Source organism: Adiantum capillus-veneris, chromosome 18, assembly GCF_014529385.1.
Source record: "Adiantum capillus-veneris isolate H3 chromosome 18, ASM1452938v2, whole genome shotgun sequence".
NCBI classification, from domain to species: Eukaryota; Viridiplantae; Streptophyta; class Polypodiopsida; order Polypodiales; family Pteridaceae; genus Adiantum; species Adiantum capillus-veneris.
In genome coordinates this window covers 91,779,505-91,851,593 of record NC_140948.1, presented here as the reverse complement: position 1 = coordinate 91,851,593, position 72,089 = coordinate 91,779,505, and the positions used below count along the sequence as shown (strand labels likewise).

General features: G+C 41.7%; 2 protein-coding genes across 2 annotated transcripts in view; both read left to right on the top strand.

Annotated features, from left to right (window-relative positions):
- Window positions 1-26,875: 26,875 nt before the first annotated feature.
- Window positions 26,876-54,288, top strand: LOC147436026 (uncharacterized). Its single transcript, XM_086488923.1, has 6 exons — window positions 26,876-27,325; window positions 52,048-52,289; window positions 52,419-52,677; window positions 53,005-53,184; window positions 53,305-53,463; window positions 53,615-54,288. Exons 1-6 carry the CDS (start codon window positions 27,251-27,253, stop codon window positions 53,786-53,788), a joined length of 1,089 nt encoding a protein of 362 aa, XP_086345049.1. The 5' UTR covers window positions 26,876-27,250; the 3' UTR covers window positions 53,789-54,288.
- Window positions 54,289-65,549: 11,261 nt separating this feature from the next.
- Window positions 65,550-72,089, top strand: part of LOC147436025 (uncharacterized) — a 10,491-nt gene continuing 3,951 nt past the window's right edge. Inside the window, exon 1 of the mRNA XM_086487819.1 lies at window positions 65,550-66,252. Coding sequence (XP_086343945.1) covers window positions 65,589-66,252 — 664 coding nt within the window. The 5' untranslated portion in view covers window positions 65,550-65,588. The remainder of the gene's footprint in view (window positions 66,253-72,089) is intronic.

Here is a 72,089-nt window from a genome sequence, read left to right as displayed (position 1 = left end):
TTTACTCAGCAAAGCAATTTTAGCCTCATTGCGGCTTGCATAAAGACCTACTAGAATATCCCAAGCCTGTTTTGCAGATTTTGCTGAACGAATGTGAGGAACAATGGTGCACTTCACGGACAACGCAATCAATGCATGAGCTTGCACATCCTTTACATAAGCCTATTCAATTGTACGCTGCCTAGTCCTGTGTTTTCTGGAAAGCGAGTCTTGCAACAACAATGTGCATAATGCATCAAACTTGACAACTTGAGGATTTCCTTGGGTCATCAGTCTCCAAGTACTAGCAAAAGTCTGGTAGGAATCTGGTAAGGCATCAAGAACAGTCTGCACAAGGGAACTGTCTGAAATGACTTCACCTGCAAAAATAAGTTGCTCATTGATATCCTTGACACCAGCAAGGAAAGTGTCCATATCATCTTCCTCATGCATAATCTTTGATTCCAGCTCTTTACGCATCAAAGCAATTTTAGCCTCATTGCGGCTTGCATAAAGACCTACTAGAATATCCCAAGTCTGTTTTGCACATTTTGCTGAACGAATGTGAGGAACAATGGTGCACTTCACAGACAATGCAATCAATGTATGAGCCTGCACATCCTTTACATAAGCCTGTTCAATTGCACACTGCCTAGTCCTGTGTTTTTTGGAAAGAGACTCTTGCAACAACAATGTGCATAATGCATCAAACTTCACAACTTCAGAATTTCCTTGGGTCATAAGTCTCCAAGTACTAGCGAAAGTCTGGTAAGAATCTCGTAAGGCATCAAGAACAGTCTGCACAAGGGAACTGTTTGAAATGACTTCACCTGCAGAAAAAAGTTGCTCATTGATATCCTTGACACCAGCAAGGAAAGTGTCCATATCATCTTCTTCATGCATAATCTTCGATTCCAGCTCTTTATGCAGCAAAGAAATTTTAACCTCATTGTGGCTTGCATAAAGACCTTCTAGAATATCCCAAGCCTGTTTTGCAGATTTTGATGAACGAATGTGAGGAACAATGGTGCACTTCACAGACTACGCAATCAATGCATGAGCCTGCACATCCTTTACATCCCAACGAGCTTCTTCTCTCGTAGGCAAAACAACTCTAATAGCAGCAATCCTTGCAGAGCAAGACCTGCAACATCCTCAACATCGCCTACATCCTCAGAACTAGGACATACATCAATGCCCTGCACAATATTCTAGACGTTCTTTGACACAAGAACATGTTGCATCATGTAAGCCCACATAGGGTAATTGCCCCCATCCCATTTGTCCTCAGCAGCAAACATCTTGATCACATCTGTGTTGTTGATAGCCATGGAAAATGTATGCACCTGATGTGAAAATTGCTCGAAATGAGAAGAAACAGAGTGAGACCAGCACGTGCTATATAGCACAAACTGCAATAGACTGTATAGGACCTGTTATGCAGAAAATGACACTGACAAAAATTCTACACAAAATGACAAAATTGCATGTGCAGACCTGCATGTAGTGGAAACGGAGGCCGAAATGAGCCCTAAACCCGAAAATTTTGTCGATCTGCAAACGCTCGCCAAAGCTCACAAAAATTGGAGAAAGTGAGCAAGCGTGTGCTGGAACTGCTGGCGACGAAGCCCGGTAACCTACTCTGATACCAATTGTTGGAATTAGGGTTGTAAAGAAACGCACACAGCTTGGAGAAGACGAAGGAAGCTTAAGGCACACAACTAAGAGTGTGTTACTTAGTGCGTAATGGAAAGATAGATAGCTCTAGAGTGATGGGCGTATATACAATGCACGGGGGAAAAAACTCGTAAAGAGGGAAAAAATGCCCTGGTGGTCCTAGTGTGTTCACACACATCACTACCACATGTATATGGTAGCAAGCATGGGTTTCATTGTTGGTACCTAGAGGTGATTGAGTTTTCACATTCTCTTATGGTCCAACTTTTGTTGTAAGGTTTTCACGTGGTTATTTGGGAAGCCTAGTCATGAAATTGCGGGTTCGGATGAATTTTTGTTAAAAGCATGCACACTAGGTGTTATGGGACCTAGTGTTTAACACATGTTTTTTTGGAACGGCATGCAAATTCATGGACAAGATAGTTTATGACACATATTGCACCATAGGTGGAGTATTTCTATGAGATTTTTTGTGGATCTACCAGCTACCATATGAGGTGCGCACTCGGTATGGGTGTTTGTAGATAGATTGATTAAACTGTATGTGTTTATTTCAATCAAATTCACTCTTTAACCATGTTGGTTGATCACAATCTGTATAGTTTGTATGGATTTCCCCCTACTTTTGTAAGTAATCATGACCCCACATTTACAAGTCGTTTTGTGGCGGACTATTTGTTAATGGTTGGGCAGAAGCCAACCACCATATCTACTACCACTCGTCTAAAGATAGATGGGCCAAGATGGGGCCATTGGTAAGTATTTATCTGCTAAAGGATATGCGAAGAGCATACGTTAGCAACGAGCTTAGTGCTAAAGGATATGCTAAGAGTGTACGTTAGCAACAAGAAGTAACCCAATTGGCAAAGATTCTCTTTCTTGGAGTTTGCTCATCATGATCCAAAAACCTGTTGTGACTAGGTTTAATCCCTGCATGTTTATGTCGGGTTTTCAACCTTGATCACTAGTTATGGTGGGGTTGCCTCCTAATCGAACCGACAGCAAGTCAAGGACTTGGTCACTGCTGATGTAGGCAAGATGTTACTTTCATGAAAGGTGGAAATGAGGTATTCTTATATGTTCTAGTACTTTCAGAAAGACTGAAACCTGGCTATGCACTTTGACACCTCTTAGTTGTTGTAGTAACTCATTTAGAGTACTCACGTGAGTTATCAATTGGGTCTACGCACTATTGTATTCATGCAGTCTTGGATACAAGCAGTTGATAACAGGACAACAATTTGGAAAATCAAGATATTTATCTTGGTTCTTACGAAGACATTATCACTTTTGTTTTTAAGGATGAAAATGCTTCTCCAAGAAGGGGAAGGTAATGTCAGGACAAGGGTCCTACGACTAGGCCAAGGGCAAGGGCATATGGTTAAGGGGTCCTACTTGCATGAGCCAAGGGCTATAAGTAGGGAGGCTGGGAGGAGATGAGTATGCCTAACCACCTGCGGTCTTACATGGGACTTCCAAAAGAGGACTCTCTCAGATAAGGGAAGAAGAGGAGGATCCGTACGAAGGGCTCAAAAACCTACTTCTCAATGATGCATCTCCCTCACAAAGGAGAACCCAAATTTCAACGGTAGAGCCTCCACCAAAAGAACGAGAAAGAAGTGAGTCTCTTACCACCTCGGCGGAGATGGCTCCACAAAGATGACGGTAAAATGCTCTCCAACACCCCCTAAACGGATAAGACCGCCGCATACTTCTCTACACCATAATTCAAAGAGGGAAGAAAGAAAACAAGAGAAGAAAAAGGCGAGAAAGAGGTCACCCTCTTCTCCATCTTCTTCATCCTCTTCCTCTTCTGAAGAAAGTGATGGTGCAGACAAGGAGGAACAAGGGAAGAAAAAGGTGAGAAAAAGGCCACCCTCTTCTCCATCCTCCTCATACTCTTCCTCTTCTGAAGAAAGTGATGGTGCAGTTCTCGAACCACCTGAAAGAAGAGGCCATAGGAAATCCTATGCCGCCTAGAAGAGGTCGTCCAAGCTCAAAAAGTTCAAAGAGGGAGGAAAGAACATCTCTTTGCTTACCTACGATGGCACCTTTGGTGCTACGGACAAAGTCTTGGCCTTTATCTAGCAATTTGAAGTGGTGTTTGGAGATGAGGGCTTCACAGAGTCCTCTAAGCTATGTCATGTAGTTATACATTTTCAAAAGTCTACCAGGCAATGGTGGTCTAGCCTACAAGCAAACGGTGAAACTCCACGAACATGGAAAGCTTTAAGAGCTTCCATCATGAAGCAGTTTTTGGCTACCGATGCCAAAGACAAAGTACTCACCGAATGGCAAAGTTTTGAAGCTCGCTCCCTACGAATCCATTCACAAATATGTAGACAAGTTTACAAATCTTCAAACACAATGGCTTGCCAATGTCTATAATGTCGGATAGAGATCATAGAATGACCAGTAACTTCTAGAAGGGTCTCTTTGAGAATTTAGGTACAAGGCTAAATTTCTCTTCTACCTATCATCCCCAAACGGATGGCCAAAGTGAAATAGTTAACCTAACAATTCTTGATCTACTAAAAGCTTATGTCACAGAACTAGATCAAAAGTCTCAATGGGAGAACTACCCTTAGTGGAGTATGCTTACAATAACACTGTACATAATTCCACGGGAAAAGCACCTTTTGAGGTGATAGAGGGAACATAAAAAAGTCCCCTTCTACTCAAGGTACATGGGAAGATCTTCGCTGCTGCAGATGAATATAACCGAGACCTACAAGAATCTTTCCAAAAGATTAAGGATGCTATATCCATCTCTTAGCAAAGGCAAAAGGCTACTGCTGCTAAGCACAGAAGAGCCCTAACCATTAAACAAAATGATTGGGTCTTGCTTAAATTTCCCAAGGCTCGATTAAGGCACACAACATGCAAGAATGCTATAGGACACCAAAAGTACTATGCTAAGTTCGCAAAAAGGTACTATGGTCCCTTTCAGATTCTTAGGCCAATCAATGAGATGGCCTATCAACTCAAGTTGCCCAACCATTGGCTCATACACAATGCTTTTCACGTGAGCCTACTAAAGCCTTACAAAGGAGAGCCACCTCAAGAAGCAATTATTGAAGACCCACCAGAGATCAAGGACCAAGAAGAGGTGTTGCACCACGGGTCCATTCTCTCCCGAGCTTAGTCGCCAGCAGCTCCAGCACACACCTGCTCACTTTCTCCGATTTTTGTGAGCGTTGGGGAGCATTTGCAAGTCAACAAAAATTTTGAATAAGCTCGTAGAGCTTAGTTGGCTCATATTTTTGATTCGGACTCATTTCGACCTTCATTTCCACTACAGGCAGGTCTGCACAGGCAATTTAGTCATTTTGTGCAAAATTTTTGTCAGTGCCGTTTTTTGCATAACAGATCCTATACAGTCTATTGCAGGTTGTGCTATATAGCACGTGCTAGTCTCGCTCAATTTCTCCGCATTTCGGGCAGTTTTCACATCAGGTGCATACATTTTCCATGGCTGACAACAACACAAATGTGTTCAAGATGTTTGCTGTGTTCAGGGTAGGTTGGATGGGGACAATTACCCTATGTGGGCTTCCATGATGCAACATGTTCTTCTGTCAAAGGGCATTTGGAATATTGTGCAGGGCATTGACATACGTCCTGGTTCTGATGTAGGCGATGTTGAGGATGTTGCAGGTCTTGCTGCAAGAATTGCTGTTATTAGAGTTGTTTTGCCTACGGCAGAACAAGCTCGTTGGGATGTTAAGGATGCGCAGGCTCATCATTGATTGTGTTTTCTGTGAAGCGCACCATTACTCCACACATTCGTTCAGCAAAATCTGCAAACTGGCTTGGGATATTCTAGCAGGTCTTTATGCAAGCCGCAATGAGGTTAAAATTGCTTTGCTGCGTAAAGAGCTGGAATCAAAGATTATGCATGAGAAAGATGATATGGACACTTTCCTTGCTAGTGTCAAGGATATCAATGAGCAACTTATCTCTACAAGTAAATTCATTTCATACAGTTCCCTTGTGCAGACTGTTCTTGATGCCTTACCAGATTCTTACCAGACTTTTGCTAGTACTTAGAGTCTTATGACCCAAGGAAATCCTGAAGTTGTCAAGTTTGAGTGCATTATGCACAATATTGCTATTGCAAGAGTCACTTTCCAAAAAAAACAGGACTAGGCAGCATGTACTTGAATAGGCTTTTATTGCTTCTCAAAGAAAGGGTGGTAACAACAATGCAACCACTTCTTTTGGTTCTGCTGCGAGTGGCAAAAATTATGTTCCTAATGCTTTTGCTGATAGTAATTTGTTTGGAAATTCCGATGGTAAGGGCAAAAAGAAGATGCGTTGCCATTATTGTAAAGCTAATGATCACTTGATCAAGCCATGTCCTAAGTTGAAGGCCAAAGGGGCTAAGAAGAAAGAGGGTGGTTCCACTACAAATGCAGCCATTGTTGAGTCTTCTGTGAAAGGAGACTGTGATGCTCATGTTGATGCAGAATGGGCTTTTAGTGCAGATTGCACTTACAATCCTGATGTCCATGATGCATGCATGTCGGTTGCTACAGTTTCACATGTGTGGTATTTTGACAGTGGTGCTAGAAAGCACATTACCTCACATCGTGAATTGTTCACCTCTCTCGAGTTTGTCCCTAATGGGAATTCAGTCACTTGTGCCAACAATGCCTCTTATCCAGTTCAGGGAGTTGGAAAGATTGTGCTTTTACTGCTGCAAATGGCAGTTCTTTCACACTTGTTGATGCACTTTATGTACCTGGGATCAAGAAGAATCTTTTGTTTGTATCTGCACTTGCTAGACTTGGACTTGTAGTCAAATTTGTGGATGACAGATGTACAGTTCATGATCTCAGTTTTGGTGATGAAATTGTTGCATTTGGCCTTTTGTGTCGTGGGCTGTATAAGCTCACTTTGTATGACAAGTGTTTGGACAAAATTTTGCAAATGCAGTTGCAGATTCAAGGGCTGTTTCAGATGCAAAAATGTGGCATGCAGGTTTTGGGCATCTGAATTTTGTCAGTTTGCTGCGTTTACAGAAATCTGATATTGCTTCTTCTTTGCCGCCTCTTGAAGCACCTGTCAAACATGTTTGTGAAGGCTATATTTTGGGTAAAATGTAGCATTCTAAGTTTCCAAAGGATGGTTCAGTTAGGGCCACATGTAGGTTGCAGGTTGTGCATAGTGATGTTTGTGGGCCCATGCAAACTCCGTCCTTGGGCAATTACATGTACTTCGTGACTTTCATTGATGATTACTCCAGGCATGCATGGGTATTTCCGCTTAAAGCGAAGTCCGAAGTTTTTATGTGCTTCAAACAATTTCTGGCTATGGCTGAAAATGTCTCAAAATGTACTATGGGCACCCCCGTTCCGATCGAGGGGGGGAGTATATGTCTCATGAACTTAATGCATTCCTGGCTAGTCGTGGGATAAAACACCAATGTACAATGCCTTATACACCTCAGCAAAATGATGTAGCTGAGAGGAAAAGCAGGTCACTTACAAAAATGGCACGATGTATGGTCAAAAGTCAAGCTTTGCCGCATTCTTTTTGGCTTGAGGCCATCATGTGTGCCACTTATGTACTTAACATGTGTCCTACAAAAGCTTTGCAGTCTATTACTCCATATGAAGCATGGCATGATAGAAAGCCTTCTATTACACACATGCATGTTTTTGGTTGTTTGGCATATGCTTTGGTGCCACAAACACAACATAGAAAATTGGATGCTAAGGCTATCAAATATATTTTTGTTGGTTATAGTGTTGAAAGAAAAGGTTACAGGTTGTATCATCCGCAAATAAAGTGTATATTGGTTTCACAGGATGTAGTGTTTGTGGAAGATTCTGTTCAGCCCTTGTTGTCATGTACTAGAGACAGTAATGTAAGCTCACAGGACATTTATGACACTTTGTTGCCTCTTTTTAGTGGTGGAAGTTCGAATGTAAATTCTAATGAGGCAAATGTACAGCCTATGGGGGTTTTCAAAAATGTTACAGATCAGCCTATTACTGATGCAAATGTACATGATGTAGTTGATGAGGAAAGGGCAGAAAATGAGCAGGCTAGAGGTATGCCAAAATGGCTGGTGCATACATTGCGTGACAGTAAATTGGATGCACCTTTGTCTAGTCGTACTTATTCAGGCTCTACAAATTGCATCTTATGCATCAAATTGTTAAGCTTTGGCTGTCTCTAGCTTACATGATGTTAAGGAACCTTTGTCTTTTGATGAAGCACAGAATTCAGAAAATTGGATGGTTGTCATGCAATCAAAATATGATGCACTTATAGAAAATGACACATGGACTTTATGTGATTTGCCTCCTGGAAAAAACGCCATTGGTACAAAGTGGGTTTACAAGTTGAAATGCAAGCCGGATGGCGAGATCGATCGCCATAAGGCTCAACTTGTTTCAAAGGGTTATGCACAACAAAAAGGCATAGATTATGAAGAGACTTTTGCTCCCACTTGTTGTATGACTATTATTTGTTTTCTTTGTGCATTCGCAACTCATTTTGGTTGGAATGTACATCAATCAAACATTGTTATTGTTGTTACCATATACATGTGGTAGGTGAACACACTAGGACCGCCGGGGCATTTTTTCCCTCATTAGGAGGTTTTTTCCCCCGTGCATTGTATATACGCCCATCAATCTAGGGCTATCTATCTTTCCACTGCATACTAAGAAACACACTCTCTATTGTGTGCTTTGAGCTTCCTTCGTCTTCTCCAAGCTGTGTGCATTTCACTGCAACCCTAATTTCAACAATTGGTATCAAAGCAGGTTACGTCCTCTCGGGCTTAGTCGCCAGCTGCTCCAGCACACGCCTGCTCACTTTCTCCGATTACAGTGAGGTTTGGCAAGCGTTTGCAGGTCGACAAATATTTTGCGGTGGCTCGTAGAGCTAAGTCTGCTCAGATTTCTGATTCGGGCTCATTTCGGCCTCCGTTTTCGCTCTACAGGCAGGTCTGCACAGGCAATTTTGTCATTTTGTATAGAATTTTTGTCAGTGCCAATTTCTGCATAATAGGTGCCTTACAATCTTCTATGGTTTGTGCTATATAGCACGTGTTGTTCCCACTCCGTTTCTCCTATTTTCGGGTAGTTCTCACACAGGTGCAGCATTTACCATGGCTGACAACAACACATATGTGTTCAAGATGTTTGCTACTGAGGACAGGTTGGATGGGGACAACTACCCTATGTGGCTTATATGATGCAACAGGTTCTTGTGTCAAAGGGCGTTTGGAACATTGTGGAGGGCATTGATGTACGTCCTGGTTCTGAGGATGTAGGCGATGTTGAGGATGTTGCAGGTCTTGCTGCAAGGATTGTTGCTATTAGAGTTGTTTTGCCTACGGCAGAACAAGCTTGTTGGGATGTAAAGGATGTGAAGCCTCATGCATTGATTGCGTTGTCTGTGAAGCGCACCATTGTTCCTCACATTCGTTCAACAAAATTTGCAAAACAGGCTTGGGATATTCTAGCAGGTCTTAATGCAAGTCGCAATGAGGCTAAAATTGCTTTGCTGCGTAAAGAGCTGGAGTCGAAGATTATGCATGAGGAAGATGATATGGACACTTTCCTTGCTAGTATCAAGGATATCAATGAGCAGCTTATTTCTGCAGGTGAAGTCATTTCAGACAGTTCCCTTGTGCAAACTGTTCTTGATGCCTTACCAAATTCTTACCAGACTTTTGCTAGTACTTGGAGACTTATGACCCAAGGAAATCCAGAATTTGTCAAGTTTGATGCATTATGCACATTGTGTTGCAAGATTCACTTTCCAGAAAAAGCGTGCAGTTGAACAGGCTTTTATTGCTTCTCAAAGAAAGGGTGGTAACAGCAATGTAGCCACTTCTTATGGTTCTGCTGCTGTGAGTGGAAAAACTTATGTTCCCAATGCTTCTGCTGGCAGCAATTAGTTTGGCAATTCTAGTGATAAGGGCAAAAAGAAGATGTGTTGTCATTATTGTAAAGCTAATGATCACTTGATCAAGTCGTATCCTAAGTTGAAGGCCAAAGAGGCTAAGAAGAAAGAGGGTGGTTCCACTGCAAATGTTGGTTCCACTACAAATGCAGCCATTGTTGAGTCTTTTGTGAAAGGAGACTGTGTTGCTGATGTTGATGCAGAATGGGCTTTTAGTGCAAAGTGCACATACAATCTTGTTGTCCATGATGCATGCTTCGCAATTGCTGCAGATTCACATGTGTGGTATTCCGACAGTGGTGCTACAAAGCACATTACCTCACATCATGAATTGTTTACCTCTCTCGAGTCTGTCCCTCATGGGAATTCAGTCACTTGTGCCAACAATGCCTCTTATCCAGTTCAGGGAGTTGGAAAGATTGTGCTTACTTCTGCAAATGGCAGTTACTTCACACTTGTTGATGCACTTTATGTACCTGGAATCAAGAAGAATCTTTTGTTTGTATCTGCACTTGCTAGACTTGGACTTGTAGTCAAATTTGTGGATGACAGATGTACAGTTCATGATCTCAGTTTTGGTGATGAAATTGTTGCATCTGGCCTTTTGTGCCATGGGCTGTATAAGCTCACTTTGTATGACAAGTGTGGACAAAATTTTGCAAGTGCTGTTGCAGATTCAAGGGCTATTTCAGATGCAAAACTTTGGCATGCACGTTTTGGTCATCTGAATTTTGCCAGTTTGTTGCATTTGCAGAAATCTGATATGGTTGCTTCTTTGCCGCCTCTTGAAGCACCTGTCAAACATGTTTGTGAAGGCTGTATTTTGGGTAAGATGCAGCATTCTAAGTTTCCAAAGGATGGTTCAGTTCGGGCCACATGCAGGTTGCAGCTTGCGCATAGTGATGTTTGTGGACCCATGCAAACTCCGTCCTTGGGCAATTACCTTTACTTCATGACTTTCATTGATGATTACTCCAGGCATGCATGGGTATTTCCGCTTAAAGCGAAGTCCTAAGTTTTTTATGTGCTTCAAACAATTTCTGGCTATGGCTAAAAATGTCTCAAAATGTACTATGGGCACCCTCCGTTCCGATCGAGGGGGGGAGTATATGTCTCATGAATTTAATGCATTTCTGGCTAGTCGTGGGATAAAACACCAATGTATAGTGCCTTATAGACCTCAGCAAAATGGTGTTGCGGAGAGGAAAAACAGGTCTCTTACGGAAATGGCACGATGTATGGTCAAAAGTCAAGCTTTGCCACATTCCTTTTGGCTTGAGGTCATCATGTGCGCTACTTATGTACTAAACAGGTATCCTACGAAAGCTTTATAGTCTATTACTCCATATGAAGCATGGCATGATAGAAAGCCTTCTATTGAGCACATGCGTGTTTTTGGATGTTTGGCATATGCTTTGGTGCCACAAAGAGAGCGTAGAAAATTGGATGATAAGGCTGTCAAATGTATTTTTATTGGTTATAGTGTTGAAAGCAAAGGTTATAGGTTGTATCATCCGCAAACAAAACGTATTCTGGTTTCACGGGATGTAGTGTTTGTGGAAGATTATGTTCAGCCCTTGCTGTCATGTACTAGAGACAGTAATGTAAGCTCACATGATATTTATGACACTTTCTTGCCTCTTTTCAGTGGTGGAAATACAAATGTAAGTTCCAATGAGGCAAATGTACAGCCTATGGGGGTTTCTGAAAATGTTACAGATCAGCCTATTACTGATGCAGATGTACATGATGTACTTGATGAGGAAAGGGCTGAAAATGAGCAGGCTAGAGGTATGCCCAAATGGCTGGTGCACACTTTGCATGACGGTAAATTGGATACACCTTTGTCTAGTGGTACTCGTTCAGGCTCTCGCCATGCATCTTATGCATCAGATTGTTATGCTTTGGCTGTGTCTAGCTTACATGATGTTGAGGAGCCTTTGTCTTTTGATGAAGCATAGAATTCAAAAAATTGGATGGCTGCCATGCAATCAGAATATGATGCACTTATATAAAATGACACATGGACTTTATGTGATTTGCCTCCTGGTAAAAAGGCTACTGGTACGAAGTGGGTTTACAAGTTGAAATGCAAGCCGGATGGTGAGATCGATCACCATAAGGCTCGACTTGTTGCAAAGGGTTATGCACAGCAAAAAGGCATAGATTATGGAGACTTTTGCTCTCACTTGTCGTATGACTACTGTGCGTTTTCTATGTGCATTGGCAACTCATTTTGGTTGGGATGTACATCAATCAGACATTGTTACTGCTTTCTTGAATGGTGACATATTTGAGGAAGTTTCTGTAACGCAGCCTCGCGGTTTTGTCATGAAAGGACAAGAGGACAAAGTGTGCAGATGTAAGAAGTCTTTGTATGGGCTGAAGCAATCTCCTCGTGCTTGGTATGAGAAAGCTGAAACTCATTTGGTTAAACGAGGCTTTCGTAATAACAGTCCAACAGAAAGCACATTGTATGTAAAGCGTGAGGGTGATGTACTTCTCATTGTGGTTCTTTATGTCGATGATTTGCTGATCACTGGACCAAATGAGAGACATATTGCTGAATTTAAGGCTGATTTGAATGCTATTTTCAAGATGAAAGATTTGGGGTTGTTGCATCATTACTTGGGTATATAGTTTAAGCAGTGTGATGGTGGTATTGCCTTGTGTCAGAAAAGTTACATAGAGACATTGCTATGTAAGTTTGGACTTGAGGATTGCAAACCTATTGCCACTCCCATGGAAACAGGTTTGAAGTTGAGTCTACATGATGTTGGCGATCCTACTGATGTCACTCTTTACCAAACTACTATTGGCTACCTCATTTATGTATGCAACACGAGGCCGGATATTCAGTTTGTAGTCTCACAGGTCAACAGATTTATGCATAGCCTAGGGTCTAAGCATTGGAAGGATGTCAAGAGGATTTTCCGCTACCTTAGTGGCACTTCACATCTTGGCTTGTTTTATCCCAAGGGGGGATCATTGCCGCCAGACTTACATGCTTTTTCGGACTCAGATTGGGCTAGTTGTTTTGACACGCGAGTGTCCACAAGTGGTTTTTGTTTCATGCTTGGCAGTTCATGTATATCATGGTTGAGCAAGTAGCAACCTACTGTGGCCACTTTGAGTTGTGAGGCTGAGTACAGGGCAGTCTTCACAGCTACGGTTGAGTGTGTATGGCTCAGACGCCTTATGGCTGATTTGGGTGTTGGACAGGACACTGTCAACACAATCTACACTGACAGTCAGAGCGCATTGGCAGTTGCGAGGAACCCACTTATCATGCTCGCACAAAGCACATTGAGGTGCATTACCACTATGTCAGGGAGAGGCTCTGAGCAGGAGAGATCAGGTTGGCTTATGTGCCAACACAAGACAACCTTGCAGATCTTCTCACAAAGGCATTGTCTCGTGAGAAGCTTGAATCTTTCTGCAAAGCTTTGGGCTTACTCCCCTTTGTGGATTGATCATGTCCTCAGGGCATGGCACTTCCCTTTACTCATGTGCCAGGTCTCGTTCACAGCATCACTCCAGGGGGGATTAGTTACCATATACATGTGATAGTGATGTGTGTGAACACACTAGGACCGCCGGGGCATTTTTTCCCTCTTTAGGAGGTTTTTTCCCCCGTGCATTGTATAAACGCCCATCAGTCTAGGGCTATCTATCTTTCCATTGCATACTAAGAAACACACTCTCTATTGTGTGCTTTGAGCTTCCTTCATCTTCTCCAAGCTGTGTGCGTTTCTCTGCAACCCTAATTCCAACAACTGCTTTCTTGAATGGTGACATATTTGAGGAAGTTTATGTAATGCAGCCTCGCGGTTTTGTCAAGAAAGGATAAGAGGACAAAGTCTGCAGATGTAAGAAGGCTTTGTATGGGTTTAAGCAATCTCCTCGTGCTTGGTATGAGAAAGCTGACACTCATTAGGTCAAACGAGACGTTCGTAACAGTCGAACAGAAAGCACATTGTATGTAAAGCGTGAGGGTGGCGTACTTCTCATTGTGGTTCTTTATGTAGATGATTTGCTGATCACTGGACCAAATGAGAGACATATTACTGAATTTAAGGCTGATTTGAATGCTACTTTCAAGATGAAAGATTTGGGGTTGTTGCATCATTACTTGGGTATACAGTTTAAGCGGTGTGATGGTGGTATTGCCTCGTGTCAGAAAAGAGACATTGCTATGTAAGTTTGGACTTGAGGATTGCAAACCTATTGCCACTCCCATGGAAACAGGTTTGAAATTGAGTCTTCATAACACTGGTAATCCTCCTGATGTCACTCTTTACCAAACTGTTGTTGGATGCCTCACTTATGTATGCAACACGAGACCGGATATTCAATTTGCAGTCTCACACGTCAGCAGATTTATGCATAGCCCAGGGTCTAAGAATTGGCAGGCTGTTAAGAGGATTTTTCGCTATCTTAGTGGCACTTTACATCCTGGTTTGTTTTATCCCAAGGGGGGATCATTGTTGTCAGACTTACATGCTTTTTTAAACTCAGATTGGGCTTGTTATTTTGACACGTGGGTGTCCACAAGTGGTTTTTGTTTCATGGTTGGCAGTTCATGTATATCATGGTTGAGCAAGAAGCAACCTACTGTGGCCACTTCGAGTTGTGAGGCTGAGTACAGGGCAGTCTTCACAGGAGCTACAATTGAGTGTGTATGGCTCATACGCCTTATGTCTGATTTGGGTGTTGGACAGGACACTGCCAACACTATCTACACTGACAATCAGAGCGCATTGGCAGTTGCGAGGAACCCAGTTTGTGAGGACATCGGGTAGACAGACATGCGAATAACCTCCCAACCATCCTATATATAGGCCCCTGGCTTTCTTCCATATATAGACCCCTTTACTGCATGTGTGTCCAGCACATTGCGCGGGCCATGCCCGTCTAGTCCTACCCTTGGCATGACATTACTCCCCCCTTGGAGAAGCGTTTTCGTCCTTGAAAACACAAGTGGTAGTATCTTCATAAGAACACTAATGTTTTCCACCATGGCATCCCTCATGGATCCAACGGTTCGTTGAATCGGAACCTGGTTCAGTGGGAGGTTCAATGAAATCAAGAGTAACATCTTGATTTTCCACATTGTTGTCCCTGTGCAACCATCTTGGTTAACCGACCCATAATCAAAAGAGCGTGAAGACTCCATTTAGAACTCACTTGAGAATGCTAAACGAGTTATCACAACTAAGAGGTGTCTAAATGCATAGCCAAGTTTCAGACTTTCTGAAGGTACTGGAATGTGCAATATAACCTCGGCTCATCTTTCCATGAAAGTACTATGCTGACATACTCATCAGCAGCAACCAAGTCCTTGACTTGCTGTGGTTTCTTGCCAATAGTCAACCTCATCCAAACTGATGATTAAGGTTGATAACTTGAGAATAACAGGCAGAGACTAAAACTAGTCGTAACATGCCTTTCATCATATGAAGCAAACTCCAAACCAAAAAGGTAACCGATCCAGTTGTTTTACTTCTTGCTAACGTATGCACTTAGCATATCCTTTAGCGTGGTTTACTAACGTATGCACTTTGCATATCCTTTAGTACTAAATAGAATGCTTGTAAGTTGCCCATCCTACGCGGAATGAATAGCAACAGTAAGAGTGAGGTGCTTTCCCCCAACCACTTACAGACAGTCGCCCACGACTGACGACAAACTATGATTCAATCATTGAGTATCCAGCCATAAACTCGATATGGAATGGAGACAACCAACTAGGTTGAAAGCAGATTGGAGTTTCAAGCAGCCAATCATGAACACCCATACTCAGCCATCACCTTGTATGGCAGGGTGTAAACTCATACTAAATCTGCTAGAGAGATTGCCCTGACAGTGCAAAAGGGTGCAGAAAGAATAAAGTCCATGAATTTGCATGCCGCTCCGAATAAATTGGTGTTAAACATTAGGGGCCATAACACCTAGTGTGCATGCATTTAACACAAACATATCCGAACCGCAATTCCATGACGAGACTTTGGACCATAACAGAATGTGACAACCCGGTCACACCTAGGTACCAACCATGAGGCATTCTCATGAACATAGCATACTTTGCAACAAAAGTTGGACCATAACAGAATGTTGACAACCCAGTCACACCTAGGTACCAACCATGAGACATTCTCATGAACATAGCATACTTTGCAACAAAAGTTGGACCATAACAGAATGTGACAACCCAGTCACACCTAGGTACCAACCATGAGACATTATCATGTACATAGCATACTTAGCTATATGTAGAAACAACCCTCCGTTACGGTGGTTACATAGCACTTGTAATCGTAACAAGTTTGTACTTAGTACCCGACAATTTCTGGCCACTGAAATTGCTCGTGATACTGTGTGCTCAAAATGGTCAAACCAATGGATGCGATTAGAACCTAGGGACTTCGTCGCGACACATTGTTAGAAATTTGGCACTAGTGTCAGTCCCAGAGACTCATATTCTCCACATGTGGAATATGCCTCAAACAAGGATATCAAGAAAAGAGACATCCATCAAGTACGAGCTGGTACTTGTGTGTGGAGGTAACTGCAAACACTCCGTGACAAGAGTGAGAGGGACCCTCATTATCATGCTCCACACTGGTTAACCTGAACTCCGTGAGTTCCTAGACCATGTTATATCCCATGTGACAACATGTGCCAAATCAAACCCTACAACTAGGTTCGTAACAACATAATGTATAGTGAACACTACGGTCCAAAATACTCTGTTCCAACATGCCCTTGGCATGGCTGTGAAACATTCAAGCGTATTTATTACGGATTTGAACGTAATGTTCACGTACCCGTAGTCAAACGGAGAGGAGTACGTCTCCTACCTGAAAAAGCAAACAACATTGCACTGGAAACCGTGGGTGTTTCCTGCGCAATCCAACCCCTTTGGTTAACATCTACGTAGTCAAACCCCTTGGTAAGAACCTCTGTAGAAACTACTCAAGTAGCAGGTAACGGTAACCAACATAGTTAACCGTGTACATGATGATTGGAATCAACTTGAAAAGTTGAATTCATCCGCTAGCGTGTGGTAGATTGCGGAATTCTTTCCTTGAAAGTATAACTGGGAGAGATCAAACTGTGATTCTCAATGCTTATGGGATGATTTAGCAGTCACCTGTCGGGTCGTACCCTAAACAATATGTCCATAGACACTCCGTAGTGCTATAGAGAGAATAGGGAATCCACACAAGTGAACTACCTAGCTCTTATGGACAGCCATGCTATCGCAACTGATTGCTGCATCTATACTTCCTTGTAGAGATCAGTTGCTGTGAGTTGAAGATTATCAAAAACTCGACTTGAGTGTCGCACTGAAAACATGTAGTGCAAAAATGACACCCTAAACATCCATAATGGACAAGACTCTTGCTTGTCCATTAACGTCGATGTGTACTTCCCCGGGTAGATTTGTTCGATCTTGAAAACAAGCACCCAAAGAATGCCAATAATTGGGTCTTACCCTTGGCCTGACAATGGATCTTAGCCTGTGTGGCTCATAGCCCTTATGCAAACTAGTGTTCAATGGACAAACCGATGAAGACTAATTTGAGTAGCAGCTTAGCCACGTGCTAGCTGAGAGTTAGAGCACCTTGGCTCAGACTGACTCACGAGCAAAACACGTATCAAAAGCTTCTTAGAAGATTTTCATTATTCCCTTAAAGAGAGAGAAAGAGAGAGAAGAAGAGCATGCTGTGATGATGAACTTTCCTTGAACGACTATGACGTGTATAGTTGATTGCCATGCTCGTGTGCATCTTATGCCTAACGTGCAGCTTATCCTATAAGCATGCAACGGTTTTCTGCTATGACTCGCTCAACGAGAGAGGTAATAGGAAAACACAAACAAGTCACAAACAGACCCGCCTACCGTGTAGGTGGTTGTGACGACCCAAAAAGTCATGCTAAACAATCTAGAACGTAACGTGTCCTTGACAAAGTATCTGGTGTTATAGCGGAAGCGTTCATGAGGCGGTAGAAGTGAATCCACCAAGCTAGCATGCCGTGCACACCGAATTGTAAGCCCTTGGCAAAAGTGATGGCCTCTAAACGTGAGAGCCACAACCATAAGTGCCTTGCACAGTCGAAACTAGGAGGGATTCCCCATGTTGCCAATTTTTTCAAACTTGTGTGCCAATGCCCTTGATTCCAAATCAATGGGCAGTATCTCGGCACAAGGGAGAAGTCTTGTTTCGGAAAATTGTCAAAGCACTTTACTTTGCACAAAAGCAGTAGATTCTAATCAAAGGTGTAAACTTGGAAAAATAAGAAGAACATAAAATTGGCTAACCTGGTCGTTGCGGTCACCAGTTGACCCAAAATTTCGTGGAACAAAAACTCGCTTAAAATGGCTCATAGCCATATCTGCTGCACGGATGGGAGATGTTGTATGTAAATATACGTCCCTTGTATCATATACGCCCGTCTGTCACGTAATGAAATAAGCTGCAAGCATTTTACCAAATCCTTTCCAAGTTTGTATGCTCATAGCATAAGCCGAACGTGGGAATTTTCAATGCAAGATGCCTGGCTTGAAGCCTTGCTTCGCATAAAGAATGTTGTGATACTAGCCGACAAAGTCGGCTGTTGAGACACAGATATCATGACAAAAAGCATCAACCTTGTCGAGTGATTTCAATTGAAAGTAACCAGTACTATGTGGCAAACATCCTCTGTCCGCCTTCGAGAAACAGTGACACGAAGTTGGCCATGCCGAGCAACATGCCCCCCCGCATCGAGTCGAGCAATAGGATGTGCCAATCTCCTTGAGATTCTAAAACATTGCAAATGTGCTATGCGTTGCCAATTATAAATATGTCCCATATGCAGAAAGCGTATGCAAACAATTCTGTACATGAATGGTCAATCATGTTAGTCAAACCTCCATGTCGAGAAATGGAAGTGACTAAAGTCATTACCAGCCGTGCTGTAATGACAGTCAAGCCTTGCTTGATATAATTATATCTGGTCTCATTGCCAACAAATGCTATTAGCGATAGATGTCATAGCAAAGAGAGTCTTAGTGCATAAAATAGACCTTGTCTACGTGTAAATCTGCTGGAAAAATAGAATTATATGTGCATCTCGTACATACTTGAGTCTAGGAATGATAGCGCATACCATAGGTATCAAGCAGATGATCAATAAACAAATATCAACTATGTACCTCATTAAGTACACGTGCCGACGAAGGTTGCCGCCGTATGAATCGAACGAGTTCCTGGTGCGAAGGGCCTTGCCCGATTCGCTACTCCAAACTTAGAGGTATAAAAAGAAATGTAACAAACAATCGGCCATGCCGATCATCTTAACGTCTGTCAATAAATTGAGCAATAGGCCATGCTGATTTCTATGAAATCCTTCAAGCCTTTGCAGCAATTGTAGCATCAAATTGGAACCTCAGACAAACATGTGTCATCAAGGTACTCTCGAGAAGCCCTGCTTCTAATCGACATTTGGTGTACGCAAGCCATGCTTGAGTCAAATGTACAACTAATCATTGGCCCTTGCCAACAACAGGTTGAACAAATTTTTAATGCATATGAAACTATCACAAGCCGTGCTTGTGCCGGGAGTGCCGAAAGTGCACGCATGTTGGTTATATGCCATGGCTATGCAGCATTTGCTGAAAATTTGACTAAACAAATTCAAACGTGAATGCATACCTTAGTCATCAATGGCGTAAATTTTCTTTGGTGACCTCCCGATTTATTGCAGGTCACAAGCCATGCTTGTTATTTGTTTCCCCAATCTCGCTCGTAGTGTTTAAAAATGGTCTAATTCCCTTTCATGCTCGAACGTCTTTTCGAGAAACTCCTCTGAACACTGCAATTCTGTAATTTGCTGAGTAGGAAAGCCGTCGTGTGTACCTTGCAGCTCCTAACAGATTTCTGAAACTGTTCTTGCCGCTCCATGGTGGGAGGGGCTCCTAGGGTGCCGGCGCCCAAAATAATAAACACCATGGGAAATCGGTTCATAGAGATGGCGGTCGACACAGGCGACGAGTTGGGAGAAAAAAAACCACGCGTTGGCCGCAGGAGGGCGCCATGGCCCTTCTGGCTGTTGACAAGAAAGTACCGCCATCCCCTTGCGCTCCTGTTGAGGCCATGCAGAGCCAATTTCGGTCCGGTTGCAAAAGCTTCTCCTTCCCGGCTTAGAGCTGCTTTCCACGGCCTCTACCTCCCCGACTCTCTGCACAAGGGTGCTTACCCGCGGCCGAGCTTCGTTGCATGCATGCACCTTGCATGAGTTGCACAAATTGCTCCTCCATCGCTTGCAAGAGCAGTCCATGGCAGCACGTACTGAATTCCCATGAACGGAAAGGGGAAGAAAAATCGAGAGAGAAAATGACAGAGAAAACGAGAGAGACCTTGCCTCCACGCCTTGCGTTTCCATGCTTTCCACGCTTCTCCACGCTCTCCTCCCCTTCCCCAAGCTCTGATGGGTAGACAGACATGCGAATAACCTCCCAACCATCCTATATATAGGCCCTTGGCCCTCTTCCATATATAGACCCCTTTACTGCATGTGTGTCTGGCACATTGCCCGGGCCGTGCCCGTCTAGTCCTACCCTTGGCATGACACAGTTTTTCATGCTCACATAAAGCACATTGAGGTGCATTACCACTATGTCAAGGAGAGGCTCTCAGCAAGAGAGATCAACTTGGCTTATGTGAGGAGAATACTTCTTTCTCGTAAGATACATCTTCTCCATCTCAATCTATCCTCATTCCCTGCTAGCTCTCACCATTTTTGAAGGTGTGTGAGGTCTTGGGAATGAGGCTAGGGACACTAGGTGTGTTTTTCAAGCATAATTTGGTGTATGAAGCTTCCATCTTCATTGCACTAACTAGTTTTATCAAGGAACACAAAGATTGTATTGTACAAAAGTCTCCTTTGATGGGAGAAGCTATAATACAAAGCCTTTATGGAGGGGGGACCGGCTCCATGTAAATTCGGTCCTCAACTATTGTCAATTGTTCTATTTCTCTCTCTTTTCAAGTATTGTCAATGCTAAATTAGCTAGGTGTAAATTGCTATGTTGCTTTCTCTCTCCTATGCTCATTAGGAACTTATTCTTGATGAAATGCTCACTATGTTATCAATTTCAGCTACACACAAGTTACTAGTGCATTAAATGTTACATACCTTTTGGTGGAGTAGACGGAGGTAGATCACTGTTGATTGCTCTTCCCAAATGGTTGCCCAATCTGCCATTGTAAGCTTTAGACTTGTCTTTCCATTTGTTGGAGCCTTTTATTTGCTATGACTTTGGGGAAGTAAACGATGGTTGTTTGGATAGATTACCTTGTGCAAGGCATTTGGCCACTCCGTGCTCTGTCACCAATGATGGCCCACAAGTAGGAGAGTAGGCATTGTGACCTGATGTGGACAACCCTGCACTCATATCATATCCTTAGAGAAACGCTTCAAACTTCAAATGATAAAGAGAGAGAAGAATGAACATAACATACCAAAAATCTCTCCAAGGGTAGGATAGTCATGCATGGTCCACATAAGGACACCCTCACAATGGCCTCTCTCCTCTCCTTTGGAAGTGAAACGTCAACAAAGGAGATGCCCTTCCATAACTCCTACAACTCCTTGACGAGGGGCTTAAGGTAGACATCAATATTTTCCACTTTGTATTTCCTTGGCACAAGCCAAGAAAGAAGTATATTTCCCTTCTTGGAAGTCTCGCATGGTGGAATATTGTAGTCGATGATCACCACATGCCAAGTGCTCCATGATGTAGACTTGGTGCCAAAGGGATTGACACTATCACTTGCCAACTCAAGCCTCAAGTGTCGAGGCTCTAGCCAAAACCTGGGCTAATGAGTCTTGATGTGCCTCCATGCAGGTGAATCAGAAGGGACACACATCATCCCATCATTTGAGTGATGGTTGGCATGCCATGTGAGAAGCTCCACTACAGACCTGCTTTTGAACATGTTTGAATCCGAGGGATAAATGAAAAATGCCTCAATACTTTGCGAGGTAAGGGAGCCCCACTCACACCGACCTTGTAGCATGCTTCTCTCTCCACATAGGAAAAAAGGTAGTATATGCATGTTCATTGTGGTATAGTATGCAATCATTGACGTATGCAAGATACACTCATACTCCATGCCAAGTGCGGGGACATACAACCTCGCTCGTCAATGATCCAAAGGCATGTGGTGACCTGTAGGAAGCATTTTTTCCCACATCAAACTACAACAAAACAAAGAATTATAACAAATGCAAGGGGAAACAAATCAAAATGCGATAATGTTCGCGATAATATTCGCGGTCATGTACACAATAATATTTGTGGTAATATCCGCGATAATGACTAGTGGACTTAAAAAAGAAACAGAGCAAGGTATGCCGCATTTTTTGCATAACTTGCTCAAGTTTTCTACCTGCCATCACACTATCTCCTTCCCCCTTACTCACCCCCCCCCCCCGCTCTCTCCCTCTCTCTCTCTCTCTCTCTCTCTCACACACACACACACACACACACACACACAAACCCTATTTTAGAGGTTCATTTTTTGATAGCCATTCATTGGAGCCAGGGCACAACAAAGGGAGGACGCAGTAGCATTGTCGAAAGCTCGACTGCATGGAGTGGAGTAGATTAGGGTTAGTTTTTTTTCACAAACACCTCCCCCCCCCCCCCCCCCCCCCCCCCTCTTACCCTATATGTGAACTGCGGACACACACACACACACACACACACACACACACACACACACACACACACACACACATACATTGTTTGAAATGCTCACCATTTGCAATATGTGCTCTTGTGTTTGTTCCCTGATTGATTTGTTTGCTTCAAGTTGCTTGTATTCTGCACACTTTTGTTTGTCCCCGATCGATTTGTCCTTGGCATTGGCTTCGAGTGAAAAAGAGAGAGAGGAAATGAAAGGGAGGTAACTAGTGTGTGATTAATCTGTGTGAGAGGGAGGAAAGAATTCTTGACTAATGTATGAGAAAGGGAGATGAAAAGAGAGAGAGGAAATGAAAGGGAGGTAACTAGTGTGTGATTAATCTGTGTGAGAGGGAGGAAAGAATTCTTGACTAATGTATGAGAAAGGGAGATGAAAAGAGAGAGGAAAAATGTATGATTATAGTAGGTTTGAGTTTTAATTAAGTGAATGAGTGAAAATAAGTAGGTTTAATTTAACTTTTTTTGAGTAAATGACCATAAAGTGATGACTAAATGGTGTTAATCAACATTTAAAAAACAAATAAATGAAAAAAAAACTAATTGAGTTCATAAAAAGGAGAAAATGTAGAGAGAGAGAGAGAGAGAGAGAGAGAGAGGGGGAGGAAAGAGGGAGTGAAATTAGTAGGGAGAGAAAGAGGGAAGAGAGATAGAGAGCCGGAGAGAGAGAGAGAGAGAGAGAGAGAGAGAGAGAGAGATGTGCATATGCATGTATATATATGTAGTTATGTATACATGTGTATATGTGTGTGTATAGGCACTAAGCAAGGCAGCATAGCACCTAATGGTTGAACGCTTCCTTTTGGGCATAGTCCCTTTTTAATCGTGGTGTTGCGGTCTTTGATACACTCATGTATGGATTATCGCAACATAACCTTGGTTTTACCACAATTGAGATTGTGATAATATCTAAAGAGGGACGCATCTCTTATAGATGCTGGGTGAGAGATCTGGTGGGGAACAACTATCGCATTCTTCCGTTAGTTGATTCACATCCCAGGTGGTGGTCACCCATCCAGGGTGGACATCTCCTCCAATGGACTCAAGTCTTGAAGCAGTACGTCCAAACAATGGGTTAAGATTTATCTGTAGCTAGTTTTTTGTGAGCATGAGTATAGATTTCTTTTTATTAGGCATGGCCCTCCTACATCTTTGGAGGTGCCGATCCATCTACACAGGTTCCTCCATTGATGGTAGATCCAGATCTGCAGCGCGCATTGTCTTTACATGAGTAATACATGCCTTCAACACAGGAATTGTTTGGTTGCTACACTCCACAACAGCTTGCGGCCTATGGTCTTTCATAGCAGACCACACCGTGGGGGAGCCAGGGAGGGACTCCATACATCTAGAGCATATCACTAATGACACCTTCTTCTATCCTCCCTTCCATCACAGGGACCCACCCCCCTTGCATCACAGGGCCATACACCATTCCATTCAACTCTTACTTCGTCCGAGCCTTCAACAGTCCACAGGTGGTCAACGAGCGTCTTCTAGCAGTGCACAATGGTGTTTGTCTCAAAGTAGGGGGCATAGGCGGAGCAACGGGGACTCCTGTTGGGATGCTTGTTTTGGTGGTGGAGGGGGATAGGCTCATCTATTTCGGAGCGTGCTGCTCCACCCATAGGGGACGAGGACACTGACATGCCCTTGCGAGACACGCATGGACGCTACTACAAGGTAAAGTATAGTGGGCGAGGTCGACTTTGAGATTGCATAGGAGGACAGAGCATTTCGACACTATCTGGGAATTCTTATACACTCAACGTATAAGAATTGTTTTATAAAATTCAAGTACCAAGTGCCCGATCATGTATGCTATGTCGAGGAAGCATTTCATGCTTGATTTTCGAATGCTCCCAATCGGTGTTTCTTGACGCCGTGGTTAGAGGGGTATATCAAAACTTTTTAAGAAAAATAAGCAATCAAGTGTATGACGCGCAGCGTCCAACTAGATCGTAAATCTAGATAGGAGCTATCGCGGCAACTGGTCAATGCAAGAATAAAGCGAGTAAGGTGCAACCGGTTCATCCCATAGTCAACAACGCGAAACTCATGCTAAACAAACTCCCATGCACTATGGTGCGGGAGGCAAAGTTGTTTGGAAAGATAAATATGTAAGTTATTTTTAATTGTGCAAGTTTGGATAAGAACAGGTTTTAGCTTATTAAACTTTTTTGGTGATTGTTAACTTATGAAAATATCATTATGAGCTGTCCTACTAGAGAGATAGTCAAGTATTGAGAGAGAGACATAGAGTTCGATACTTGGCAATGGTTGTTGGAAAAGCATCATATCTCTCAAGAGCAATTCTACTCAGCAGTCAGACAAGCGATAAGTGTAGACAATGAATATTATATTAAAGTTTAATTTGGGTTATTGATTTATCTAATTTGTTTTCAGTTGGTGTAGAGTCAGAGCTATCCAACCTATGTAGTTGAGGACGAGGACGAGGAGGACAACTAAGAGGATTATGATTTTTTTTTTTTTAATGTACTCCTCTTCTACAGTTTAAATGTGGCACAAAAAACCCTCACGTTTTGTTTATAAAACGCATTTGAAAATTTGACTTTATTTGTAAATTTTTTAATGTATAGTTCTTTTTCGCCTCAATTTATAAAGGTAAGATATAAATTGTAATTTTAAAGTTTATTATTATTTTTTTACACTTTTCAAAATGCAATTGATATTTCATATATTTTATGCATGTCAAAAATAAAGATGCTCATTTGGACCACCCAAAATGAGTATCTTTATTTTTGAAAAGCCGTACATTGGTAATATATACGAGAATGTGCACATATTACCGATAAACCATTACTGCGTACATTCCGCTCGTATTACCGCTCACAAAAAAATTTATCTTTCTAATTTTTTTTGTTAAACCGCGATAATGCTGGCGGCTCTGGAGTTTTTCTCTTATAGTGACATATTGTTTATTCTAGTGGTATGGGACATTAAAATATGCAATATGTGAATGGCGAAAGGCATAAGCAAATTAGTTTCTTTAAGTTTGTGAGCTTTTATTTTTATACATGATGCTACTATTTTAACCTCTATTTTTTCCAAGTATGACTTGCATTTTAATAACATAGAAATTGAGGGCAATTGCTTTCCTCTAGAGAGGTATGTAATGAGAATTAATTATAATGCACTAACATTTATTTGCTATAGCTAACAACTAGCAAAGGATAATTGGCTTATGGGTTGAGAAATAGCCTATGGACACTTTTATTTGAGAACTAATATTTTATGTTCAAGCCAAAAATGTCATCATTTTTTAGCATTGAATGAAATCTATAAATAAATATATGTAAGAGAAAAATACTCACTTTTGCATGAGGGAAGATTGTACGTAGTATTTGTGTCTCTTCTCTCCCCTCTTCTCGCTCGTGCATGGGTAGCACTCCCTTCTAAGGGGTGCCCGTTAACACATTCTTTTCTCTATCACACCCTTTATATTAGTTTTGTTTTGGGTTAGATGCCTTTATGGTCTTTTAGGTAGGTAGATCTGTTGGTTTTATCACTCGTAGTATGCTATTTTGTATATTTGCAAAATGTTGCATCCGCCTGTTGCACTTGCATTTTAGACCTTCATTATCAAACTGCACCATGCGCGTTGTTTTCATTTCAAGCACCTTTTTGAGGTGATCAACGAGAACTTTTAAAGTGCCATTCTCCATTACAAGTGCATGTAGCAGTTCACCTTGCTTATTAATGGTATCTTGCAATAAAGCCAAGTAAGCCGTAATCGTATCTTCCATTGTTGTTGTTGATGTGTTTGTGTTGTCACCTAAGATCTTTGGAGGCTTGGGATCATTTTCCACCATGGTTGTGGATCTTGTTGACGAAGAAGGGCCTTGCGAGTGGCCACAAACATCATGGCCAAGTTACCACAACCTATTTAGTTCAGAAATGCTGTTGTAAAAAAGCCTTCTATAGCTTCAAAACTTTTTGTTCATTAGCATGTGAAGGCATTGTTGAGAGAGAGAGAGAGAGAGAGAGAGAGAGAGAGAGAGAGAGAGAGAGAGAGAGAGTGTATACTTAGCTTTCATGCTATGACAAGGTGAAAAGTCACATAAGACGAGAGAAATGCGGCCGCATATTTAATAGAGTTACAGGATAAGAGTGTCATCATGAATTTTGCCAGGTAGGCCTGTGGCCATGTGTCCCCATAAGTAATGTGATAAAAAAGATTGCAAATGCGCCATGTGACACACTTATCACCAAGCTTTATCTAGCGGTCCACAATTGCTCGCAAGAATTTCAACACTTCTAGTAAGTTGTTATAAAGGCCAAAAAGCATCTTTTGAGTTTTGAAACATTCATTTGTCCATTGTAACGATTTTGGGTGTTCTATTACATCAACAAATTAGAAGAGATGAGCTTCGACTGGTCGTTTATGGTTTTTTTTTCCCGACCTAGCCTAAAGGTTAGAGAGGGCCGAGGCTAACAGCTTACCAACTCAAGATGTGCATGGTGTTACTAACCACATGTGGCAGTTTGTAACCAAAGTTGGCAACAGCCGCCAAAATGGGTAGCCTTGGCCTGAGCTTTGTCACGGAGAGATACGACTTTGTCACGGATTCGCTCCCGCTGCGCTGCCGCGTTTCCGTTGAAAGCGAGGCACTAGCCACGATAGTTTCTTGCGACACGCACCCTCCAGCGATCTGCTCTCCGTCTCCATCGTCGCCCTCCATAGCTCAGCTCAGCTTTCCTCCCTGCTTCGTTTGAAGCTTACACCTGCGTTTTCGCGGGATTATCCTTTGCACGCGTCGTAGCTTCTTCTTGCCCGGATGCGCCTTCTGAAAGCTCCTCCCTCCACCTTCAGTACCGACGGCGACGCTGTCATTCTTCTGTGCTCGGTACATCTTTCCACAGAAGGTTGCCTCTGTTGCCACAACAAAGGCAATGCAGAGGGTGGAGTCCGTTTTAAGCAAGCTGCATTGTTATGCTGGCTCCTTTGATGGAAAGCCCTCCTGCAAGGTTAGCTTATTTGCTTTCATTTCGTGTTTTCAGCAGCTGAATCTGTCTTGTTTTTGTTATTTTTCTATCATATCATTGAGCTCCTTTCAGATAAAATTGAAGAATTTGCATGCCCTATTGAAAGGGAATAAGAGTTTGCTGTGATATCTCATCCGCAATTGCTGGTCAACTGCGACCCTTGCAATGATCAAATTGGCTACCCATGAGTCAATCATGGGCTTTTGTGTATCTGGGAGTCCGACTTCTTTGTATTCTTTTGCGGACCGGCTCAGTTGCTCACATTCCCACCCTCCATAGATAAAAAAATCTGATGGAATTTTCAGTTTCTTCTTAGCATTAAGTCTAGGTCTGCAGTATTGTTATGAAAAGGTTTGGACCCCGCTTCCACATTGTCGTGGGATAGTTATTACTGCTAGAGATGTAGCAAAAAGACAGAGGAGCATGCATGTGTGTGTGTGTGTGTCTGAGAGAGAGAGAGAGAGAGAGAGAGAGAGAGAGAGAGAGAGAGAGAGAGATCAAACGAAATGTTATATTAACGTCTTCAAAAGGCCAAACAAAGATACTACTACTGGAATCCATCCTCATCTGCACTCTAGATGTCGAGAGAGTATGGCTTGAATCCTCTGTTGTAGTCTTTGTCGATGCTGTGTAGCCCCTCTCCTCAATCGTGGCCGTATGGATCTCCGTAGCTCTAGTGCTCGGTCGATGAGAGTGCCGGTAGTGGTCGAATGAGTGTGGGCCGAGCTGTACAGTAATGGCTGCTCCTCTGGCTGTTCCATATCTAGTGAAAACAAATCTGTAATCTGTCTCTGGGACTGTCTCTCTCTATCTTTCCCCTGTAAAGTGTCTCTATATCTGTGTAACTCAAGTAGATATAGCCCAAGACATCTCTGATCCTCATAACTCATGACCCTAGAGAAAGGACCGAAACCCTCTCTGAATAAGCAGTGGAAACGGCCCCATATCTCATAGTACACTGAGAGAGAGAGAGAGAGAGAGAGAGAGAGAGAGAGAGAGAGAGAGAGAGAGAGAGAGAGAGAGAGAGAGAGAGAGAGAGAGAGAGAGAGAGAGAGAGAGAGAGAGAGAGAGAGAGAGAGAGAGAGAGAGAGAGAGAGAGTGTTCACGCGATTCCAATCGATTCTGTCAGATGGATACAAAGGATGGCTCTGGGGTCTCTTACATACTCCAATCCAACCCAAATAAGTAATATCAATCTAAGTAATACAAGGTGATGGCTCTAGGGTCTCTTACATACTTCCCATTTAGAGTTGCCCAATCCAAATAAGTAATATCAAAACCATAAAATGACTAGCTTAATGAATAAGCTATAAATCGGGAATATTCACATGAGATGCATAACTTCAGCACCCCCTTTGTAGCTCATAGTGGATTGAGCTGATGGAATAGTCCAGGTAGAAGCGACTATGGACACCACAATAATTGGAACATTGGATACACCTCGGAGAATGCTACTTGTCATTCTTCCAACAATTTGTCCCTTATGGGAGTCTTTTTGGTGCGACCATCGTAAGCTCGCTGCTTGCCCCATCTCCCTTGCACATTGCCTTCCCTTACCCCCCCCTTACTCTCCCCCCCTCACGCTGCTCGCGTTGTAGCCTCTTGTCACCGCCCCTCCTTCGCCCCTCCCTTGAGCTGCTCCCCTGTCCCCTCCCTTCACTTTCGTTTTACCCGTTGACACCCCCTCTGTGTTCGTGTTGCCCGCACCCCCGGCCCATCGCTTCCTTATCCCTTAGCCCCCATCTCCCCTTTCGCCCTTGCAAACTGTCTCTGGGCTGTTTTTTCAACATGTTGGTGGCCTACATCGACGCCTCACCTTTAACAAGGGGGGATGTCACGTGCTATAACAAACTTGGACACTCCAAGTCAAGAATCAATCACGACAGCACCAAATAACCACTTCAAACAATTCACATATCAAAATAGATTTGCACTGGCCCGGCGGAGTTCCGTGCCTAGAGATATTGGCCCCAAAGACTGGCGCCCCTTTCGGTATTTCTTTATGTATTAATCAATCATCAAAGTACAAGAGAGCGGTTAGGGTTTCACTCTCAGACTCTGCGTCCAGATGCCCTGAGAAGTGAATGCCCAAACCACTTATTTAAAGTTACAAGGGATGCCCAAAAGCAGAGCCCCAAAAGCTTTCAAAATCAAAAGCAAGTGTTCTCACAAGCTCTCTGTGTGGCTTTTAATAATAAAAGCAAGTAATCCTTCTCCCTCTCTCTCTTGCCAAGCATAGAGAAAAAGGCTGAGATTTGCGTCGCTAATTTTTTTTTTCCACCTCCGCGATTTCCGGAAATTAGGGTTTTTGGTAGAAATTAGGGTTTGCAGGAATTTTACGGTTTTTGGCAGAAATTAGGGTTTCTGCTGTGCGTAACCACGTCATCACTTTGTGACATACCCCCCTCTTGAAAGCATTGTGATCGACCGTGATTACGCCTGCAAAACCGACAAAAGCCATAAACCGTCTTAGCAGACACTGACTATTAGTACCTACGTACTAGGAACACACATCTAGCACATGTACAAAATCGACAGTCACATCACACGACATCACAGGACATCACTAGACATCACAGGACATCACATGACATCACAGGACATCACTAGACATCACAGGACATCACATGACATTCAACATTCATTCGGATCTTAGACCATGACTTATCGGCAATGTAGCTAGCAATCACATCTAGGTCCAATCAGGACCTCATCGATGTCCGATTGACTAACCCCTATTGCAACCATGTCTATTCGAGATCAATCAGACCAAAATGCTGCAGTCATTTCGTCTCTCAGTTCCTGCACTCAAAAGAAGTTAAGAACAAATCAGTATCATTATCAGGAATTCCATTTCATAAAGTCATCTAGCAGAATACTGTCAGCTCTCAGTATCCCTGAAGCTCAAAGAGACATCAGTGAATTTAGTATCAAAATCAAGGCATCTGTTGACAAAGGAGCGGAGTAACTCCCCTCTTGTGCATCCCACTGCACCAGATCTTCGGCCAAGCTGAATTTCTGGGTTCCGTTTGGAGTAGGCAATGCTAAACCAAAACATCGAGGTAAAGTTTCACAATCTGAGGAGTATCTGCTAGGTCCTCCTGCTCCATCCACTTCGCATCAAATGCAGGATAGTTCTTGAACTTAACCAAGAACCGCCTTCGGACTTTACCTTTCTTCGTATCCTTATGTTCCAAAATCTGTTCAAGAAACAAGGATCTCCTCGTTTTCTTCCACTTCGGGTTGCTCATCAGGCTCCTCATCATCAGGCACATCATCCTTAACAGGTTTCAAGAGACTCACATGCAATTGATTGTGAATCCTCCAAGTATCTGGCAGTTTCAATCGGAAGGAGACATAATTTATCTTTTCAGTGATCTGGAAAGGTCGGTAGTATCGCATACTAAGATTTGGAAAAAGCCTCTACTTTCCCTTTTTCTTTCTTAGGCGTGCCACGCCTTCTCAAAACGTAAGAGCACCCAATCATCCTCCTTCAATTTCAAGTAGCAACGATGGCGATCCGTTGCCTTTTTCTCTCGTTCTTGAGACTTCTGCAAAGTCTCGCGAACCTTGGCAAAAGCCGTATCCAAATCTCGCAAATATTTATCCGCTTCAAATATCTAATCTTTCGTGCTCCGGAAGGATGGAACCTTCGCAACACTTTCAACAATCTCAAATGGCGTCTTCCCCGTCGAAGAGTGTATCTTGTTATTGTAGGCAAATTCCACCAAAGGTAAGTTCTTTTCCCATTGAGTCTTCTGATCCGAGATACAAGACTTCAATAAATCTAAAACCACTGAATTGGCAATCTCAGATTGCCCGTCAGTTTGCAAGTGGAACGATGACGAGAACTGCAACCGCGTGCCAATGTTCTCCCAAATTGCCTTCCAAAACAAACTCATAAATTTGGGGTCTCTGTCGGAGACAATCGTCTCAGACGTGCCATGTAATCGGAAAATCATCGTGATCATTCTGTGTTCTCGGGAGATAAAAAATGAAATCCATTTCAATATTTTTCCAGGGGCGGGTGGGTATGGGTAAAGGCTGTAACAATTCCTGTGCCTTATGCCTGTCAAACTTGACCTTCTGGCATACTGCGCGCAAACTCTTCCACATCCTTTTTGAGTCTCGGCCAAAAGAAGCATCACTACCCCTTCATGCTGGTAGCAATGCCGCGGTGACCCGTAAAAGGTGGACAATGGTATTCAGTCATAACCTTTTGCCGCAACAGCTGTGTAACGCACAACATAGTCTTTCTCATCAAGTAGCCTTCCCGAAGGGAGTATCTAGCTACTGTCTCCCCATCCCGTATCCGTGTGAAAATATCTGCAAAATTTGTATCTGTGTCATACAGATCGACCATATTCTCGAAGCTCCTATGATGTATCGCGGAAATAGCCAAAACGAACGGCTTTCGAGACAAAGCATCTGCCACCACATTCTTCTGTCCCTGCACATGGACAATCTGGAAGTGAAACTGTGTCAAGATGTTCGCCCACCGCATCTGCTTTTCCGAAAGCTGCTTCTGTGGCAAGAAGTAGCGCAAACTCTGATGGTCTGTAAAGACAGTAAACTCCGCTCTGAGTAGGTAATGCCGCCACTGAGTAAGAGCATGGATAACCACCAAAAGCTCTTTCTCATAAATCTGTGCTGTCATCTCCTGCCTAGAGAACAATCGGCTCTCGTAAGCAATGACATGGCCTTCTTGCATCAAGACCGCACCCATACTACGACCACAAGTATCACAAAATACTTCAAAAGACTTCTGCAAGTCCGGCAAAGTTAAATTTGGTCCTGTAGTCAATTTCTCTTTCAATGTCTGAAAGGCAGTCACCTCTGTGGATCCCCACGAGAAAGGGACTCCTTTCTGTATCAAGATATGCAAAGGGGAAGCAACCTCTGCAAACTTTCGAATGAAGCGTCAGTAGTACGAACACTGTCCCAAGAAGCTTTCAACTTCATGGACATTCTTCAAATCGGGCCAATCACGGATAGTGTCTATCTTGGCCGGATCCATTTGCACTCCTGTTGCTGAGACAAAGTGTCCCAAAAAAAATGTATCTTTGAAGCATATGATCTCTGTGTTCTGCTTCATTCTTGGAGAAAACAATGGTATCATCAAAGAAAGTGCCAACAAATGGCCTGTACTCTTGAAAAATCCTGTCCATCATCCGGTTTAACTGTCGCAGGAGCATTGGTTAAGCCAAAAGACATTTCCAAAAACTCAAATAATCCAAAAAGTAGTCCGGAAGGCTGTCTTGTAGACGTCTCCCGACGCGATTCGGATTTGATGATATCCACTCTTCAAGTCAATCCTGCTAAAGCACGAGGATCCCTGTAACCTGTCGAGTATATCATCGATCCTAGGAATCGGAAATCTATTCTTGATGGTGATTTTGTTGAGAGCGCTATAATCGATGCACATTCTCCAAGATCCGTCTTTCTTCAAATCCAACAACACTGGAGAGCAATACGGTGAAGTACTATGCTGGACAAGACCCTTTTCTTTCACTGGGTTCATAATCTTTTCATTCTATACTCGGCTCACACGGTAAGGTGGCCGGTTCGGTGGCGTGCTTCCAGGTATCAGATCAATGGTTTGATCTTCAGGCCCTCTAAAAAGCAATCGGCATGAGTGTGGAGAAAAATCTTGGCGTTCTTTTACATATTCAACCTTTATCCATCGTTCAGTTCTCTCCCAAAAGAATGAGTAAGAAACTGAAGTTCATCAAGTACAATCTCTAAGCCCTTCATTTATCAAAGTCGCTTTCTCGGCCCGGTAGTCAACCACGGCGTAGTTCTTGTGGTACCAAGGGATCCTGAGTAGAACGTCACTCGCGTGCCCTGAACACCCCTGTCATTGCAAACGAAGTTTGCCAATGCTCGGTGTAATGGCAACAGCCCATCCGGGTGCCAGTCGAACTACCTTCGCCTGTGGCGTCAGTCTGTCGGGCGTAATTCCAAATCGAGCTTCATGATCCTTCAAAAGAGCTTCATGATCCTTCACTTTGCCCTAGCAGTGGCAAAGTTTGTACTTTCATTCATTAGATTCGGTGCAGGTCTCACGCCATGTGGTACCAGTTTTGCTTTTCTATCTGCCTTTTTTGCCACGTTCCTCAGCTGCTCTCGAACTCTCAGGCCTGTCGTCATCTTTATCATTCTGTTCTTTTTGTGCCTTTTTAGGGCACTTCGCGGAGATATGTCCCTGTTCCCCGCATCCAAAGCACTTCCCCTCTCTGATGAAGCGAGCTCTCTCCTCAGGAGTAAGCTTGGGTCGTGCATCCTTTTTCTCTGGGTTGCTCTTTTTCTTTCTACTTTCATTTTCAGAAGTCTGTTCGGCTTGTTGTGTCATGGCCTCATCTGTGGGGTAGGTCAGACTGCCAGAGTGAATGGCAAAGCCCCGCTTCGCATGACTCATCAACTCTTGAATAGAAGCTGATTTCTGTTCCAAGCAGTGATCTTGGATCTCTGTAGGTAGACCCAAGGTGAACCACTCAATCTGTTCTCTGAACGAGGATCTTCTTGAATGAAGAGGCGGGTAAAAAAGAGCTCCAGAATCTTTCACAATAAGCATTGATTTTGGTCATCCGAAGATGGTTCCAAGCAGCTCGTACATCTCGTTCATATTCTTGCGTCAACCAAGAAGAAATAAAAAGCTTTTTGAATTTCAGCCATTTAACTGGCGCAGTCTTGTTTAAAAGAAGCGTGGACCACCAAGTACGAGCATTCCCCTTAAGGTAAGAGGTAGCTCTCCGAATCTTGGAGTGCTCTGAATAGCGTCCTCCCCCGAAAGCAATATCAAACTGCTGTATAAAAGACAAAGCTTTCGAAGCATCTGAGTATCTTGAAAAAGTATCAAACTTGATCGAGTGGCCACCTTCCTTAATCTCTCGGACTTTGTTGCTTTTATCTTCGAGAAAGTCATACTGGTTGGCTTTGTAAAAATTCTTCTTGCTCGCATAAAAGTTTCCGTCATTGGAATCTGAGCTGTCTGTAGACGAGTCCTCAGTAGAACTGTCAGTCTCTGGGCGAGATTTAGCCTTCTTGCCTTTTTCTTGCCCTTTCCGAAGCTTTGTTTCTTGCTTCGCTTTTTACCTTTCCTGTCTTCTTCGCTCGAATCTGAAGAGCTAGAAGAACTGTTAGAAGAAGAAGAAGAACTGGGTACTCCTTCAAATCGAACACGCTTCTTCTGTTTCTTTGCCTTGTCGAATGTCGACTGACGACCATAATATCCCGGGAAGTCAGTGCCTTTCTTCTGCTTTTTTTGCCGTGCTTTTTGGCTTTCTTTTGTGTGTCAAAAAGCTGAGCAATCCGTGCATCAACCACCTCTTGTAATTCCTTCTCTGAATATTGTTTGTGATCAGAAGGTTTCTTGAGAGTGGGTTTCAGTGGTGGTGTAGTGGTTTTCTGCCACTGTGCATGCACTTCCTGAAAAGAAGTCTCGCTCATATAATTTGCCAATTTCGGATTCTTTGCAAAATTGAGCATCATCTTTGTTGCATCGCCAATCAATTGATGACGCTTCATCTCTCTTTGCTGCACCTGAGTAGGCAGAGGCGGGCCATACTCTTTGCCGGAATCTTCGTTGTGATCCTTGCCCGCATCTCCAGATGCAGAGGGAGTCGATTGATCCTTGCGTGAAGCCATAGGTGCCGCGGAAAAAAAATTGGGGATCGGATTTTCCCGTAGAAGAGAAATCGGCCGTGCTCTAATACCACTGTAACAAACTTGGACACTCCAAGTCAAGAATCAATTGCGACAGCACCAAATAACCACTTCAAACAATTCACATATCAAAATAGATTTGCATTTGCCCGGCGGAGTTCCGTGCCTAGAGATATTGGCCCCAAAGACTGGCGCCCCTTTCGGTATTTCTTTATGTATTAATCAATCATCAAAGTACAAGAGAGCGGTTAGGGTTTCACTCTCAGACTCTGCGTCCAGATGCCCTGAGAAGTGAATGCCCAAACCACTTATTTAAAGTTACAATGGATGCCCAAAAGCAGAGCCCCAAAAGCTTTCAAAATCAAAAGCAAGTGTTCTCACTCACAAGCTCTCTGTGTGTGGCTTTTAATAATAAAAGCAAGTAATCCTTCTCTCTCTCTGTCTCTCTTGCCAAGCATAGAGAAAAAGGCTGAGATTTGCGTCGCTAATTTTTTTTTTCCCACCTCCGCGATTTCCAGAAATTAGGGTTTTTGGCAGAAAATTAGGGTTTGCAAGAATTTTAGGATTTTTGGCAGAAATTAGGGTTTTTGCTGTCCGTAGCCACGTCATCACTTTGTGACACGTGCACACTTCACTTGCGCTACATGGACATGCTTCTGCTACAGTCGAACATGAGTCTTAGCTTAGGACTGAGCCTGACACCTCTGTGAGCCTCTAGCAAGATGTGCATGTCCAGGCCGGTCATGGTTGTATAACCTCTCTTGCACAGGACAACATTTCATCATGCAGGCTTTTATCGCGTGAACCACCTCTTATAGGTCATTTATTAATAAGCGACTTTTCATTTACCCTTGTTGGAATGTAGATAGGGCAAATGGCTAAAGGAACTATAAAAGCAAAGCCCTGGCGCTCAGTAGAAGTTGAAGAAGCAGGGACAAAATGAGGCAGACACCGAGCAGTTAGAGGCAGCACCTCACGAGCTCTAGCGTTTTCTCAGGGCAAGATCAGCGGTTTCAGCCAGCATCGCCAGCATTTTAGATCAGACCAGCGTCTCTGATCCAACTTCAAACCAGTTCAGCGTTTTCAAATTTTAGATCAGTTTCAAATCAGATCAGATCAGCGTTTTCAGATCAGATTAGCGTTTTCAGATTTCAGCCTTGACATCATCGTTGTCGTCGTCATCGTCATCGTCATCGTCGTCGCCGTCATCGTCGTCGTCGATATAGTCATTATCATGTACCACACCATCAGTACCCATTAGCATCAACATCTCAGCATCCAGTCATTGTATGAGCATTTGTGCAAGAATAAAGAAAGTACTTGCTCTGGCAACAGAGCAAGGGGGCCCTTGAGGGTTGGGACCCGTCATCCCTGTGTTGTCTCTTTTCTCTCTCTTGTCTCTCTCTTTCTTTCAACTCAATCTTTCAAGTGAAGTAAAGTGTCCCTTGTGCTTGTGCTCTCTAATTTCTTGAATATCTATTGTGTGTTTAATTATAGTTTTGTGAATGATTAGATTAGTGTGTATAAGATTCAAGCTAAATCAATAAACACTTCCGCTGCACCTGACAGGGAGATCTAGAGCTTGCAGGTATCGCGCACTTCTTGCCACGGAAGGGCTGAAAACTGAATACACTGGCTGATCTGCCAGGAAAGAGATGGTGCTAGGGCTGAAAACCGAAACACTGGCTGGTCCTTGCCAGAAACGCTAGCTTTGATATGAATCTCCAAAACACTAGGGATCTGCAAAACGCTGAGGAAGCTCGTGGCGCTAGTTGCATCTGATGCCAAACAATAGGTGATGCAAAACAATAGCACACCTGCTCTCTTTATATGGCTGAAATGTGAGTTACAAACTCCTTTAGACTTAGTTAGGCAAAACTGTCCACTAGACCTAACAAATAAATCATAAAAATGACTCATTAATAAGTTGGCTAGGGTGTCAGTTTATGGATGAAACTGTCGCATATCTGTCCACCACCCGGGATTCCGATTGACGTGGGGAATGGCTCATTGGATTCCTCTAACCTAGAACTATATGCACGTCATGCGAGATGCCCAACTTAGTGTAACAACACCTATCAAAATGCATGTACAAACCATTTATGCAAGAGGGTTCCAAAACTAGAAAACCTAATCCAATGGGCTTGTCTGGATATGCAGGTCCTGCGAACAGCTCACAAAATTGTCGGTACTAATACTCCTAGGATCCTTTGCTGCTCATTCTGACATGGTTATTGGTGTGTTATTGGTGCATATGCCCTATCAACCACCTCATTTTTGTGCTAATATTTTCGATTTAATGCTTCTTTTAGTGCTAGGCTTCATTATGGCTGAGTACGCCCTTAATCTCCGGAGTCATGATAGAAACTCAGTACGTTGAACTTTGTGTTGACGTATGCTCGTGTGCACGTATGGTGTGTGTCGTGTTTGGGAGCATATGTTAATACCTATATCTACACCCACTATTGAACAGTGACGACGTTAGTGGGAACGTAGTGGTATTTAGTCAATACTTGAGAGAGAGAGAGAGAGAGAGAGAGAGAGAGAGAGAGAGAGAGAGAGAGAGAGAGAGCAAACGCTGATGTAGGGGACGAGGGGGCGATCAGCCCCCCATGACTACCAGAGCAAGAGACCTGAACAATCGTATGTCAGACTGAGAAGTGGGTGTAACAGACTTGGGCACTCCAAGTCAAGAATCAATCGCGACAGCACCAAATAACCACTTCAAAACAATTCACAGATCACAATAGATTTGCATTGGCCCGGCGGAGTTCCGTGCCTAGAGATATTGGCCCCAAAGATTGGCGCCCCTTTTGGTATTTCTTTATGTATTAAATCAATGTCAAAGTACAAAGAGCGGTTAGGGTTTCACTCTCAGACTCTGCGTCCAGATGCTCTGCAGAGTGAGCCCTAAACCGTGTATATAAAGATTACAAGGGATGCCCAAAAGCAGAGCCCCAAAAGCTATCAGTTGAAAAGCAGTCTCTCTCTCTCTCTCTCTCTCTCTCTCTCTCTCTCTCTCTCAATGAGAGCAAAATAAAGCAAAGCGTAGCTTTTGAGCTGGGATTTGCGTCGCTCAAAAAAAAAAAAGAAAAAAACTTTTTTTTTTTCACCTCTGTGATTTCCGGAAATATCCGTACACTGCAGTTGCATGGCATGGCCGTTTGCTTTTAGGGTTTCCAGCCATTTTAGGGTTTCAGCCAGCAGTTAGGATTAGGGTTTTCAGAAATTAGGGTTTTTGCAAAATTAGGGTTTGCAAGAATTTTAGGGTTTTTGGTAGAAATTAGGGTTTCTGTTATCGGTAGCCTCGTCATCACTTTGTGACATACCCCCCTCTTGAAAGCATTGTAATCGACCGCGATTACGCCTGCAAAACCGACAAAAGCCATAAACCGTCTTAGCATACACTGACTGTTAGTACCTACGTACTATGAATACACATCTAGCACATGTACCAAATTGACAATCACATCACACGACATCACTAGACATCACATGACATTCAACATTCATTCGGATCTTAGACCATGATTTATTGGCAATGTAGCTAGCAATCACATCTAGGTCCAATCGGGACCTCACCAATGTCCGATTGACTAACCCCTATTGCAACCATGTCTATGCGAGATCAATCAGACCAAAATGGTGCAGTCATTTCGTCTATCAGTTCTTGCACTCAAAAGAAGTCAAGAACAAATCAGTATCATAATCAGGAATTCCATTTCATAAAGTAATCCAGCAGAATACCGTCAGCTCTCAGTATCCCTGAAGCTCAAAGAGACATCAGTGACTTTAGTATCAAAATCAAGGCATCTGTTGACAAAGGAGCGGAGTAACTCCCCTCTTGTGCATCCCAGATCTTCGGCCAAGCTGAATTTCCGGGTTCCGTTTGGAGTAGACTATGCTAAACCAAAGCATCGAGGTAAAGTTTCACAATCCGAGGAGTATTTGCTAGGTCCTCCTCCTCTTGTTGAGCGCAGTGAGTGTGTGAGAGCAGGAGGAGATGGGCACACATTGCAGGAAGTAGGGTGCGCAGCAGATCGAAAGAGAGAGAGAGAGAGCTCAACGTAAGAAACCCACGATGTTATGTTTTTAAGGGTTCTTTGTTTTATTTAAGTACACTTATAAGTTGTCCGGCCAAAGTGGCCGGACACTTAATAAAAAATGTGTGTACTCACTTATAAGTGAGTTTTAAGTATAAGTATGGGGGCCACAGGGGGCCTTTACCCCCAACAACCTCCCACTTAAAGGCCCAATGTGGTACCTTTAAGCAACTTCCACTAAGCGTATGCAATGCTCATGTTGAGACTTTGCAAGACTTTTAGTGAGGACATCTGCAGGGTTGTCTTGTGTTTTGATCTTTGTCAATGAGACAAGACCGTCATCCAAGACTTGTCGTATAAAGTGGTACCGCACATCTATGTGTTTGGTACGAGCATGAAACATGGCATTCTTAGCCAGGCATACAGCACTCTGACTATCACAACCAAGCACTCTGACTATCACAACCAAGCACTGGAGCATGTGCAGGAAGACCAAAATCCCTGATCAACCTGCCAAGCCATATGGCTTCCTTAGAAGCCTCTGTGGCTGAAATATATTCAGCCTCTGTAGTGCTCAGTGCGACAATCTTTTGCAACCTTGAACACCAAGAAATAGCACCTCCAGCAAGTGTGAAGACATACCCACTGGTAGATTTCCTAGTGTCAAGATCACCTGCCATGTCCGAATCACAATAACCCCGCAGCGCAAGTGTACTCCCACCATAGCATATACATATGTCTTGTGTACCTTTCAAATATCTAAAGATGGATTTTACTGCCTCCCAATGTGGTTTGCGAGGGTTGGACATAAACCGGCTAACAACTCCCACTGCATGAGCAATGTCTGGACGGGTAGCGACCATGGCATACATCAAAGAACCACAGGCGGATGCATAAGGAATCCCTTTCATGACTTGTTTGGCAGCATCATCTTTTGGGCAATCAAGCTTGCTAAGCTTTGTGTGTGGCGGTAAAGGCACACCAAGAGGCTTAGCATCAGCCATATGAAAACGTTCAAGTACCTTCTTGATGTACTTGTCCTGTGAGAGAAACAACAATCGTTTCTTTCTATCTCGCTTAATGCGCATGCCCAAAATATTTTCAGCTGCACCCAAATCCTTCATAGAAAAGGCTTAATTCAGCTCTTTCTTCAATGCATCTAATGTCGCTCTATGCTTTCCTGTAAGTAGCATATCATCCACATAAAGGACCAACACAATAAGGCTTCCATCCTCAGCCTTTTTAGTGTAAAGACAGTGATCTGCATGACTGCGTTTGAACCCATGGTTGAGCATAAAAGTATCAAACTTCTTGTACCACTGTCTAGGGGATTGTTTCAACCCATGCAAGCTACGTTTCAATTTGCATACCAAATGCTCTTTCCCTAGAATGACAAAATCCTCAGGCTGCTGCATATACAGCTCCTCATCCAAGTCACCATGTAAGAAAGCAATGATCACATCCATTTGATCCAGCTCCAAATCCAAGATAGCACATAAAGCAAATAGCACACGGAGAGTGGACATTTTTACCATAGGTGAAAAAATCTCCTGGAAATCAATGCCTTCCTTCTGTGCATAACCCTTAGCAACTAGACGTGCTTTGTACTTGGGTTTGTCATCAACACATTTGACCTTATAAACCCATTTGTTAAGAAGAGCTTTCCTTCCTTTGGGCAAAGGCACAAGCTCCCATGTATTATTTGCATACAATGATGATTGCATCTCAGATTTCATAGCAAGCTCCCACTTACTCTTATCTTCACATGACTGGGCCTCTTTGTATGTAAGAGGCTCTCCCTCATCCGTCAACAAGACACAATCCAAAGAGGGCTGAAACCTCTCTGGTTGTCTTCTTACACGTGTAGATCGCCTCACCCAATGATCTACATTAACCGGCAAGGGTTCTACATCATGCGGAACATTAACCCCATCAAATAGAGGCTGATTTTCAGCATTTATACCCTGCTGTAATTGATTTTCAGCATGCTGATTTTGACCCTCAGGCTGAATCTCAGCATCCCCTTGCTGTCCATTATCATCTGGCTCAATGATAACACGCGGACCCTCATGACCATCATCAAAAGGAGCTGAATTTTCAGTAGAAAATGGCTGTGAAAGTGACTGATCATGCTGAAATTTCACATTTTTCTTATCAAAGTCACTGGATGTGGCATTTTTCAGCAGCTTAGGTTCATTAAATACCACATCCCGGCTGCGAATTACCTTATGTGACTCCGGAATCCAAACTCTATATCCCATTTCACCTTCATCTCCATAGCCCAAGAAGATGCCTTTCAAGGATTTCATATCAAGTTTGGTCCTCAAGTCAACAGGCACATGTACATAGCATTCACAACCAAAGACTTTCAAGTGGTCATATGAAGCCGGTTTGCCAGACCAAACCTCTTTAGGGATGCCACCATTAAGTGCACGATGTGGAGATCGGTTGCATATATGCACCGCGGTTTTAAGTGCCTCTCCCCAAAACAATTGCGAGAGATTAGCTGTAGACAGCATGCACTGAATCTTCTCACATAACGTGCGATTCATACACTCAGCCACACCATTTGAAGATGGATTATAAGGGGCAGTGAGCTCCCTTTGAATCCCATTCTCATCACAAAAAACATTAAAATCTTTAAAAACATACTCCCCCCCATTATCTGTACGTATGCATTTAAGTTTCAAACCCTTTTGAGTACAAACAAAGGCATAAAACCTTTTAAAAATATTTAAAACCTCACTCTTGTCCTTGAGCAAATAAACCCATAGCTTTCGTGAACAATCATCAATGAAAGACACAAAGTAACGAGAACCACCATGAGTTTTTATTGGCATTGTGCATACATCAGAATGTACAAGATCCAAAATACTAGCCCTTTTAGAGGCTCCATGAGAGTAAGAAGCTTTTACATGCTTCCCAAGTACACAATCATCACAAAAATCAAGTTTAGAGCTTTTTACATCAATCCTGCCAAGGGAGGAAAGAGTCTGCAGTCCCTTATGATTCATATGTCCAAGACGCTTATGCCAAAGCTCCATGTGTGATTGCACTTCTGCAATTGCAACAAAACGACCAGGTAATGCCTTGCAATGCAGATAGTATAAAGTACCCTTCTTACTGCCTCTAGTCACAAGCATAGATCCCTTTTGGATCTTCCACATGCCACCACCAAATGTAGTGAAGAAGCCTCTGCTATCCAACTACCCAACTGAAAGCAAACTCTTCTTGATACCAGGCACATATCTAACATCATGAAGGGTGAGTTCCTGGCTATTATCAAGTGCCAGGCGTATGGTGCCAACTCCCTCAATGTCACAAGCATAGTTATTGCCCAAATACACTTTTCCAAGGTTTCCTGCAGTGTATGAGGCAAAACACTCCAAAGAGGGAGTTACATGAAAAGAGGCACCACTGTCAACAATCCAAGATTGTGACAAGCCATCATGAGTAGAAAGCAAAGCATCTATCACATCATGCTTAGTGATATGGATATCCTCAACAGTCATGACATGTGGATCTAAAGATGCAACATAAACATCACTAGTGTCTTCATTTTCATCAATCTCTTTAATGACAACACTAGAGATCACATTTGCCTTTTCAGGCTCACTTTCCTTAGGGGTAGAGCTGCTCTCTTTGTCATTTTTCTTGCCTTTTGCATTCATTTGCTTCTTGCGCTCCTGCTCTTTCTTAAAATACCTGCAATCGGGCTTTTTATGCCCCTTTCTTCCGCATTGATAGCAAGTAATGTCTTGCTGTTTTTCCTTGCTTTTGCTGCGATTTCTTTGCTTATTTGCAACATTTTGCCTTTTTTCATTGCGACCACGCACACTATAGGCTGATCCACTGCCACTCCCACTTGACTTGCGTCTAATCTCCTCATTGAGGATAGAGCCACGCACACCATCATAGGTCAAGTTGGAGTTGTTACTCAAAGAAACAACCAATGCTTTCCAAGACTCTGACAGTGTCATAAGTAGAAAGATAGCCTTGAGCTCCAAAGGCATTCAAGTGATCAGAGACAGATTTGGACTCATCAAGCTCTAAGCTTACAAGCTTCCTCATGAGATGGACCTGATTTACAGGAGTCGTATTCTCATAAGTAGCTTTAAGCTTATCCCACACAGCCATAGCTGTGTCAAGTCCCTTGATGTCAACAAGGATATCATCAGTCACAGCCATCTTGATGTAAGTAATGGCTTTCCTGTTAAGCTTAGTCCAATCTGCATCTGACATACCCTCTGGCTTATTTGCAGACAATGCATCATCGTACTCTTTCAAGAAAAGAATGCCCTGTATGCGATCCTTCCACAAATCAAAACCTGTACCATCAAACCTACGGATCTCAGAGAGGCTCTTAGAGTCCGAGGATGACGAAGTGTCAGCCATAATGAGGCAAAACAAAAACTGATAATTTTCAGCCAAGAAGTACAATCACTGTACCGCAAAAGCAAATGCAAATATACACTGTAAAAGTGTCTGCAAGAGCAAATATAATGCTGTAATTTACTTCAAAAGTAACATTTTCAGCAAGATGACATATTGAGCATGTCAAACTCAACGCATAGAACAACCTCACATCAAGTATACATCACCAAATGCATTTGCAATGACTCCAATGATGTACATGCCACAGTTTCACTGCATAAAGTACATTTGGCAATACACATAAGAGGTGAAAGTTGCTCAAATAATTGAATAAACACCTGTAGGCTCCACAAGCCTCAATCTCTCTGCTCAAATTGACCACAAATGTAAGTACATACGTGAAATTTTGTCGAATTTTTCAAAATTCAGCAAAAACCACAAATTCTCATTGCTCAATTCTCCACTGTAGCTTTGCCACCTGCACCTGTAAGGAGTAAACTTGATAGTTTTTGCTGAAATTAGCAAAAGCCCCAAGTTTTGTCGCGAATAATTGCTGAAATTTGACAAATTTCAGCAAAGTGGTAGAAAACCCCAATTCCAAACATGAAATTGGGTTCTTTAAGTGCTCTGTGATAATCTGTAAACCTATTTTTGTTGTTTTTACACCTGAAAATGCAGAAAATGGCCTGTTTTTAGCCAAAACAAGCCCAAAAACACCTGTTTTGGACTTGTAATTCCCTGTTTTCAGCGTGTAAGCAACGGTAGTCGACGTACCGTACTTGGAGTAGAGAGAGAAAGCTGCTGCGCTGTTGTTTCTAGAGAGAGAACATCTGCGCAGGAGAGAGAAACTCCTTCCTACGTGCGAGAGATTCGCCCAAGGCACGTAGCCGTGCTCTGATACCAGTTTGTTGAGCGCAGTGAGTGTGTGAGAGCAGGAGGAGATGGGCACACACTGCAGGAAGTAGGGTGCGTAGCAGATCGAAAGAGAGAGAGAGAGAGAGCTCAACGTAAGAAACCCACGATGTTATGTTTTTAAGGGTTCTTTGTTTTATTTAAGTACACTTATAAGTTGTCCGGCCAAAGTGGCGGGACACTTAATAAAAAATGTGTGTACTCACTTATAAGTGAGTTTTAAGTATAAGTATGTGTACACTATACAAGAAGGGGGGCCACAGGGGGCCTTTACCCCCAACACCTCTATCCACTTCGCATCAAATGCAAGAAAGTTCTTGAAGTTAACCAAGAACCGCCTTCGGACTTTACCTATCTTCGTATCCCTGTGTGCCAAAATCTGTTCAGGAATAAGGGTCTCCTCGTTTTCTTCCACTTCAGGTTGCTCATCAGGCTCTCCATCATCAGGCACATCACCCTTAAAAGGTTTCAAGAGACCCACATGGAATGCATTGTGAATCCTCCAAGTATCTGGCAGTTTCAATCGGAAGGAGACATCATTTAGCTTTTCAGTAATCTGTTGTTGATGGTGATTTTGTTGAGAGCTCTATAATCGATGCACATTCTCCAAGATCCGTCTTTCTTCAAATCCAGCAATAGTGGAGAGCAGTACGGTGAAGTACTAGGTTGGAGAAGACCCTTTTCCAAGAGGTCTTTCACTTGGTTCATAATCTTTTCAGTCTGTACTTGGCTCACACGGTAAGGTGGCCGGTTCGATGACGTGTTTCCAGGTATCAGGTCAATGGTCTGATCTTCAGGCCCTCTAAAAAGTAATCGGCATGAGTGTGGAGAAAAATCTTGGCGTTCTTTTGATAAGGTCAAAACATATTCAACCTTTATCCATCATTCAGTTCTCTCAAAAGAATGAGTAAAGAAACTGAAGTTCATCAAGTACAATTCTCTGAGTCCTTCATTTATCAAAGTCGCTTTCTCGGCCCGGTAGTCAACTACGGCGTAGTTCTTGTGGTACCATGGGATCCTGAGTAGAATGTCACTTGCGTGCCCTGAACACCCCTGTCATTGCAAACGAAGTTTGCCAATGCTCCGTGTAATGGCAACATCCCATCCGGGTGCCAGTCAAACTACCTTCGCCTGTGGCGTCAGTCTGTCGGGCGTAATTCCAAATCGAGCCGCCAATTCCTAGTGAAAAGAAGTTGGCCTTGGCTCCTTCAAAAGAGCTTCTTGATCCTTCACTTTGCCCCAAAAGCGGCAAAGTTTGTACTTTCATTCATTAGATTCGGTGCAGGTTTCACGCCATGTGGTACCAGTTCTGCTTTTCTATCTACCTTTTCTGCCACGTTCCTAAGCTGCTCTCGAACTCTCAAGCCTATCGTCGTCTTTATCATTCTGTTCTTTCTGTGCCTTTTTAGGGCACTTCGCGGAGATATGTCCATCTTCCTTGCATCCAAAGCACTTCCCCTCTCTGATGAAGCGAGCTCTCTCCTCAGGAGTAAGCTTGGGTCGTGCATCCTTTTTCTCTGGATTGCCCTTTTTCTTTCTACTTTCATTCCGAGAAGTCTGTTCGGCTCGTTGTGTCATGGCCTCATCTGTGGGGTAAGTCAGTCTGCCAGAGTGAATGGCAAAGCCTCGCTTCGCATGACTCATCAACTCCTGAATAGAAGCTGACTTTTGTTCCAAGCAGTGATCTCGGATCTCTGTAGGTAGATCCAAGGTAAACTGCTCAATCTGTTCTCTGAACGAGATCTTCTTGAATGAAGAGGCGGGTAGAAAAGAGCTCCAGAATCTTTCACAGTAAGCATTGATTGTATCTTTCTTGGTCATCCGAAGATGGTTCCAAGCAGCTCGTATATCTCGTTCATATTCTTGCGTCAACCAAGAAGAAATAAAAAGCTTCTTAAATTTCAGCCATTTAACTGGCGCAGTCTTGTTTAAAAGAAGCGTGGACCACCAAGTACGAGCATTCCCCTTAAAGTAAGAGACAGCTCTCCGAATCTTGGAGTGCTCTGAATAGCGTCCTCCGCGAAAGCGATGTCAAACTGCTGTATAAAATACAAAGCCTTCGAAGCATCTGAGTATCTTGAAAAAGTATCAAACTTGATCGAGTGGCCACCTTCCTTAATCTCTCGGACTTTCTTGCTTTTATCTTCGAGAAAGTCATACTGGTTGGCTTTGTAAAAATTCTTCTTGCTCGCATAAAAGTTTCCGTCATTGGAATCTGAGCTGTTTGATTTAGCCTTCTTGCCTTTTTCTTGCCCTTTCCGAAGCTTTGTTTCTTGCTTCGCTTTTTACCTTTCCTGTCTTCTTCGCTCGAATCTGAAGAGCTAGAAGAACTGTCAGAAGAAGAAGAAGAAGAGAAGAAGAACTGGGTACTCCTTCAAATCGAACACGCTTCTTCTGTTTCTTTGCCTTGTCGCATGTCGACTGACGACCACAATATCCCGGGAAGTCAGTGCCTTTCTTCTGCTTCTTTTTGCCGTGCTTTTTGGCTTTCTTTTGCGCGTCAAAAAGCTGAGCAATCCGTGCATCAACCACCTCTTGTAATTCCTTCTCTGAATACTGCTTGTGATCAGAAGGTTTCTTGAGAGCGGGTTTCAGGGGTGGTGTAGTGGTTTTCTGCCACTGCGTATGCACTTCCTGAAAAGAAGTCTCGCTCATATATTTTGCCAATTTCGGATCCTTCGCAAAACCGAGCATCATCTTTGTTGCATCGCCGATCAATTGACGACGCTTCATCTCTCTTTGCTCCGCCTGAGTAGGTCGAGGCAGGCCATACTCTCTGTTGGAATCTGCGTTGTGATCCCTGCCCGCATCTCCAGGTGTAGAGGGAGTCGATTGATCCTTGTGTGAAGCCATAGGTGCCGCGGAAAAAAATTGGGGATCGGATTTTCCCGTAGAAGAGAAATTGGCCGTGCTCTGATACCACTGTAACAGACTTGGACACTCCAAGTCAAGAATCAATCGCGACAGCACCAAATAACCACTTCAAAACAATTCACAAATCACAATAGATTTGCACTGGCCCGGCGGAGTTCCGTGCCTAGAGATATTGGCCCCAAAGACTGGAGCCCCTTTCGGTATTTCTTTATGTATTAAATCAATGTCAAAGTACAAAGAGCGGTTAGGGTTTCACTCTCAGACTCTGCGTCCAGATGCTCTGCAGAGTGAGCCCTAAACCGTGCATATAAAGATTACAAGGGATGCCCAAAAGCAGAGCCCCAAAAGCTTTCAGTTCAAAAGCAGTTTCTCTCTCTCTCTCTCTCTCTCTCTCTCTCTCTCTCTCTCTCTCTCTCTCTCTCTCTCAATGAGAGCAAAATAAAGCAAAGCGTATCCCAAAAGCTGTGATTTCCGTAAATATCCGGACACTGCTGCTGCGTGGCATGGCCGCTTGCTTTTAGGGTTTTCAGCCATTTTCGGGTTTCAGCCAGCAGTTAGGATTAGGGTTTCCAGAAATTAGGGTTTTTGGTAGAAATTAGGGTTTGCAGAAATTTTAGGGTTTCTTGCAGAAATTAGGGTTTCTGCTGTCGGTAGCCACGTCATCACTTTGTGACAGTGCGTACCCCCTTGTTCCCATATATAGGTGCCCAAGGGGAGGTAGGGCAATGCCTGAGAAAAAACCCCACGACCCAACATAAAAATGAATATGGGGCGCTTGGACATAATGAAGGCGGCCTGCCCAGAAGTGGGTGGCCGGACAATGCAGCCTATATGCATATGCAAAGGGTGGCCAGCCCGGAGGCACACTAGCCGTACATGCATGCCCTAGACCTGTGAAGCAGCAGAGTGGTGTAAGTCTTAACACCCCCTCTTAACACCCGATGTTGAACAAACCACATGAAACCGAAGATGTGAGGCAAAGGATGAAGATGTCTGTTGCGATGTCCACTGAAGGATACTCCATGAGTGTAGCGACTGTCTGGGGTGTCCCAACCTCCGAGAAATCTCCATGGTAAAGTGCCGTCACGAGCAATGTAACAAATTGCTCTACTCCGTCGATATAGGGTGAAGATACTGCGTGAAGGTCCGAAACTAAGTGTGAAAACAACTCCTTGTTGTGAAAGAAGTGCCAATAGATTTGTAAGTTTCCCGCCCAATAGGATCTGTGGTGTCTGTGGTCAAACTGTATGGAGGAAATGGGAAGCCCAGGAACTGTCATGAGAATGATCGGAAGCCTGTCAATGCATGAACCTGTAACCGAGTGTGGCTAGGTGGCTAAGTTGTGTAAAACTCTAGGAAGGCGAGATGTAGCAATCTGCGCTGCAAACGTCCTCCAAAACAAGGAAAGCGAGACTAAATAGTCTGCACTGTAGAAGCTACCGTAAGCTGCAGCAGTCATCGATAGACCGCACGGACCACCATCGGATGGTGTCCTGTCAGTAGGTAGGGCAATCTGTCACGAGGACGTGGCAACTGCTAACCTTAGTTGTTGGTTTCTTTCTAATGATTTTTGTTTTATTTTTGAGATCCTCTTTTTGAAGTAGCAAACGGCCGGACATGGTATGGCCAATGTGAATGGTAGTTTCATCCGCAGACGGGAAGTGGTCGACACTGGAATTTGTATAGTAAGAGGATGTCTAGGCTCAGAGCAAGATCATGTAGGTCAGGAAGTGAACTCAATAAAGGCATAAAGTCAAGGTGGGACTACCAACATGAAGTATCCGACAGTTTGGCCACATTGCACTCGTGGATGGGGTCCCATTGAGGATAGATGGTCAGATGATCAATGGGAGCCCAATGGAATCATTTCCTAATATTTAGGAAACTGCTATTTTGGGCCGTGAAATGTGTTCGCGTCATTACCTTCGGTATGACTAGGGGAACATTTTATTACTCTGCTGCAAAGTCAACTAATGCACCAGTTGAGAGATTTTTAAGCAGGAAGCCCAATGCGGGGAAATTGCATGCATGAGTGCCAAGTGGCACTTTTTGGCCAATTTACCAAGTTTGGGAGAACAGAACTCGTAACGGACTTTTTGGAGCAGTTTTGGAGGCTGATAACTGTGATTTTCAGCCATTTCTCTCCTTTTTTGAGCTTCCCATGACTTTACCTAGGACCAAGGAGCTCATTTTCAGCATTGGAAGGCATCAGATGCGTGTTTACAGGGCTGTTTTGCTGCGTTTTTAGTGATATGCAGGTTTTGGCAGCCATAGAAATATTCCCCTTTTGCATCCATTTGTTCACAGATGCATTACAGGTCAAGCGCAAAAGAGGGGGCGCTCGATTTATGCTGGGGGATGCTTCATTTTGAGAGTTTTGTCACAGGTTAAGAGCTATGGAGTGCTTTTTTTCCCTCTCATGTACAATATGGTGCTAGGAGTGATGCCTTGCACACTACACACTGCTCTCTCTCTCCCCTAAGTGCAGTTATGTGATGCCCCACAAGAGGGCTCTTCATTTGACTGATGTACAGTTGTGTGGTTTCATGCTTTTGTGCTGAGGTAAGAGCCTCCTTGAGCAGGAACAGGGGTAGCTAACTGCTCCAAAGCAGGCACCGGTGAGGGTCATAACCTCACCGTACAAGTGCGTTTTCAGTGCTGTGTATGCGCTGTAAATTGACTGTTTTTCAGCCATACAGATGCTAGAACCATTGGGGATAGTGCCCCATTGGCAGAGGACAGTTAGGAGACTGTTTAGGACTGAAAACAGGGCAAAAACCAGTAAATACAGCGTGCTGAATTTACTGTTTTTGGGCAGGAATCAAAGGGTTTATGGCAATGGAAGAGAGTTCCAGTAGGGAAATTGGTTTCGCGCAAGTTTTGGGGCTGTTATGTTACCGAAATTTGGCCAAAGCAAGTGGTATCTAGCTTGATACAGATAAAGGATTCCCAGGACTCTTCTTTGTAATTTACCCTCTCAAATATAAAAAAATACCGAAAGGGACGCCAATTTTGGGGCCTAGAGGTTGTCGGCGTTTGCTCGGAGCATTCTAGCTTCCGAGCCGTGTGTGTGCATAAGTGTTAATTTCCGTCGCAGGTTCCCTTTGCAAAGTGCTCTGTGTGTGTGTCTAAAGTAAAGAATTTCGGGTGAAAGCCAAAGCCTACCGCCCCACGGGCCGGTTTCACAATCCAAGATGAGGGGAAAGCCAGAGTCAACAGTTTGCATTGTGAAGGGCCTCTGAGAAGAGGTGTGGTCAGACCAAGTTGTCTGCACCGTGATCATCCTGTAGAAGTAGGGAAGCCAAACTGAACAGTCTGTGCTGTGAAGATCCTTTGAGAAGAGGAAAGGCCAGACCAATCTGTCTGCGCCGTCTTGTCTGTATCTCCTGCCTCCAATCCTCCGGTATCGACCAAACAGAATCCGCACCATCAACGCCACCAAACCGCATCTCGGTGTGGCTCTCAATGTGAATGAGCTAGGAGTGGCCTACTGCTCAGATCGGGGGATAAGTCTGTTACCGAGGTTACCGAGGGTGAGTGTAAGCAACTCTGAAGGTAGCAATCCAAACGATCGGGAGTGTAGAAGAGCAACTGCACTACCATCCAAGCCAAGCTCCGGGTAAACTCTCCAAGAGAGTCCAAAGCACTGAAGGCCTACTCCAGTCTTTAGATCCAAGCAATGAACCTCTCCAAGAAGAGATCCAAGATCCTCTCCCTAAGTCCATGTAGATGCTCCTGTGTAAGCAAGTGATCTGACGTGTCAAGGTCAAGTGGCAGAAGTGGGTGGCCGGACAATGCAGCCTATATGCATATGCAAAGGGTGGACAGCTCGGAGGCACACTAGCAGTACATGCATGCCCTAGACCTGTGAAGCAGCAGAGTGGTGTAAGTCTAACAATACTATGCATGATGGAGCTGATGGTTATATTGTCTTGTGGGTGACACCACGGTTCTATACCTTGCGCTTTCCTTTAAAGGTGAATCTGGGCTTATCCCAAATTCATCTAGGTATATGTGGTTCCCAGTTACTCGGACAATGTGAGAGAGACGTATTGGCAGAAAGGTTTCTTTAGGAGATAGTTAGGGGAAGAGAAAGTAGCTCTAACAGAATTGCCGTAGTTGCAAGAGTATGGTTTAGATTAAAGCCTATATCTTCAAAGCTTCAAGTGATGGCCTTTTTAGAGGAAGAGGGTGGAGATTGGAAGAAGAGGTTCTGTGCATGCAATTTAATTTCTGAGCCTCCTTTCTGCACCTCTTCTTAGCCTTTTCTCTTTGAGTTCTTTGTGACATAAGATTTTCCGTTTTTCCTATTTAGCGGCCATTCGGCTGGCTGTTGTACATTTCTGGAGTTGACCCCCTTCATGGGGCTTAGGCAATGGTCACACAAGGCTTAGCTATCAGTTATTTGAACTAAGTCTCATTCTTGGTCACACGCAAAAAGGAGCATCAAATGAGTTACGTACACGTACACATTCTCTTCCCACATTCCTTTCCCTCTTTGCTCACTGCTCCATTGTAAATTACGTGGAACAGCGTTTTCTTTGCATTATTGAAAGCTATGAGCAGTCTTTATCAGTCTTTATTGTGTGTTGCTGATGCCTTCATGTTGCTCTCTGGTTCTGTAGCTCTCAAATCTCTTTTTATTTATGTAATTGTATTTTTTGATAACACTATTCGTCGTCTTTGAAAAATCTGAGCTTTTCACCTGGTATATTACCTTCTACAATGTGTAATTTTCACTGGGAATTTACAAAGTAAATGAGGCAAAGGAGAGCGACGTTTTACTGGTGACACCTGTTTATCAAATATTTAAAGAGTGGTCCTCCATGAATGCAGGAAGCTTCTCCAAAATGGTTGTACAGAAAAGCCAACTGGACATGGAAGCTCATTTTATTGGTTGCTCTAGGACTAAGTGGAATGTACATATGTATTTTGGGGGTTGAGAAACGAGTAATGTACCAGAAAGCGATACTTTCTATGGCTTCTGGCAATAAAGTGGGGACAACGAGGCCTTGCTCGGAACTGAATTTAGTAGATGGTTTATTTTTACATCACCCGCAACCACGGACATTTGATAGGTATGATATTTTAAATCTCTGGAGTCCAGTATGTTTTGGCTAATTTCTACGATGGGGTTGTCTCTATAGCTAGGAAGGACTGAGCCTGGCATGTTTTTGCTAATTTGATGGGGTTGCCTCTATAACCAGGAAGGAGTGTAGCTGCCTACCTGTACATAATTTTGTCATCTTCTCTATGCAAAGATCGGGGAGTGGCTGGTTTGAGACTCTGCTGAATAGCCATCCAAATATTAGCTCTCATGGTGAAGTGTTTTCTGTGGATGGAAGGAGGGAGAGTGCATCGACCATAACAAGGACTCTAGATACCTTATATAACCTCGATTGGATCAGCAGTGCATCTAAAAACGAGTGCACAGCTGCTGTTGGTCTGAAGTGGATGCTCAATCAGGTTAGTGGCCTTTTTTCTGAAGCTATTTGTATTAACACCACAGGCCTTGAATTCCAGCATGCATGCCAACAACATCACAGGCCTTGAACTTGAACATGCAAGACTTGCACCTAGAATGTTTAGATGTTGTAGGAGATATTTGAGATTGCTGCTAAGTACTGGCCATGGAGGATTTAGGACTGCTTGAGGTCGCAAGCGGACTGTTAACCTACTGCTTAAATCTGTGCTCCTTAATCATCATTAATCTGGCATGTGTATTGAGTTTTCTTTACTCCTATTCGTGCGGCAGTCTAAATGCTTGGAAAATGATCGTCTCTTAATTGCCAGGGTGTAATGGAGTATAAAAAGGAGATTGCGGATTACCTCAAGGACAACTCTGTTTCTGTAATATTTTTGTTTCGAAAGAACATTTTAAGGCGGTATGTCTCTATCTTGGCAAATTCCTTTGACCGTGTGGCAAAGCAGCTAAACGGGACGCATCTGGCACATGTTCACTCCAAAGAAGAGGTGGCCCTCACAAGACTGAGCACAAGTGATAGTTGAAGTGATTAATTCTGGCAAGTGCTTGTCTTTTGTGCTGGTTACATTGCAGTATAACTAATCTAGCTATGGTTGTTGTGCATATAGGCAGAAGTCCTTGAAGCATACAAGCCGGTAGTGAACCTGACGTCTCTTATCCCCTATCTTGAACGTGTGGAGGAGATCATAGATGATGCATGCTCTTCTTTCAAAGAGACCCGGCATATGATTTTTTTTTATGAGGATCTTGTAGTAAACCCAAGAAAGGTTAGCAGTCAGCCCCCCCCGCCCCCCCCCCCCCCCCCTCCCTCCCTCCCTCCCTCCCTCCCTCCCTCCCTCCCTTCTTTCCCCTTCCCTGTTATTTCTTCAAAATTCATCGTCTAAACTCTTACAGTTTTACATTGATTATTGCTTCCAGGAACTGAGGAAGGCTCAAAAATTTCTTGGTGTTAACCCACTGAAGCTAGAGAGCAAACATGTCAAAATCCATACACGGCCTTTGCATGGCCAGATTGAGAATTGGGATGATCTTAATGAGTATCTTAAGGGGACCAGGTACGAGATATTTTTAAAAGGAAAGGATTATGGATGATCTTCAGTTACAAGGGCGGACAGTATATGACGGAAGAAGAGCTTTGTTTGCATATCTATCTTCCTTTGGGTCAAGATTGTTTGATCCTCTGGTCTACAAGGAGAACCTTTCCAGATTGTCACAGCAAAGGTTGCATCTTCAATTGCTTACAGCATACATAAACTCATCCTGTTCTCGGCGAATGAGGCAGTTCGCTTAAACGGGGACCAGATAAAGGTGATGTACTGTTAAGGTTTGATCAAGGCTTTGCAAGTAGCTGCAATCTTGTACAAGCTGAAATTCGAACTGGACCATTCCAGTAGTGTAAGTTCTTGAAAGTGGGTTTGGTAGTAATTCAAAAGATATCATAATTTGTTCTCAATGACCCCCTCCAATTGTTATATATTCTGTGGAGTGCAAAACTAGGACATTATCTCTGAAGATTTGTTGAGTTTTCAAAGAGATTCTTGTTATGGCCTGGCGTTGGCTTAATAGTACATCGAGCGATGAAATGAAAGTTGTTTTATTAATTAGTTTAACCAATTCGGAGCTATTGAAGCTGGATCTATCCTCGTAGGAATGTGAGTCGTGGCAATAGTGACATTCTTGCAGATGTCGGAGTTGCCGAGCTCATGACTTCAATATTTGTCAAAGTAGAAATTTGGGATCAGCTTCTAGCTTATTATATGAACAACGAATACTAACTCGTGAACATTTTGAAAGTTGCCGGTTGAGATTGATCTAGCGGTACTGTCACTCTAGAAATTCCAGGTGTCATATTTTGAAATGGTAGCTCATCATCTGCTCGCACCCCAGACTTTTTCTTGGTTGGTGTACATGAAAGAGGCATACAGTGTTGTATAAGTGAAAATTGCTCAAAAAAGTGTTGTGTCTCTCGATAGGTATTTTATCTCTCGATTGGCAAATCTGGCTAAAAAGAAATAAATAAGTAAAATAAATATCTAAAAGCCAAAAGAAATAATGGGATCACATTGGGCAGTTCACTTGAGGGCCAAAGTTTTGACACTATCAAGATGGTATTCTAGGTCCTAGAGAGCACATGATCCCTAGCCTTTAATATTGGCATGATAGTGTTGCTCCAACTCTTGGAAAATACTTTGCATATGGGTCTATTGAGAGTGCTAGCAAAAGTGTTAATATATCTTGACTGTGACATAAAGTTTTAGTAACTTTTGATTGTGATCATGTGATATGCTTGTGTGTAGAAGGGTTGCATACTATCCCCACATGTCTATCAAAGGAATGGAGTAGGCTCTTGCTACTTTTAAAAGATTCTTTTGCCTCACAAGGTGTTAGCTCGGTGTTAGAAGGTAATTTGTGCCTATCAATGTGTGGGGTTTCTATCGCTACCTCTCTTTATAATCTAGCTCTAGTCTCTCTAGACTCATCAAAATACCATTTATTTTGGGGCATAGTACCATTGCCATGTCTTGCACTCTCATATATGTGGTATAAGAGTAAGTACATAATCCACTTTGTTGACTTTATGCTAACATTTATGTTGGTGTGGATAGCATGTAAACCCTCTTGGGGATGTCCATTTAGCAATGACATTGGGTATAGCTACAACATATGTAGCTCCCATCTCTAAGAGATATCACCTATCAATGTGTGGGGTTTCTATCACTACCTCTCTCTATAATCTACCTGTAGTCTCTCTAGACTCATCAACATACCATTTATTTTGGGGCATAGTACTGTTGCCATGTCTTGCACTCTCATATATGTGGTATAAGAGTAAGTACATAATCCACTTTGCTGACTCTATGCTAACATTTATGGTGGTGTGGATAGCATGTAAACCCTCCCGGGGATGTCCATTTAGCAATGACATTGGGTATAGCTACAACATATATAGCTCCCATCTCTAAGAGATATTACCATACTTGATGTATTTACTTGGACCATCAAAAACTTTGTCGATGCCATGATTTACATTGTCATACTACTCACCAAATCCTCCACTATTTTATAAAAAAGGAAACCTAAAAATAATCTATGCTTGCATTCAAGTTCTAAATGCACATGGTATTTCCCACTCTCAAGCACTCTAGAATATAATCATCCATGGTTACATGAGATGACTACGCATTTGAGCTAGTATAACTAAAGGTATTTCCCACTCTCAAGCACTCCAGAATATAATCATCCATGGTTACATGAGATGACTATGCATTTGGGCTAGTAGGCACAAAATGGCATTTGGCAATACAAAGAGAATGAAAATCCACTATCTAAACTTTGATGGGACTCATCTCTTCATACTGTGTACAATGGATGCAATTCCTCCCTATTAACATGGCAACTCCTCTTGACCCTCTACTAATATTTTGAGAAGCTTCTTTCCTTCTGGTGACTCCCATCTATAACATGAGACTATAGGCAAGTTCCTTATCTTACATTCATGGGCTTCTAGATATAAAATGATTTCTACAAAAGCACCTCCATCCAATCAAAGGATCCGTTACAATTTCATATTGCAAACCTTAGTATCCATTACAATTTCATATTGCAAACCTTAGTATCGACCTCTTGATCATGCATCGTTATGCACTCCATGTCTCGGCAATGATTACTCTTCCCTCTCTATGTAGAAAACCCATTTTACCACCCCTCTAGCTTTGAGAATATGTGGCATGCATTCTTTCCAACGTGCCTTTTTCTTTTTAACCACTTCTATCATTAAGTGTTTTCCTCATGTTGTTTGACCACATCGATGCACGCCTTTAGTCCATTCTCTACATGTGACTATAGCTCTTCTATTTCTTCTTGTATATGTGGACTCATTGGTCTCATTGATGCATGCTTTCAATACATTCTCTATATGTGACTATAGATCTTCTATTTCTTCTAGTATATGTAGACTCATTGGTCTACTTTGAGTAGTCTCAACTACGTCAAGCTTACTTTTACATACCCTATCCAAGCATTTTTTTCCCTTATGCACCTCGTCGTCACTTTTCCTTCTTGCCACATGTGCTTGCATTTTTAAGCACATGACATCATACAAGATGTTGACATGGGAAAACAAATTCTTGATGAGATTATGGTCAATGGTCGTTGGAAAAAAAAATTCTTTGGTCAACATGTATGCCAAGTGTGGTGTACTTTCGAAAGTACAATAATTTCTTGTCAAGATTCTTGTCCTAGATGAAGCTACTTGCATTGCACTTATAGCAAGGTATGTGCATTGCCTCTTCACCAAAAATCCACACTCCTTTGACCATTTTTTGTATCCCTTTCCGATTGGTTAGCATGCGTGGTAATTTCTTGGACATATAATTGAAAAATGTGTTCAAGAGGGGCAATGATGAGGTCATGTTTTCATTTGGAAGGCATCTTGCAGCAATATATTGACATGAGAAACCAAATTAAGGATGATATTGGTAGTCACTTGGGTTGAAAGGTCATCATTCTTGGCAATGCTTTGATTGAGATATGCCAAGTATGCTATAGTTTTAAAATCACAAGCTATTTACAAGCACTATGTCCCTATGAAATCTTTGAACTACAATTATTCAAGGATATGGCAAGGCTAGGAAGCTCTTTGTCATTTTCAACAATATTAAAACGAGGGATTCTTGCCAAATGCAATCTTCAATGCTTGCAATCTAAAGGCATGTGAAACATGCAAGGTGGTGATCTCAGAAAACAAATCTATCATGAGAAAAGTAGCATGGGAATGTTTACAAATTACAAGCAATGTCTTTCTTAGCATTGCTTTGATTAGTATGCATTACTGAGCATTTTGTGCTATTGAAAGCACATCAAATTCTTGACAAATTTCGTGTCCTTGCTTTAAGGCTTGGGCTCCATTTCTTTTGAGGTATGTCCACCCAACATGGGTAGGACAATGAAGCACTAGGCTATTTTCAACAAATGAAAAGCCAAGGCTTCTATCTAAATGCAATGATCTATGCTTGAATGGTTGTTGAAAGGGGACTTGTTCAAAGACAAGACAAGCTTCTATCCAATTGCAATCACCTATGCTTTAGTTTTGAAGACACATGACATCATCCAACAGTTAGAACTTCATATTGAGAGCGTTGACTACTTGGCCATGCTTTGACTAACATGTACGCCAAGTGTGGTGTAGCTTTGAAATCACAACAAGATCTTGACTAACATGTATGCCAAGTGTGGTGTAGCTTTGACTAACATGTACATGCCAAGTGTGGTGTAGCTTTGACTAACATGTACATGCCAAGTGTGGTGTAGCTTTGAAATCACAACAAGATCTTGATGCGCTTCATGCTCAGGATGCAATCCCTTAATTGTAGGGTATGTCCAACATATGAGCAAGTTTAAGGTGCCTAGTTGTATTCAACAAATGTGAAGCTAGGGTTGCTCTCCAAATGAAATCAAATTTGCGATCAACATGAATGTCCTAGAATTTGAACCATAGAATCATTTCTACTATGTGCACCATGTTCATGAAAGCATTGCCACATAAATTGAGAAATTAGTTTCAGCTTATTCATGAACAACTATTGAAATCCAAACGATATTTTCAACCTTTAATTAGGCACAAGTAGGAGAAGTTCATTGGTGACTTTAAGCTTATTGAATCATCACATTTTCAAGAATTTCAAATAGCGTTACATTATTAGTGTTGGTACTTGCATGTGCTCTACGAGAGTTTCAAAACACCTATATTTAGTATTTTCAAGAAGAATTGATGTAACATGTTGAAATCATTTTTCTTTTCCATCAATAATAAGTGTTTCTAAATGGTATAACTAGTATGGGGAAGTTAGCTAATGGTTGAGTGTGAAGTTGTTGTGTAGGGTTAGATTTAATGTGAAATGTATACATTTTTGCAATAGATAACGTCTATAATATATTTTTTTGAATAAATATTTCTAAAATCAACACTTTATGTTTATTAGAAGTATTTTGGTTGTGTATATTTAGGGCAGCTCTTAGAGTACTTGAGAGAGAGAGAGAGTTAGAGTTGGAAAGAGATAACAACCCTTTAAATTAAATAAGATCTCTTTTTTTTTAGGTAATAGTATTTGTCAAAAGAAGAAGGATTTTCGAAAAAAACATTGTATCCATTTGGAGTAATCGATCTAAATTTCTTGATATAAAGTGTTTCTAAGTGATTTGCTTTGTCCTTTATTGTTGTTGAATCTATAATTTCGATCGTGAACTTTTTGTTGAACGGCTTGTATCTGATAATGTCAGTTATCATCAATTTAGTAGGTTGTTTTTTATGTTGTAAAATCCTTCTTTTTAGATTATTGGTTTGTCCAATATATTTTTTTAAATTTATTCTACATTGTAATTTATAAATACAATTCTTACTTTTATTTTCTGGAGCTACTGATTTTCGGGGAGACTTTGCTTCTGTACAAAAAAAAAAAAAACTCTTTTACAATTATTTTGTATGAACTTTTATGAGTTTTAGTATAAATATATAAGGTATTTAAAATATATTTAAATATTTTAGAATATAGATTTTTATTTTAAAGTAAACAATGGATTCACATTTGGGTGGAGAGAGAGAGAGAGATGTGAGAATGCATTATTTGATTATGTTAATAATTGCTTTAAAATATTATTGAACTTGTTGGTATTTGAATAATTATTGCTTTAAAATATTATTGAACTTGTTGGTATTTGAATAAAATGTGAATTTTTGGAGTAATAATTGTACCTTGACTGGTGGATGGAATATCTATAGGTATTGAAGCTGATTGCAAAGATGATTCTCCTTTATTAGCTATATCCATATCTATAAACAATGTTATGTAATTTTTTTTTAGTTTGAAGAATATAATTATTTATAAATAGAGAAGAAATTATGATTTTATACCATTGCTTTGATTCATAGTAATGAAAAATTTGCGAGTAGTGCCATATTGCCTTCGTACAAATTCCATATCTAGTGATGCTGTAATGCTCTCCAAAGTGATTGGATCTTGTTTGTTTTTTACGTTGTATAGTTGCTCATACTCTTTTAGAATGATTGAAGCTAATCTATTATCAAGAATTTTCAAAGAGGCTAATGGAATGTTGTAGCCAAAATGCAATAAGTTGATAGCATATGCTGAAATTCCATTCGTGTGTTTATCTAGTAAAGCTTGAGCTTCGTATCGCTCAAGCATTATATCTTAATTTGGTAAATCTTCTTTAAATATCTTAAGAATTAGTATTGTTAGATCTGCAAAGTAATTGTATTTGAATTAATTATATTTGAAATTATGAATAATATAAGTAAATTTTTTAAAACATAAGCTGAATTATTTACCATCTGCAGGGAGTTCTTTAGTAGTATGTGTTTTTTTCCATGTTTGAAACATATTGTCGGCTGGGTCCATATATTGTTTTAGCTCATCATAAGATGGCCAACCATAAATGTAATTTATTGGATCACGTCCTGAGATATTTGTATATTTAAATTGTTCGATTCTTAAGAAAAAGTTTTCTCTGTGTTGCCTTTTTGATTTTCGTTGCTCTTCTTGTTCTTTTTCTTGTAGGTCTATTAGGGCTTTTGCTTTAGCTTTGATAGAATTGAAGACCTAATATATTTTAACACAATTTATACATTTAAGGTTATAAATATTGAAGTATGTGATTAAAGATATAAGCTTATCTCCATATTGTTTAGCTTTCAATATGAAAAGTATAAAATGAATTTATTAATAGTTTCTTTTATATCAATATAGTAATAAATTTTAGCACCTTAAGTTTGATATAAAATAATTTAGCATACGTTACCTTTGTTTTAATCTTTGGAGTAAACTTTTGTAAGTCAATAATCTTCATATATAAAATGATTTATTACTTGTATTTAAAAATCGTCGATCGTAATTGAATTCAATATTTTTATGTTCTTTCAATTAGTCGATCGAGACAACATGACATATAATAGTCCAGGAGAAAAACATTTTCGAAGTATTAACAATGACTTACCAAAGATAGTACATCCTTGGGATTTATGTCCAGTCATTGCATATGCTAGTGTTAGTGGAAAAGATGTTTTATGATACCATGTTCCATTGTATGTCTTTTTTTGATATTTAGATCTTCTCATAGTTACATTTTGTTGTGTATGATTTACACGTATTATAAGTTTTGTTATAATAGATGTTATATTGTTATATTTAATATCTACGACTGTCCCAAAAGTTCCATTAGCTACACGTATTGATAGATCTATGTTTTGTGTAAACATTACTAATGCCCCTATTGCTACTTTGGATAGGGTATGAAATTCTGTATCATTTATCCAATGTTGTAGTTCTGGTATATGATGTGCTGTTGTAGCAATATCTATATTGAATATATTGGAATGGTTGAATATCTTTAATAAGATGAGGTCATTATAGTATATGACATCTTTATTATGTGTACATAATATAGTTGTGTCTTTATCTATATATTGTTCTAAATCTTTCTCGTGTATAAATGTATGTTTACTTTGTCTGATTATATTTAAGAATTCAATGAAGTCTGGATCTGAACAATGACGTATGGAGGTATATAATGTGTGGTGTATAGCTAATTTCCAAAATGTAGAATTTATTATTACACATTTTTGACATATCAAGTCTTTATTTTTACAATTACATATTGCAGCTAATTGCGCTATATCTCCAAATAGAAGTAGTTTTTTAGTGTTAAATATTTCTAGCATAGATAAATTACAAGCTTCTGAAATTTGGAGTATAATTGTATGTAATATTTGTGATGTCATCATTGAGAATTCATCAATTATAATTACATCAGAAGACCTTATTTTAATTGAATGGATATCATTTGGTTCTAATTAGAACAAAATAATTGGTTTTTATTAGGTAAACAAAAAAAAATGTGAAGTACGTGCTAATCGACTAAGTCTTGTAGCTGCTACTCCTATGGTTGCTGTAAGGAGGACTCCTATGTTTTTGGTTATACATTTAAATGTGATATATTGGATTAGAAGCGTTTTCCCAGATCTAGGTGTTCCATTTATTATATGTAACCCACCCGATTTTTCAAAAATTTTATTGTATATTAGTTCTTGCTCTTTAGTCAAAGTTGTATTTTCTATGTGTTTAAGCTCTTGTGTATGTATTATTGGATCATATTGATTCTCTCCTATAGTTTTAATATTGGTCCGTTTTTCTATAAAATCATTTGATGTTAAATGTTCTTCTAAATTATATATGGGATGCATTTGGAGTATTTGATTTGTAATTTGTTGTCTAGATTCATCGATTAATAGATGTAAGTGAGAATAATTTCCAACTAGATTCTCTATATCTTCTTCATTCTTTATTATTTGTCGTATTTGACATTCTAAAAAGTAAGATTTTTCTATGTTGTTAATTGAGATTAATTCTTTTTCATTGCGAAAATGTATATGTTTTAATAGAATAGTAAAAAAGAACCTTCCATTTGATGAACAGGGTGAAAATCGATAAATCTTACTAATTGTTTATACTCTTCTATTTCATTTCCAAATAAATCATGCATTTTACATATCTTCTTTGTTGTATGCTTGAGTATTTTATTAATTCTATAGTGACGAAAGTATGAATAAAATGTTAAGCTCTCCAATTCTAATGGTCTTGCTGTATATAGATCAATTGGATGTAGTATAGAGGTTTAAAAAAATTGTATATATTTTGTCTTTTTTTAGGAGGTGAACAACCTATATAAGTTACCTTTTCTGATTTTTTATGATTGGTATCTCTAAACACATCATGGTTGCTTCGGTTGTTGATATTGGTTTTGTTAATACATAAGAAGATATTAGTTTGAGCTTTGTATCATCAACATTATTTAGTCCTAATGTTTTCGCTGTTTCTAAATAGATATCTATTTTTCCTATAGGTTCTGATTTCAATGCATATTTTAGTAAGTAATATGATAATCCTGTATTGGTTACTTTTTGAATATTCATATGGGCTTGTCATAACTATAATACTCCTGCATGATAAGAAACCACATTTCTGTGTTCTAATGTTGGTCTATAATAAAGCTATCGTTGAGTTTGTTCATGAATAATTGGCTTAGGATTACTTTGAATATCGTATGGAAATCCATATTTACATTTAATTTTTTTATTTTGTAATTCTATTTTACAAGATTCTCTACAATTATGTGTTTGTTTTTTGATAACTAAGTTATGCAATTTATATTCAATTGATGTTGGATCAAATTTATTTATTGTATGTAAATAAGGTATATGGCTATCTATCTCTAAAGATATTCGATCGATATCGTTTGAATCTACCCATAGCATTATATGTGCATGTGGTGAACCTCTATTTTGTATCTCATATCGTATTAGATAGTGGTTGATGGTACCTAATAATCCATTAGGAATAAACATGTATTTGTTTAAAAATGTATGTAATCGTTTGTGAAAAATCATCATGCACTCGGCTGGACAATCTGTCCAATTGAGTTTTAAGTCTATCTTTTGTATAATTTTTTCTAAATCTTCTATTTCTACCCATCTACTAGAGGATACTTCATCACAAGCTAGGGTTAAGAAGAAGTTAGGTAAACCAAATGACTCTACCATGCATAATAAATCTTTTAAATTTTTACGATACCATGACGGAGAGCTTGGAATTGAATAAGAGATATTGTGTTTTATGATATAATGTATGGTATCTAGATCAGATGCATGTGAATTTTTAAGTTTGAATTTATCTATATCTAATTGTAGCATTGTTAAATTTGTTGAATTTACTATTATCAAAGCTTGACGTAATTGGTACATCATCAATAAGTATGGCTTGTATAAAGTGAATATTGAGAAGAATGAGGCTATTCTCATTTTTAGATATGTATGAAATTTTAAAGCTCCATCATGAGCTCCATATCCTAATGGAAATAGAAATGGAAATAGAGCTTTCTCTATTGTAATATCTTCTAAATATCTTTGTTCTATATTACCTATGGCTGTAGATGTTATCTTTTAACTAATGTTTAAAAAGATGTCTAAAGTAGATAGCATTTGTACTTCATGTACATTCATTGTTAGTATTTTTTTTATATAAGTCTGGTGATAAGTTATCCAATATTTTCCTCTAATGTTGTTTTGAAAACATTTGGAACAGTTATAAATTTCTATATTGTCTTGTTTGTTATTTTGAAATTATGTTAGATATGGATTAGATAATTCATATCCTCGTAAATAGGTATTTGTTTTTTCTATATATTTTAAGTTTTGTTTTTCATACTTGAAAAATAAGTTTTCACAATTCGAACAATATTTATATGATTTGATCGAATTAGAACAAATATTTACCCATGAATCAAAATCTAAATTAAAAATGTCAAAAGTTGGAAGTAAGTTTGTTTTTCTACGTAAATGTCTTATAATCTTGGTATGCTTTGTTTTTTGTTTTAGTTTGGATGCTTTGTTTGTAGGTAATAGTTTATTTGTTTTCATCTTCAATTACGTATTGTTTATTATTATTTTTTATATTTGGTGACCTTAAGATTTCTATTGATATGTATATTATTTCTATTGAGCTTAAATTAATATTCCAATTTGAAAAGAAAATCTTTTTGATCTTATTTTGGTTATCAAAATACTAATATTAAAATCTTTTTTTATAGGTGTTTAAAATATTCTTAAATATGACATACCTTGTGTTATAGTCAAATGTTAAGTTGCTTTGTAGATATTGAAGAGCTTCTTGTAAACTAGCAAATGGTAAAACTTAAGAAGTTAGAATATAGAGTTATATATAATTTGATGCTAATTACCAAAGAATTATAATCATATTTTTTAATGATTGTTTTAATTATAAGAACATAACATGCTATAAATGGAAGAAGTTGGGACTCAATTTTGATATAGCACGCCAAGTGTGATGCACTTTTGAAAGCAAACAAGTTCTTGACAAGCTTCTTGTCTTTGGGCCGTAGTCATTTGGATTGCACTCCTTGCAGGCTATGCCCAGCATGGACAAGCCACAAAGCTCTGGTGCTTTCAGCTAATGCGAAGTAGCCAAGGCTTATTTGCAAACTTGACCATTTATGCTTGCAACTTGAAGGCATGTGGCACCATGCAAAACGTTGACCTAGGCAAACAAATTCTTGATGTGGTAAGTAGTGAGGGGCTATTGAAATACAACATCGTACTTGCCAATGCTTTGAATAATTTGTGCGCTAAGTGTGGTGTACTTTTGAAAGCATAACAAAGCGGCTTGTTCTGTGAGCTTATGTGCAAAGAGCTATGCCACATCTTTCTCTAGCTGCCCGTGACCCAATTCTAGAATACCTTGCAACACTACATGTTCCAGCCCATTGATCTCCTACGAGAAACCTATGATCATGAGGACCTCATAACGCGTGTTAGCGTCCTTAAACAACCTTCTTGCTGTTGTACTCACAGAATAGCAACCCACACCTCAATTTGTCAAAGATTGGCACACACTCTTGGACAATGCCCTACTTTTAGGCGTGCAATTGGATGGCAACCTCCAATCCATGTTACTACTTGCTGCCCTACCCTGCTCCTTGCGACCTTTCATTACAACCCAAGCCTCAGTAATTGGCCTCACTGTTGAGATGTTAATTGCCCACATACTCCAGGAGGACACCATGCATAGCGGCACGACCTCCTCACCGGTGGCGAACACTCCATGTGCCCAATAAGTGCAATGTTTTTTTGGATGACAAAACCGGAGGCCCTTCTGCAGAACCGAAGGGATCTATTGAAGCGGAAGAAAAGAGGAGTACGAATGCATCGTGTGGGGATGACAAAACCGGAGGCCCTTCCACAGAACCGAAGGGATCTATTGAAGCGGAAGAAAAGAGGAGTACGAATGCATCGTGTGGGGATGAAATGAGAGGAGATGAGGATCAATTTGTTGAGGTTGAAATGGAGGAAAAGTATTTGGCCGAGATATTGAATGCGATGTTCCCGAGCGAAGGGATTATTCTTGATGACGGTGGTAATACGGATGTGGATACTTGTGGTAATTCTTATGCTTCCCGGGACGAGGAATTGATGGCTTTCAAGCCGAATGTACTGGATGAAGATTGCTCGAATGAGAGCCATATTGATGAGTGTCCGACTGGCCCTTTTACCCCTCTTTACCATTGTGCTTGGGATGTGCAAGAATGCATGGGGATGTTGAATTCGGAAAAGGCTAACATGTATCGTGTAGTGGAATTGAATGAGGAAGTCTTAGAGAAGCATAAGGTGGGCCCTAACGACTCCCACCCCTCACATGATTGGGGAACACAAGCGTATGCGGATATGTATGAATCAAAAACCGAGGACTGGCTGGTGCTTGGTGCGGAAACAATGGGTGTGCTGGAACTGTGGGAAGATACGACTGAGCGGGATGTAAGACCAGAGATGGTGGATACGCTTCTAGGCCATGAGACAGGGTCGTTCTTCTCGGAAGAGGGGATGCTCCCCGAGTCGGCTGAAAGACTTGAAACCTTGTTAACCAGGTCCGAACCAGGTGTGAGACCAGATGCAAGAGAAGAAGTGGTGTCACGTGACACATCCAAACCTATGTGTCCGTGGACAAGCTACAACATAACAGGGTTCAGTCAGTTCCATCAGTCTAGATTTAGAAGTGGTCTGGCACTTTTGTGAGTCTATTTGTAGACCGTGCATGCCCAGTCACTTAGTGTAGATGCATATCCTCTGGTTGCACACAGCATAAGCATAAGCATTTACATCAGATTCCATCAGAGTCAGTTTGGGAATTTTTCAAGTGACTTTAGCCTAATTTCCCTATTTTTGACAATTTTCTGTTAAGTATGGAGCCTGATTTACCCTTGTAATTTTATGTGGTAAAAGCGCACATTTGTAAGGCCCCGATTATGAGGAGAAGCTATCGTGCATGAAGGAAAAGCACTCGCCGAAAACCAAAATTTTCACAGTAAAAAATCAGGGGCAACTTTAGGGGCCTCGGGGGCGGAAGGCCCCGAGACTTTTTTTTTCCTTAGCTGGAAGATTCCTATGGCCGGACGGCGGCCGGAAAGTGGTCGAAAAACAACCGGCGGTTGGCCGATGGTCGGAAGTCAATGGCCAGTGGCCGGTGGACGAATTCAATGGCCGGTGGCTGAATTCAAAAGCGGACTTGTCTTCTCAAGGGCGGCCACACATGGGCGGATTGGAGGGTCCGATTTGGACTTATCTACACAAGGGCGGCTACACATGGCTGCCTCTCATGAGAGAGGGAAGCCCTTTTGGCCTATAAAAGGAGGCCATTTCTACACACATTTCATAGTGTGAAGTTGATGCAACAAGGTGAGTGTGAGGTGGTGAGAGTGAAGCAAGACGGGAACTCCATTAAGGGTATAATCCCTTTGTAAACTACTTCTTGTTTTGAAGTACTAAAACCATTGAGTGGCTGCTTTCCCGTGGACGTAGCCCACATTGGGTGAACCACGTATATCGTGTGTACTCTCTCTCTCTCTCTCTACTCTATAATCTCATGTATGTAAATTTGTCTCTCTCCATTAAGTAATCTACTCAATTATCTATTTAGCTACGTCTTATTTCCTAACAACTGGTATCAGAGCAAGGTTTGCTCGTAGCTAAGTTATCTCATGAAAAGGATTCCTTGAATTGAGTGGGAGTTATGGCGGAGGAAGGGAAGCTCAAGATTGAGAAGTTCAACGGCAAAAACTACCAACGTTGGAAGATGCAGATTGAAGACTATCTCTACCAGAAGGACCTCTATCTGCCACTAGGCGATCTTGCGAAGAAGCCCGCAACAATGGCAGATGAAGCATGGATTGTCCTTGATCGAAAGGCACTGGGAACAATCCGGTTAAGCTTGGCGTCAACGGTGGCCTTCAATGTTTCGGACATGAAGACCACGGAGGACTTGATGAAGTCACTTGACGACTTCTACGAGAAATCATCGGCATCCAATAAGGTATTTCTTATGAAGCGCTTGTTCAATCTAAAGATGGCAGAGAATGGTTCAGTTGCAGAACACCTAAATGACTTTAACACAAACATAAGTCAACTTCGATCGGTGAAAATCAATTTCGATGACGAAGTGCGAGCTCTCCTTATACTATCATCTCTACCGGATAGTTGGGACAGCCTTGTGATGGCTGTAAGTAATTCTATCTCTGGTACAAATACTCTTAAGTTTGATGATGTTGTGGGTGTTCTCCTAAGCGAGGAAATACGAAGGAGAAGCACAGGAGAATCATCAAGTGCTGCATTGTCAGTGGAAACAAGAGGAAGACCTAAGGAAAGGTTCAAAAACCAAAAGAGTCGTGATCGCTCAAGGCGGAGCAAGTCACGCACAAAGTCAGTTCTTGAATGTTGGAACTGCGGCAAGAAGGGCCACATCAAGAAGGATTGCTGGTCCAAGAAGAAGAAGGAGACAGAGTCTCAAGACAACAAGCCAACATCGGAGGCCAATGTGGCAGGTAAAGTAGAGCAAAATGATCTAATTCTCTCATTAGACAATGTGTCTAATTCCTGGATAGTAGATTCCGGGGCTTCATTCCATGCGACACCACACAAGCAACATTTCCAGGACTACACCAAAGGTAATTCTGGGTATGTATACTTGGGAGATGATGAAGCTTGTGAGATTGTCGGCAAAGGTACATTTTCTGTCAAAACTGCTAACGGAAATGAATGGAAGCTTAAAGATGTTAGGCATGTTCCTTCTCTTCGCAAAAATTTGATCTCTACAGGACAATTGGACGATGAAGGTCACAACATTGCATTCGGAAACAAACGGTGGAAGATCTCAAAAGGATCTTTGGTGGTTGCCAAGGGAGAAAAGGTCGGTACACTTTACTTGTGTATTGTTAGCACGCAACCTTCAGCTTGTGCAGCAACTACAGAAGTTGATAGTGCGGTGTGACACTATCGGCTTGGGCATATGAGTGCCAAAGGAATGCAAATCCTTCAAACAAAGAAGCTTCTACCAGGTTTGAAAGAAGTGGACTTAGAATTCTGTGAAGATTGTGTTTATGGTAAACAAAAGAGGGTAAAATTTCAAAAATCAGGAAATGAAAGAAAAAATAAAAAACTTGAGTTGGTTCATTCTGATGTTTGGGGTCGTACAAGTACACCATCACTTAGTGGCTCATTGTACTATGTAACATTCATAGATGATGCGACTAGGACAACATGGGTTTATGTCATGAAGAATAAATCCGATGTATTTTCCATATTTTAAAGGTGGAAAGCCTTTGTGGAGAATGAAATAGGTACCAAGGTTAAATGCCTCAGATCCGACAATGGAGGGGAATATTGCAGCCAAGCTTTTGAAAGCTTTTGTGCTAGCAATGGCATTCGGAGGCAAAGGACAACCCCAAGGACACCTCAACAAAATGGTATTTCGGAAAGGATGAACATGACAATCATGGAGCGAGCACGAAGCATGTGGCTACATGCAGGCCTACCGCTTGAACTTTGGGCGGAAGCTGTAAGTACGTCTGTGTACTTAATCAATCGGTCACCCTCAACGGCATTGAATGGGGGAGTTCCAGAAGAGGCATGGACAGGTAAACCGGTGAATTATGCATTTCTCAAAGTATTTGGGTGTGAGGCTTTCATGCACATAGATAGAAGCCTAAGATCAAAGCTAGATGCAAAGTCCAAAAAGTGTTTCTTCATTGGCTATGGAGAAGGTGACTTTGGGTATCGCCTATGGAATCCTGAAGATGGTAAAATCTTAAGGATTAGGGATGTAATTTTTAACGAACAAAATATGTACAAAGATTACTTGGAAAGAAAACAAACAAAAGAAACAGGTGATCAGTACATGGAGCTTGAGGACGGTGAAGACTCAAGGACTGCGTCTAAAGTTCCATATGCTGTAGCGGTAGGTTCTCTAATGTATGCTATGGTATGGACAAGGCCAGACATTGCACATGCAGTGGGAGTTGTGAGTAGGTTCATGGACAACCTAGGTAAAGAGCATTGGCAAGCTGTGAAGTGGATACTTAGGTATCTAAAAGGGACAACAACAAATGCTTTGTATTTTTGAGGAACTGATATTTTTCTAGAAGGGTATGCTGATGCAAATATGGCAGGTCACAAAGATACTCGAAGGAGCACTACTGGCTATGTGTTCACGGTTGGAGGCACAACAGTAAGCTGGGCTTCAAAGCTATAGAAAGTGGTTTCACTTTCTACCACGGAAGCAGAGTATGTAGCAATGACGGAGGCAAGCAAAGAAATTCTGTGGCTTCACAGATTCTTAGAAGAGCTTGGATTCAAACAAGACAATTGTGTCTTGTACAGTGATAGCCAAAGCGCTATCCATCTTGCGAAGAACTCAGCCTTTCATTCAAGGACAAAGCACATTGAGGTGAGATATCACTTCATACGCACTCTTTTGGAAGAGGGACAACTAAAGCTAGGAAAGGTGCATACAAGTGAAAATCCTGCAGACATGTTTACAAAGGTGGTCAACAAGGAGAAGTTGATCTTTTGCTCATCTTCAATCGGCATTAAAGGATAAGAAGCCAGGATGGAAAGCAGTCACAGGTTTGGTTTGGAGATCAGTCTCCAAGTGGGAGACTGTTAAGTATGGAGCCTGATTTACCCTTGTAATTTTATGTGGTAAAAGTGCACATTTGTAAGGCCCCCATTATGAGGAGAAGCCATCGTGCGTGAAGGAAAATCACTCGCCGAAAACCAAAATTTTCACGACAAAAAATCAGGGGCAACTTTAGGAGCCTCGGGGGCGGAAGACCCCGAGACTTTTTTTTTTTCCTTCGCCAGAAGATTCCTTTTCGCCGGAATATTATGGCCGGACGGCGGTCGAAAAGTGGTCGAAAAACAACCGTCGGTTGGCCGGTGGTCGGAAGTCAATGGCCGGTGGCCGGTGGCCGAATTCAAAAGCGGACTTGTCTTCTCAAGGGCGGCCACACATGGGCAGATTGGAGGGTCCGATTTGGACTTATCTACACAAGGACGGCTACACATGGCTGCCTCTCATGAGAGAGGGCAGCCCTTTTGGCCTATAAAAGGAGGCCATTTCTACACACATTTCATAGTGTGAAGTTAATGCAACAAGGTGAGTGTGAGGTGGTGAGAGTGAAGCAAGGCGGGAGCTCCATTAAGGGTATAATCCCTTTGTAAACTACTTCTTGTTTTGAAGTACTAAAACCATTGAGTGGCTGCTTTCCCGTGGACGTAGCCCACATTGGGTGAACCACGTATATCGTGTGTACTCTCTCTCTCTCTCTCTCTACTCTATAATCTCATGTATGTAAATTTGTCTCTCTCCATTAAGTAATCTACTCAATTATCTATTTAGCTACGTCTTATTTCCTAACATTTTCACTTATTTATTAAGTGACTTTTGTTCGGAACGGAGTAGGGCAAATTGGGTAAGTTAATATATAAGTAAACCTAAGTTAGCACTCAATGGCAGAAGAAGCAACAGGAGCTTCCCGCTCAACAGGTGTCTTCTCAGCAAGAACCCACAGTACCTCCCCTCACTTGGCGTTTTCAGCCTTGCTTGATCGCCATCAACATTCAGCCTAGCGTTTTCAGTTCCCTCCACCACCCACAGCCTCTGGCGTTTCCAGTGTTGGCATCGCCTACAGTCTCCCCTAGCCTGGCGTTTTCCATTGCTACCATCGCCAGCATTTCCAGTTGCCTAGCGTTTTTGCCAGTTCCATCCAGATCTGCCAGCGTTTTGGTTTTCAGCCCGTTTCGCAGCAGAAGAAGCAGCGTTTTCAGCAGTCAAGACAGTAGCAAATTCAGCCCTAGTTGGTTGCAGAAGATAGCCATTTTCAGCCCTCGAAAACGCAGCCAAAACAGTCATTTTCAGCCACCGAAACAGCCCCAAATTTCAGCAGTTAGAAGACTGCAGATTTCAACCCTAAAGTCGTCATCGTCGTCACATCGTCGTCACCGACATAGTCCCAAATCGCATCAGTCCATTGCATCGTCATTGTACCACTTTGTGCAATCGTAAGTAGACCACTCTCGCCGACGAAAGTGGGGCCTTCGGAGGAGGGTTTTACAACCTCTCGGGTGTCGTATCTCTCTTCTCTCTTTCTCTCAGTCTCATACGCTTGCACGCACAGTGTCCACTCACTTTTTTCGTGACCATAGCATTCTCCATTAAGAACGAAAGGCTCTCCGTTCCATAAGAACTAAAAGGAACCTTGAGCAAATATGGATCACTCATCTTGAGAAAAACAACATTCATTCCGCTGCATGTTACATTGGTATCAGAGCTTTGGCAATGTTCTGTATCACTCAAGGAAAGAACCACAAGAATCACAAGAATTTGTTTTTGCTTGTTGCGGTCGCACGAACCCAAGTTCGCTTGGGCGTGTCGATTCCTAATCGTGTTTTTGAAGAGTGACAGGAATCCCAGAAAAG

Bases quoted from the DNA above. Each gene is read 5' to 3' on its own strand.
- LOC147436026 (XM_086488923.1), top strand. From the start codon at position 27,251: ATGCAGAGGGTGGAGTCCGTTTTAAGCAAGCTGCATTGTTATGCTGGC. The intron at 27,326-52,047 runs GTTAGCTTATTT...CCATGAATGCAG, and splicing joins ATGGAAAGCCCTCCTGCAAG to GAAGCTTCTCCAAAATGGTT. The intron at 53,185-53,304 runs GTGGCCCTCACA...TTGTGCATATAG, and splicing joins ATGTTCACTCCAAAGAAGAG to GCAGAAGTCCTTGAAGCATA.